We start from the raw sequence: 72,089 nt of genomic DNA, 5'->3' as shown, positions 1-72,089 counted from the left end.
GAACTTGAACCCTAGCAGCTTAGACCTGGGAAGGGCAGGAACACATGTGCCCGCTTTGGAAAGTTCCTCTGCAGAGCAACCTGGAGCTTGAGCAGTGTAGACCAGGAAAGCACACGTTCCATGAGCTGGGGCAAACCCAGTGTGGTCCATGCACTGCAAGTACTCCCCTCACATGCCAATGATATATTTTGCAGTGTTCCACCCTCCCCACAGCAGAACTGAACAAGTGAGCCTAAATAAGTGACCACCTTCTTCTCCTTGTGTCAGGGCAGAAATTAGACACTGGAGAGGCTTGCAAACAGAGGAAAGCAAAATAAACCAAGAAGAGAGAACTGCTCTGGAAGTCACAGGTGCAGCAGATTAGAACCTGTAGTTAGCAATGACTAAGCTTTTGAAAGGGCCTATAGAGGCTGAGAAGAAGTATAAGCTGGAACAGGGAAGTATCCGAAAATGAACTGACCCCACACAGCCCTGAATAGCTCCAGAGAAATGCCTAGATGTATTTTTCCTATTTCATCTTCTAATTTTTTTTTTTTAAATTATTATGTTCTTATTGTAGCCATGAAGTTAAAAGATGCTTACTACTTGGAAGGAAAGTTATGACCAAACTAGACAGCATATTGAAAAGCAGAGACAGTTCTTTGTCAACAAAGGTCCATCTAGTGAAGGCTGTGTTTTTTCCGGTAGTCATGTATGGATGTGAGAGTTGGACTATAAAGACAGCTGAGTGCTGAAAAATTGATGCTTTTGAACTGTGGTGTTGGAGAAGACTCTTGAGAGTCCCTTGGACTGCAAGGAGACCCAACCAGTCCACCCTAAAGGAAATCAGTCCTGGGTGCTCATTGGAAGGACTGATGTTGAAGCTGAAACTCCGGTATTTTGGCCACCTGCTGTGAAGAGCTCACTCACTTGAAAAACCGTGATGTTGGGAAAGATTGAATGTAGGAGAAGAAGGGGATAACAGAGGATGAGATGGTTGGATGCCATCACTGACTCAATGGACATGAGTTTGGGTAAACTCTGGGAGTTGGTGATGGAGAGGGAGACCTGGTGTGCTGCGATGCATGGCATTGCAGACTCAGACAAGACCGAGCAACTGAACTCAACTGAACTCAACTGATTACTCTTAATTTTCCTTTTCATAACCTACTATCACCTTGAAAAATAAAGACTCTTTTTTTAAAGAAAATTTATTATATATAATACATATAAATTGTCTGATTTTGTTTTGTATTTTTAATATTGTATTTTTGAGGGTCTAACCTACACTTTAGATTTTTAATCTTTGCTTTTTGGAATTTGTTATCAATTTTGTACCTTTAAGAATCTAATCTTCAGTACCCATTTTTACTTATGGGTGTGATTACTGAATTGATTGCTGTCTCCTCTTTTGGTTTTCCCTTTTCTCCCTCAGGTCACCTCTGTCTCATCCCTCTAACTTCTCTTCTCTGCTTAACTCTGTGTCTCTCCCTGGGTGTTCAAGGCTGTGAAGAACTCTTAGGGAACTGATTACTGGCTAGATTGTTCTCTCTCCTTTTCACTATCCCTCTTCTTCTCCTGGTCACCTTTATCTGCCTCCTCCTTATTCTCTCCTCTAGGTAACTCTGTGAACCTCTCTTTGTATTCCAGACTGTGGAGTAATCAATTCCCACATAGGAAATTGATTACTGGCTAGACTTGTCTCTCCCCTTTTGATTCCCCCTCTTCTCCTCTGTCACCTCCATCTCACTTCCCTCTTCTCTTCTTCATGTAACTCTGTGAACCCCCCTGGGTGTCCTTCACTGTGAGGAATTGTTTCAACATTAACCTAGATTTATTATCATTGGTGCTGTATGGATGAAGTCTTGAAGCTACTATTATAATAAGACTGAAAGCCAGAGGCAGGAGGCTTAAATCCAAACCTTGAGAACACCAGAAAACTCCTAACTCCAGGAAACATTAATCAATAAGAGCTCATCCAAAAGCCTCCATAACTACATTGAAACCAAGCTCCACCCAAGAGCCAACAAGTTCCAGAGCAAGACATACCATGCTAATTCTCTAGCAATGCAGGAACACGGCCCTGGGCATTAAAATACAGGCTGCCCAAAGTCACAACAAACCCAAGGGCACCTCAAAACTCACTACTGTACACTTCATTGCACTCCAGAGCAAAGAGATCCAGCTCCACACACCAGGACACTGACACAAGCTGCCCTCACCAGGAAACCTTGACAAGCCACTCGTCCAACCCTACCCACAGGGGGCAACCTCCACATTAAAGAGGGACCACAGTCTTCCAGCATACAAAAAGGCCACCCAAACACAGCAATCTAAACAAAATGATAAGGCAGAGAAATATTCTGCAGGTAAAGGAATATAACTGCCTACCAAACCAAACAAAAGAGGAGGAGATAGGGTGTCTACCTGTAAAAGAATTCAGAATAATGATAGTAAAGATGATCCAAATCTTGAAAACAAAATGGAGTTACAGATAAATAGACTAGAGACAAGGATTGAGATGATGCAAGAAATGTTTAATAAGCACCTACAAGAAATAAAGAAGAGTCATTCAATAATGAATAAAGCAATAAGTTAGATAAAAAGCAGTCTGGAAGGAACCAACAATGGAACAACTGAGGCAGAAGATAGGATAACTGAAGTAGAAGACAGAATGGTGGAAATAAGCAGAGCGGGGGAAAAAAAAATAGAATTAAAGGGGTACAACCAAAGGGACCTCTGGGACAATGTTAAATGCCCCAACATTCCAATAATAGGAGTCCCAGAAGAAGAAGAAAAAAAGAAGGACCATGAGAAAATACTTGAAGGGAAAATAGTTGAAAATTTCCCTAAAAGTAGGAAGGAAATAGCCACCCAAGTCCAAGAAACCCAAAGAGTCCCTAACAGGATAAACCTAAGCTGAAACACCCCAAGACACATATTAATCAAATTAACGGAGATCAAACGCAAAGAGCAAATATTAAAATCAGCTAGAGAAAAACAACAAAAAACATACAAGAGGCTTCCAATGAAGATAACAGCTGCAGAAAATGTTTCTACTCGAACTCAAAGCACCAAGCTAATGGCAACAGGATCATACTTATCAATAATTATGTTAAACGTAAATGGGTTGAATGCCCCAGCTAAAGACAAAGACTGGCTGAATGGACACAGAAACAAGACCCCTATATATGCTGTCTGCAAGAAACCCACCTCAAAACAAGGGACACACACAGACTGAAAGTGAAGGGTTGGAAAAAGATATTTCATTCAAAAGGGACCAAGAGAAAGCAGGAGTAGCAATACTCATATCAGATAAGGTAGACTTTGAAATAATGGCAGTGAGAAGAGACAAAGAAGGACAGAATGATCAAAGGATCAATCCAAGAAGAAAATATCAAAATTATAACTATACATGCACCCAACATACGAGCACCACAATATGTAAAGCAAATGAAAACAAGTATGAAAAGGGAAATTAACAGTAACATAATAATAGTAAGAAACTTTAATACCCCATGAACACCTATGGATAGATCAACTAAACAGAAAATGAACAAGGAAACACAAACTTTAAGTGCTACAATAGACCAGTTAGACTTAATTTTTATCTATAGGACATTTCACTCCAAAACAGTGAATTTCACCCTTTTCTCAGGTATACATGGGACATTCTCCAGGATAGATAAAGTAATTAGCCTCCAGTTAAAATAAATTAATATTTTAAAACAACCCTCACCACTTCTTGGTATTTTCAGAATTCCTGGCAGAATTGGGTACTTATTTAAATCGATTGTGACAGACTGTGTTTGTCTTTTCCTGATTTCATTACCTATATGCTCTGTGTCCTGGGACAGTTCCATCTACAGGGTTTCCATGAGAGCAGGAAGTCCATGTTTCTAGAGTTTTCTGAAAGGATTACCAGTCATGAGTACAGAGAATTTACACATTTGTGGTCAGTGGCATCTGTTTTCCACCAAACGTTTCCATCTGAAAGACTTGTCGACATACCTACATTTCCTCATGACACTTCCAAGAATATATATGTGTCAAATAATGAACATTTTTCTTTTATATAATTAATCAGAGAGTTGAGTGTCTGCTGAGCATCTTCCCTTCAGAGGCAACTTCATGTCAAGCAAGAAATGCTAGTGCTTCCTTGAGTTTGCTCTTGGGGCCAAGACTGCATTTCCCAGGCTGCTATGATATTAGTAAAGACACAATGCCCTTCCTCTTGCTCTATCAGACTATATTTCATTTTCCTATAATGATATAGATGACAGTTACACTCATAATTTTATAGACAGGCCTCTTCATCATAGAGACTAACAAGAAGTTTACTCTATCCACTCTCTTCAATGACAAGGCACTTAGCATGAGGTGAAATAGGAGAGTCATTTACTTAGAAATATTTATCGAAATGTATCCTTTTGCTTCTGAGAGCATAGTTTTTTTGCATAGGGAAACAGCTGTGAAATGTATACATATGTATATAGTAAAATAATATCCTTCTAGGAGGGAGACACACAATAAAGACAAGGGAAAATCCTATACCATGTCGTGATGAGTGATGTGAAGAAAGAGATTGATGGGGATAAGGGGGCCAGCGAAGGCCAGGGAAATGCTCTGTGATAAGGAGGCCTTGAGGAGAGGCTCCAAAAAACGTGCCTGGTGTGATTGAGCAGGAGACAGGACCAGGGTGACTGGAGTTGAGTGCGTTTGGGGAGGAGAATGGAAAGGGATGAGACAGAGAGGCCACGGGGACAGGTCATGAAGAGCTTTGTAAAATGTTAAACATCAGAATCTGATTTTCAGTCAATGAGAGATTGGTCATGGGACCCATGGGATAGAATTCACTTTGAAACAGGATTCTTGCAGCTGCAGTGTGGAGAGTGGTTTCTAGGATGCAAAGGCAGAGTTAGAGGCCTCTGGGCAGGCTGCTGCACTGGCCCAAGTGAGCCATGATGGAGTATACCCATATTTTTACCTGGATTGGTCTCAGTTCCTTAGAATACCATGAATAATATGCTCTGTTGAGGTCTGTGGAGGCTTCATCACAAGTCACAATTCATTAAATCTTTAGGCATTTGTGATGGATTTACCTTTCAAACCCTTACCTCTCCTTGAGGTATGAGGGCAGGGAAAAGGCAAAGGTGGAAGTTAGAATTCCACCCTCTAATCAGGTGTTGGTTATCCAAACAACCAACCTCCATTCTAAGGTTCGACTGAGGCTTTGTTTGTCACCTCACTCACATGGTAAAAGGTTCTCTTGGTGCTGTCATCGCTTAGGAAATCCAATGGTTTTAGGAGCTCTGGTGCAGGAACAGGACGAATACTAAATTAGTATTTCCTGTGGCTTCTGGTGGCTCACCTCATAGAATTTCCTGCAGTGTGGGAGACCTGGGTTCGATCCCTGGGTTGGGAAATCCCCTGGAAGAGGGAGTGGCTACCCATTCCAGTATTCTGGCCTGGAGAATTCCATTGACTGTATAGTCCATGGAATTGCAAAGAGTCGGACACGGCTAAGGGACTTTCATTTTCACATGTAGGTCACAGTCAGTATTCCCTCAATATTTCTTCATTCTGGTGCCATGACCTAAACAAACTGAACACAATGATGGGTTTTATTCCATGCCTTTCTGCATTAAATCATGATGCCATTACTCCTTCCTTTTAATAGTGGAAGCTTTCAAGCAAACACATGTACATAAAATAGGATTATAAACCCATGAACCATTGTCCAGCTCCAATATGATCAACACATGGAGAATATTCTTAATATGTATCCTTTATCCCAGATAATCAGGATGGTGTGATCACACACCTGGAGCCAGACATCCTGGAATGCAAAGTCAAGTGGGCCTTAGAAAGCATCCCTATGAAGAAAGCTAGTGGAGGTGATGGAATTCCAGCTGAGCTATTTCAAATCCTAAAAGATGATGCTGTGAAAGTGCTATATTCAAAATGCTAGCAAGTTTTGGAAAACTCAGCAGTGGCCACAGGATGGCAAAAGGTCAGTTTTCATTCCAATCCCTAAGAAAGGCAATGCCAAAGAATGCTCAAACTACCACACAATTGCACTCATCTCACATGCAAGCAAGCAATTCTAAAATTCTCCAAACCAGGCTTCAACTGTAGGTGAACCGTGAGCTTCCAGATGTTCAAGCTGCATCTAGCAAAGGCAGGGGGAACCAGAGATCAAATTGCCAACTTCCGCTGGATCATTGAAAAAGCAAGAGAGCTCTGAAAAACATCTATGTCTGCTTTATTCACTATGCCAAAGCCTCTGCCTGTGTGGATCACAAGAAACTGTGGACAGTTCTGAAAGAGATGGGACCATCTGATCTGCCTCCTGAGAAATCTCTATGCCGGTTAAGAAGCCACAGTTAGAACTTGACATGGAACACAGACTGGTTCCAAATTGGAAAGGAGTACACCGAGGCTGTATTTTGTCACCCTGCTTATTTAACTTATATGCAGAGTACATGATGAGAAATGCCAGACTGGAAGAAGCACAAGTTGGAATCAAATTTGCTAGGAGAAATTTCAATAACCTCAGATATGCAGATGACATCACCCTTATGGCAGAAGAGCTTCTTGATGAAAGTGAAAGAGGAGAGTGAAATATTTGACTTAAAATTCAACATTCAGAACACATTAGTTCATGGCATCCAGTCCCATCACTTCATGGTAAATAGATGGGGAGAGAATGGAAACGGTGAGTGATTTTATTCTTTGGGGCGCCAAAAATCGTTGCAGATGGTGACTGCAGCCATGAAATTAAAAGACACTTGCCCCTTGGAAGGAAAGTTATGACCAACATAAATAGCATGTTAAAAAGCAGAGACATTACTTTGCCAATGATGATCCATCGAGTCAAAGCTACGGTTTTTCCAGTAGTCATGTATGCATGTGAGAGTTGGACCATAAAGACAGCTGAAAATGAAAGAATTGATTATTTTTCACTGTGGTGTTGGAGAAGACTCTTGAGAGTGCTTTGGAATGCAAGGAGATCCAACCAGTCCATCCTAAAGGAGATCAGTGCTCAGTATTCATTGGAAGTTCTGATGCTAAAGCCAAACTCCAATACTCTGGTTACTGGATATGAAGAATCGACTCATTTGAAAAGACTCTGATTCTGGGAAATATTGAAAGTGGGAGGAGAAGGGATGACAGAGGATGAGGTGGTTGAATGGCATCACTGACTCACTGGACATGAGTTTGAGTAGACTCCAGGATTTGGTCATGGACAGGGAAGCCTGGTGTACTGTAGTCCATGGGGTCTCTGGGAGTGAGAACCGACTGAGCAACTGAACTACACTGAACTGATCTGAACCTTTATTCTTGTCTGTTTGCAGCTAATCAGGGCATCATGTCCACTCATCTATAAATATTCAGTAATGATATGTAATTATTTACACTATTACCCTGTCAGTCTGAAGCCTAAAAACACTTATAATAATGCCTTACAAAGCTTGAAATGGTCTTTTCACATTCACATCTCTGCACCCCTACCACACTCTTCCTAACAAGCTGGTATATTTGATTGTTCACCTTTTAGACCCAGCTGTGATGACCATCTTCCTATTTGACTAATTTACTTTTGTCCCTACAGATCTGTGGCATGACTTCTGCCTGGAGCCTCTATATATGGGTCCCTGCAATGCCAAAACAAACAGACACATACAATGGCAAGTCCAGGTTTTCAGAGATCTTTTTATATGGCAGCTAAAATGTTAAGAAAAAAGACTTCAACTGGGGGCCAGGCTGTGTTAAGACCCCTGCTGATGCTGTCCTATCCTGGGTAAGACAACAAGCAGGGCATGGGATAGGAGAAGGGCTGGAGAAAGAGATGGAGCTCTGGAGGCCACACACTCCTCAAAACTGCCTGCAGTGACTATTTTCATTTCTCCCTGCCAGGGGAAGTAGCTGCAGTGACCTCTGAAATCATGGACTGAGCATGCCCCCCAGGGACCAGATGGGAAAAAAGGTCACCCTCAGAAGCACCATCCTGATAATTTGAGCTTACTCTCATGCTCCCATTTCTCAGATGGGAAGAGTAAGTCAGTTTCCCATAGAGGAGGTCTGTAGTGCTCCTGAGCACCCTACCTGGGCTTGGAAAATTCACTGCCTTCTTGGTGGTCATTGTGATCTGGAGAGCACTGTGGTTGCTCACCTCTACGATAGTCTAGGTCTTGTGCAGGGATACCTTGTCCAGGTCTGGGGCTTCAGAGATTCAATCTGCAAGTTCCTCTCCTTTTGCAGAGGCCATGGGAACTGGGCTCCCCTGAGATGCTGAAGTCCAAGGAGCACCCAATCAGGGCTGAACTCTGGCTGCTTGTGATTACATTTAGCCTTTCCCTCTGACTTTCAACACTATCCTCTTCAGTGAAATCTATGTCTTCCCTTCCAGGCATGGGTCTAATTGCTTCACTTCTGTCTCTTCCAGTTGGTTCTAAGCACCATGACAGCAAGTCTTCCCTTTATCCCTCGAACTTTGCATAACTCCTGGCACGAAGGATAGAGTCCATAAATATTGGAGAAATGAAGAAAAGAATGCAGAAGAAAATCTCTTCATGACTGGAGTGACTCTAGAGCCTGGGATGTGAATTCAGGCTTCACATGTGGTAATCTTCTTCCTCAGTGCAGTTCAGTTCAGTTCAGTTTAGTTGCTCGGTCGTGTCCGACTGTTTGTGACCGCTTGGACTGCAGCAAGCCAAGCCTCCTTGTCCATCACCAACTCCCAGAGTTTACCCAAACTCACGTCCATTGAGTCAGTGATGCCATCGAACTATCTCATCCTCTGTTGTCCCCTCTCCTCCTGCCCTCAACCTTTCCCAGCATCACAGTCTCTTCAAATGCGTCAGCTCTTTGAATCAGCTGGCCACAGTATTGGTCTTCAGCTTCAACATCAGTTCTCCCAGTTAACAGCCAGGTCTGATCTCCTTTAGGATGGACTAGTTGGATCTCCTTGCAGTCCAAGGGACTCTCAAGAGTCTTCTCCAACACCACAGTGCAAAAGCATCAATTCTTTGACACTCAGCTTTCTTTACAGTCCAGCTCTACCATCCATACATGACTCATCTTAATCCTCCACACCACCCCCACTTTGTGAGTCTTTGGAACCTGGCCTGCCTGAATGCTGCTGGAAATGCTGGCACCCAACTCCCATTCTTGTAAATGAGATATAGACCCATGACGTCATGTCCAAAGTCTCTGCTGCATCATCTGTGTTGCTATCAAATAGATTTGCCTGGGGGGGGCTTGTATGCTTGTGTATTAGTGATGCTGAAATATCTGGGGACACTTAATTAACAGGCTAGTGTCTTTTCCCCAATTTTCAGCTGTTTCTCTTCCATCAAGTCACTTTTCCATAGCTGAAGTTCAGTATCTGCCTCTCTAAAAAAGGAATAGTACTTAAGTGATTAGATTGTTAAGGAAGAGCAAGGTATCTTTTATCAACACCTACTCTGAGCCCACTCTCAGGTCACCATTTCAAATCCCCTCCAGGACAAGTGAGTAATGTGAATGGAAGTATTTGGGATGGTGATGGAGGCACGGGGACAATAAGGAATGGTGGGATGATGGAAACTGGACAGAACACATCGCCCCTGGGAAGACAGCTGCTCTCCTTGGCTTAGTTCATGTTTTTCGAAGTGTGGTCCCTTGAGCAGCACCATCAATGCCTTGGGAACCTTGTTGAAGCAGATACTCAGGGTCCACCCTATGCTACTGAATCAGCATTCTGGTGGTAGGGATCTGAGCTCTGTCTTTGATCATATGGCTATAGGATTCTAATGCTCACTCAAGTGTGAGGCCCACAGCCTTGTTAAATTACAGGACTTTGATGCCAGTGTTTACTTTTTCAGTATTGATCAAAAAAATTTTTATATGAAATCTATGACCCAGGGATTGAACCCACATGTCTGTGTCTTCTCCGTTGGCAGACTGGTGCTTTACTACTGCTGCTACTGCTAAGTCACTTCAGTTGTGTCCAACTCTGTGCGACCCCATAGACGGCAGCCCACCAGGCTCCCCCATCCCTGGGATTCTCCAGGCAAGAACACTGGAGTGGGTTGCCATTTCCTTATCCAATGTATGAAAGTGAAAATATTTAGTCGGTTCCAACTCTTAGTGACCCCATGGACTGCGCCAAAAATATTATGTGGTCCCAAAAGTGGGGTATTGTTTTATCATCATGTATACTGGACATGGAACAACAGAATGGTTCCAAATAGGAAAAGGAGTAGGTCAAGGCTATATATTGTCACTCTGCTTATTTAACTTATATGCAGAGTACATCATGAGAAATGCTGGGCTGGAAGAAGCACAAGCTGGAATCAAGATTACTGGAAGAAATATCAATAACTTCAGATATGCAGATGACACCACCCTTATGGCAGAAAGTGAAGAGGAACTAAAAACCCTCCTGATGAAAGTGAAAGAGGAGAGTGAAAAAGCTGACTTAAAGTTCAACATTCAGAAAATGAAGATCATGGCATCCGGTCCCATCACTTCATGGGAAATAGATGGGGAAAGAGTGGAAACAGTGGAAACAGTGGCAGACTTTATTTTTTGGGGCTCCAAAATCACTGCAGATGGTGACTGCAGCCATGAAATTAAAAGGCGCTTACTCCTTGGAAGGAAAGTTATGACCGACCTAGATAGCATATTGAAAAGCAGAGACTTTACTTTGCCAACAAAGGTCCGTCTAGTCAAGGCTCTGGTTTTTCCAGTGGTCATGTATGGATGTGAGAGTTGGACTGTGAAGAAAGCTGAGTGCCGAAGAATGGATGCTTTTGAACTGTGGTGTTGGAGAAGACTATTGAGAGTCCCTTGGACTGAAAGGAGATCCAACCAGTCCATTCTGAAGATCAGCCCTGGGATTTCTTTGGAAGGAATGATGCTAAAGCTGAAACTCCAGTACTTTGGCCACCTCATGTGAAGAGTTGGCTCATTGGAAAAGAATCTGATGCTGGGAGGGATTTGGGGCAGGAGGAGAAAGGAACAACAGAGGATGAGATGGCTGGATGGCATCACTGACTTGATGGACGTGAATCTGAGTGAACTCTGGGGGTTGGTGATTGACAAGGAGGCCTGGTGTGCTGCGATTCATGGGGTCACAGAGTCGGACACGACTAAGCGACTGAAATGAACTGAACTGAACTGAGTGAGAAAATGGTCACCCATTACTCAGATATGAACATACCTCTCAGAGGGCACAGCATCTCAAATATCTAAACATGTTCTGTCTGCCTTGGGTGCCTTCCATCCATTTTCGAATATGGCCTTAGATAGTAGGCAATACAAGACTGTCATTTTTCAGAAGGAGATAGTGAGGAACAGAAGCAGAGATATGATCTGAGGTCCCAGAGGGTTAGATCACGTGTCTTCATCCAGAATGCAATCACAGTTATGTTCGTGTCCTATAATTTCTCTAAAGAGACCTGCAGGAGCCAGGAAGATTTCTTTTTTTATTTGTTTATTTAATTTGTTGGAGGATAATTACTTTACAATATTGTGTTAGCTTTTGACATACATCAGCATGAACTGCCACAGGCATATGTGTGTCCCCGCTCCTGAACACCCCTTCCACCTCTCTCCCCACTCTGTCCACCCGAGTTGTGTCAGAGCACTGTCTTTTGGCACCCTGCTTAATACATCAATGTGCACTGGTCATGCGTTTACTTGAGGCCTTGTGCATGTTTCAATGCTATTCTCTCAAATCATCCCTCCATTGACTTCTCTTACTGAGTACCAAGGTCTGTTCTTTACATCTGTGTCTCTTATGCTGCCCTGCAGGTAGGATCGTTGGTATTGTCTTTCTGAATTCCATTTATATGTATTAATATACAGTATTTCTCTTTCTTTTTATGACTTACTTCACTCTCTATAATAGGCTCCAGGTTGATCCACCTTATTAGTACTGACTCAAATGCACTCCTTTTCATAGCTTAGTAATATTCCATTGTGTATATGAACCACAACTTCCTTAACCACTTCTCTGCCAATGGACATATAGGTTGCTTTCATGTCCTAGCTATTGTAAATAGTGCTGCAATGAACACTGGGGTACATGTGTCTCTTAATGTTTGCAGACTTTTTGATGATGGCTGTTCTGATTGGTGTGAAATGATACCTCATTGTGATTTTGATTTGCATTTCTCTAATAATGAGTGAGGTTGAATATTTCTTCACGTGCTTATTAGCCATCTGTAGGTCTTCTTTGGAGAAATGTCTGTTTAGCTCTTTTGCCCACTTTTTGATTGGGTTGTTTGTTTTCTGGTGTTGAGCTGCATGAGCTGCATGTACGTTTTGGAGGTTAATTCCTTATCAGCTGTTTCAAAACATTTACTATTATTTTCTCCCATTCCGTGGGCTGTCTTTCACCTTGCTTACAGTTTCCTTCATTGTGCAAAAAGCATTAAGCTTAATTAGGTCCCATTTGTTTAGTTTCATTTTTATTTCCATTACTCAGGGAGGTGGGTCATAGTAGATATTGTTGTGATTTATGTTAGAGAGTGTTCTGCATATGTTCTCCTCTAACAGTTGTGGACTAGTTTCATTCTTTTACATGTAGTCGACAAGTTTTCCCAGTACCACTTGTTGAAGACACTGTCTTTTCTCTAGCATATATTTTTTGCCTCAAAGATAAGTTGTCTGTAGATGCATGGATTTACCTCTAGACTTTCTATTTTGTTCCATTAATCTATATTTGTGTCTTTGTGCTAGTGCATACTGTTTTGATGACTGTAGTTTTGTTCAGTTCAGTTCAGTCACTCAGTCATGTCTGACTCTTTGCAACCCCGTGAACTGCAGCATGCCAGGCCTCCCTGCCCATCACCAAGTCCCAGAGTCCACCCAAACCCATGTCCCTTTAGTTGGTGATGCCGTCCAACCATCTCATCCTCTGTCGTCCCCTTCTCCTCCTGCCTTGAATCTTTCCCAGTATCAGGGTCTTTTCAAAAGTAGGTTTGTAGTACAGTCTGAGGTCAAGAAGGTTGATTTGGGCTCCTTTACATTTCCATATAAATTGTGAAATTATTTATTCTAGTTCTGTGAAAAATACCATTGGTAGTTTGATAGGGATTGTGTAGAATCTACTGACTGCTTTGGGTGGTACACTCATTTTCACGATATTGATTTTTTCAATCCAAGAACATTGTATATATCTCCATGTATTTGTGTCATCTAGGAAGAAAAATTATGACCAACCTAGATAGAATATTCAAAAGCAGAGACATTACTTTGCCAACAAAGGTCTGTCTAGTCAAGGCTATGGTTTTTCCAGTGGTCTTGTATGGATGTGAGAGTTGGACTGTGAAGAAATCTGAGCGCTGAAGAATTGATGCTTTTGAACTGTGGTGTTGGAGAAGACTCTTGAGAGTCCCTTGGACTGCAAGGAGATCCAACCAGTCCATTCTAAAGGAGATCAGTCCTGGGTGTTCTTTGGAAGGAATGATGCTAAAGCTGAAACTCCAGTACTTTGGCCACCTCATGTGAAGAGTTGACTCATTGGAAAAGACTCTGATGCTGGGAGGGATTGGGGGCAGGAGGATAAGGGGACGACAGAGGATGAGACGGCTGGATGGCATCACTGACTCGATGGACGTGAGTTTGATTGAACTCCAGGAGATGGTGATGGATAGGGAGGCCTGTCATGCTGCAATTCATGGGGTAGCAAAAAGTCAGACAGGATTGAGTGACTGAACTGAACTGAGGATTTCTTTCATCAGTGTTTTCTCTATACATGTCTTTTGCTTCTTTGGTTAAACTTATTCCTAAGTATTTTATTCCTTTTGTTGCCATGGTGAATGGGATTGTTTCCTTAATTTCTCTTCCTGATTTTTCATTGTTAGTGTATAGGAATGCACGGGATTTAGAGCCCACCTTTACACATGAGCAGGGACAGGGGAGATGGAGGGAGAACTGGCCCATCAGGTAGCTTGTGGATCTGGAAGCCTCTGACTTGGACTAAAGGACGACAAGGAGAGGAGGACATGGGGAGAAAAAGACAGACAGATGAGAGAGGAGGGGGGAGAAAAGAGGAGTTTCTGGTATTAGGGGGAGTCTCTGTTGCTCCCTGGCCTCAGGTGGATAGATTGAGGCAGAAATAGGGGCAGGGCCAGAAGGCCTCTTGAACTAGAATCCTCATTCTACCATCTGCAAATTGTGTTTCCTGAGCAAGTGGTTTTACCTCTGAGACTCTATTTTCTCCTTGACACAATGGGATGAAAATCTCAGATGTTGTAAGAGTGACACAAGGCTAAATCAAGTGGCACACATGGAATGTCTCAGGAGAGAGTAGACTCTCCACTCTCAGTGCCTTGCAATGTGAATTACAGGCTACTGATGTCCTTCTGTCCTGGGGCGGCTCAGTACTGAGAGCTGCTGCCCTTCTCAAGGGAAAGGGTGTCTGTGCCAGGAAGGCAGCCCCTCATGTCTTCTGCAGCTCATCACCCAGCTCTGTGCCTGCTTGACATTTGCCTGGACTTGCACCTTGGGCTTCTGGGCAAGGAACCCAGCTGCCCTCTCCTTGAGCTGGAGTGGAGCACACTTTGTGCCTCTGTGTTGCGTGTGTGTGTGTTTAAATGGAAATACTTATCTGAATGTAGTTGAGTTGGAGGGAGGCTAGTGCTACATGATTTCACCTGGGAGTGAATAGACACTAGTGAGTGAAGAGATTGTGAGTGTGTCACGCCTCACACCTCCCCTATAGATAACAGCTATCAATGCAGCAGAGTGCATGTCCACAAACTCTGCAGCCAGATCCCTGGGCTCAAAACTTCTCGAACCACTGGATGACTGTAATGAACTTATTTTATTTTTGAGGCTCAGGTTCCTCCTCTGTAACATGAGGAATTATCAATGCTACCTCACCCCATAATTTAGGGTTTTTGAGAATTAAATCTGTAAATATATGTCAAGTGCTTGGATAAAGACTGACATATAGATTAATTCACATTTTATCTGTTGTGATTACTCATACTATTATTATTAATACTACAAAGGACTCTGACCTCTCAGGGAGAAGGAACATCTGTCTGCTGTGTCTGTTGCTTCCACAGCAATTCCTGATGTGGGCAGCACTGATGTCACCTGACATCTGAAGACTGGAGGACTCTGGGAGATTTCCATCTGCAGACACAAAGATGGCAAAAGGAAGAGCTGGTCATAAAGAGGAGGTCGTGTGACCCCAAAACCACTGGGGGGAGAAGAGGAGGAAGTGGGTGGTTGCGGGCAATCTTCCAATGTCCCCTGAAGTCCACTCAGGCAGAGAGCTCTCTGGTTTGTGAAATCAGGTGATTGAGAGCAGGTGGTCAGGCTGTGGAGACATATTTGGCTCCCTACTTCCCCTCTGCCCCCTTCCCTTACTCCTTATTCAAAACAGAAAACAGGGTTACTGTCTCAGAAGAACATCAGCTTCCTAGCTAAGTTCCTGTAGGGAACAGCCAGGTAAAGAGTAGGTTTCCATTCAGTCAAGAAGCTATGGCAATGGTTGTGGGAATATGTGTGTGTCACACTGGACTTCTGAGCTAGGTGAGGGTGGTGACAGAGTGGGGGGCAGGGGTTGGTAATGATGCCCAACGTGATGACAACACAGAGGCTGAAAGGAGGACCTGAGCTCATACACTGCTGTTCCCTTATTCATCCCATGATTTGCTCTCATCCACTCACTGATTGTCCTTCACATGCCATGCACTGCTTTAGATGCTAAGATCCTCCCTGATTGACCATGACCATGTACATGTGGACTACATTCCACATGTACAACTACAAAACATGTATCCATGAGACCCACAAGCAAAGTCAAATTGAAGAATCATTGATACTGGACATTTTACCCCAGGAGGCTAAAGCAGGACAATAGGTAATGGGGGTGTACACAGTCTACAATACTGGCCCCGGGCCCTTCTCTTCCTCACCCTCCTCTTGTCTCTCTTCCAGTCACTGAACTAGGGTGTAAGAAGCTCAGTTAGCTGCCATCTTTCTTCAGTAGGCCTTCTGAAACCATGAAGATAAGCCAGCTCTGCTTTTTGGCAACCCGTCTTGCACTCCTGGGCACCCTTGTGGCTGGTATACCAGGGTGTGAAACTAGCAACAAGGCCCAGGGCAAGTCGGGCTTATCTCTCCTCTCTGGAGGTGGGGGATGAGGGGAGTCCATAGAAGGGGTTGGGTTGCATGGGTGGGGTGAGTGCTGCCAACCATCTTTGGATATCTTTGGGGCAGTGGGCAGTTTAACACCATGAACAATTTTTGACTCTCAAAAGATATTACTATGTGTTCAGCTTTTAATCAAAAGTATCTCAACTAACTCTAGCAGATCAGAGACCCCATCACTGCAACTCTTCCTTCCTGGACACAACCTTCTATGTACACATCAGTGTAGTGTAATCACTAGATTCACTTTTGTTCTCTGTCCTCGTTCGTGCCCAGGCTTCCTGAGACTCTTGAAAATTACTGTCTATCTGTAAGTCCTGAGATAAGTCTAGGATGGAAACCTAGATAGCATCTGGATGAGACTGGACTCCAGAACATGCCATCAGGTGCTTAGAGGGTTAGAACTATCAACGCTCAGTCCCTCTGGGGAGATGAGAGGCCACTGATACAGGGTTCAGTCACAAATGGCCAATGATTCTATCAAATTGCCTACCTCCAATCTTCAATTAAAACCCATAAATACTTGGTTCAGAGAGCCTCAGGGGAAGTGAGGCATCAAGAGATTGTGAGAGGAGGAGAGTCCTGAGAGAGTTTGGAAGCTCAGCAGCCCTGACTACCCATTTGCCGTACAATTTCTCTGTCCCTGGGTTTTTTGCTTAAAATTACTGGGGACAGTAAGTAAAGGGCTTTCCTGAGCTCTGTGAGTGGTTCCAATAAGTTTCTGAATATGGGAGTTTGGTCATGACGCCTCTGAGCTTACAGCCAGTTGATCCCAGGTGTAAGGGACAGAAGGACTTGTGTTGGACACTTGAAGTGTGGGCTGACCTAAGCACCAAGCCCCTGATGTCTGTGGTCTGGGTAACCTCTATGGATTTACAGTCAGAGTGAATTGGCTCCTGAGATTTCAGTGGGCGTGGTGAACTGGTTGCTGTCAGTAGAGACCTCACATATTTCGAGTCAGGGAAAAAACCCAGACTCACTGTTGTCTACCATTTGTCTCTGCAGTGAGGGTCAGGGCTCTGGAACTATACTATGTGGGGCCAAGTACTCAGAACCCCATTGCTGTTCTCTGCATTTTCAGAATATCTGGCAGAATCAGGTACTTGGTTAAATGGGATGTGACAGCATGGCGTCTTATCCTGATCCCACCACCCACATACTGTGTGTCCTGGGGCAAGTCATCTGCACTTTCCTTACATGAGCCCAGAGACCAGGTTACATGATAAACTTTTTGAAAGTTTATCAGTCATTACTATAACATTTTACACATTTGTTTCAAAAGTGTCCATTTTCTACCAATTTGGTTAAGTCAAAAAGACTCCTTTGCCTACGTTTCCTCACCACCCCTCTAAAAAATTTATTTGTCAAATATAATCATTTCTCTGTTATGAAATTAATCAGAATGCTGAGAGTCAGCTGATCTTCCCTCCAGAGGCAACTGTAGGAAGAACAAGAAATGCAGTACTTCTGGGAGCTTATTAAAGACAGCAGGTTGTTCTATGCAGATGGTACAATAGTTGTCAAGTGAAGGTGATTTGCTTTGCTGTCATGTTAGAGTATTATTTCATTTTCCAATCAGGATACAGGGTGTTCAGTTCAGTTCAGTTCAGTCCAGTCACTCAGTCGTATACGACTCTTTGCGTCCCTCTGAATCGCAGTACGCCAGGCCTCCCTGTTCATCACCTTCTCCAGGAGTTCACTCAAACTCATGTTCATCAAGTCAGTGATGCCATCCAGCCGTCTCATTCTCTATCATCCCCTTTTCCTCCTGCCCCCAATCCCTCCCAGCATCAGAGTCTTTCCCAGTGAGTCAACTCTTCGCATGAGGTGGTCAAAGTATTGGAGTTTCAGCTTTAGCATCATTCCTTCCAAAGAACACCCAGGGCTGTTCTCCTTCAAAATGGACTGGTTGGATCTCCTTGCAGTCCAAGGGACTCTCAAGAGTCTTCTCTAACACCACAGTTCAAAAGCATCAATTCTTTGGCACTCAGCTTTCTTCACAGTCCAACTCTTGCATCCTTACATGACCACTGGAAAAACCATAGCCTTGGCTAGATGGACCTTTGTTGACAAAGTAATGTCTCTGCATTTCAATATGCTATCTAGACTGGTCATAAATTTTCTTCCAAGGAGTAAATGTCTTTTAATTTCATGGCTGCTGTCACCATCTGCAGTGATTTTGGTGTTAGGGGAGACTCAAAATTATATAGACAGGCCTCATTATCAAATAGATTATTAGGAATTTTATTATCTCCAGTCTCTTTCAATAACTGTGCATTCGGCATGAGTATGAAATGGGAGATTCATTTAATTAAAAATGTTAATAAGTACTTATGTTTTTGTCCCAGAAGTCATCTTTCTTGGGGTAGGGAAAATATTGTAAACACACTATGATTAAAAAAATTCCATATAGTCAAAGTTATGGTTTTAAGCAGTAGTCATATAAGCATGTGAGAGTTGGACCATAAAGAAGGCAGAGGCCCCCAAAATAGATGTTTCAAATTGTGGTGCTGAGAAGACACTTGAGAGTTCTGTGGTTGACAAGGACATCAGATCAGTCAATCCTAAAGAAAATCAACAGTGAATATTCATTGGAAGGACTGAGGCTGAAGCTGAAGCTCCAATACTTCGGTCACCTGATGAGAAGAGCTAACTCATTGGAAGAGACGCTAATGCTGGGAAAGATTGAGAGCAGGAGGACATGGGGATGACAGAGGATGAGATGGGTGGATGGCATCACTGACTCAATGAACATGAGTTTGAGCATATTCTGAGAGATAGTGAAGGACAGGGAAGACTGGCATCTGCAGTCCGTGGGGTCCCAAAGAGTTGGACATGACTTAGCGACTGAACTCCAACAAACTCTTCCTGATGGCGTCCCTAGTAGCTCAGTGGTAAGCGTTCTTCTGCCAGTGCAGGAGGACAGGGTAGATACTTAGTTTGGGAAGATCCTCGAGAAGGAAATCCTAACCCTCTCCAGTATTCTTGCCTGGGAAATCTCATGGGCAGAGGACCTGGAGGACTACAGTCCATGGGGGTCACAAAAGCATGAGAAAGGACTTAGGGACTGAACAACAAGGATGGGATAAAGACTTGGTATTAAGGAAAAGAGATTGTATTAAGTAACTCACTATGCTGCTGTGTAGACTTGGGCAAGACATTTCCACTCTCAGAAACACATATTTGTTCTTTATAAAAGAGGATGACGGTGTTTGCATTAAGAAATCCCCAGCTTTATTTCCTTTCGAGAACCACAGCATGCTTTGAAAACCACGGAACAAGGCAAATTGTTGAGAAGCCCATAGAGTTTTAGTTTCCTTGCTCCTGACTGTTCTTTAAATGTTCTTTAAATGTGCAATAAATACAAGGAATAAATAAGACTGGATATTGTAGTTTCACATTCTATTAAAGAAGTTCAGCATCAGGAAGTTCCTCGAGTGCCAGAGTGAAGTCACAGTCTCTCCTCCAAATATGTCTCCTTCTTTCTCAGAGGTAAGTGAAAGCCCTCTTACTTCAGTGAATGACCTCACCCAGGTCCAGGCCTTTCTCCACCCTACTATGCCACTATTTGATCTCTGGTCAAAAGAGTTAAGTGTTAACTATCACCATTACCCATTATTATTATCATTTCAAAGGACTTTGGCTTTGCCTGGAAAAGAATATATGTTTAGGGAGGCCATAGTCAGTGCTTTAAAAACAGCCCCAGGATGTCAGCAACATGATCTCATGTAACAAATGAAAACAAGAGACATTTCAGGCTACAGATAAGACAGTTAAGAAAAGGCAGAACTGGGACACAAACTGAGGTCCTCTGATCCCAAAACCACAGGTGGTGAGACCAGGGTTGGAGGGAGAGAGTAGGGGGCTGCAAGTGGCTGCAGCAAACTCTCTCTGGATTTCTTCTGGTAAATTGGGCAGTTTTCACTCCAGGGACATTTCTTGACTCTCAGAAGGTCACGTTATATGTTTAGTTATGAAAAGTGAGTGCCTGAGCTGACTCTACTAGATCAGCGACCTCATAACTGATGCAATATTCCAGGTCACTGCCTTGCCCCTGATCCTACTGTAGTGTCATAAGAAGATCCATATTTGATTCCTGTCTCTGTTCATGCTCCAGGCAACCTGAAGTCTTGGAATTTTATGTATGTTTATAAATCATGAGATGAGTGAAGGATGGGACCTGAGATAGAGTCTGGATGGGACTGGACTCCAGAATTTTCCATCAGCTGATGATAGGGTTAAAACTATCACCCCTCAGTCCCTCTGAGGACCATACACCGTACTGATACTGAGTTTAATCACAAATGGCCAATGATTGTATCAACTTGCCTGGCTCCACCCTCAATTAAAACCCATGAATGCTGGGTTCAGAGTGCCTCAGGGAAGGTGATACCATCAAGGGATTGAGAAGGGGGAGAGTCCTGAGAGGGCCTGAGGCTTTCACCCTCAACTCCCCATTTACCCGACGCTTCTCCTCCATTAGGCTGTTCCTGAGTTTTAATGTTTTATAATACCTGGGGACAGTAAGTAAATGGCTTTCCTGAGTTCTCTGAAAATTTCTAATAAGTTACTGAACATGGGAGGTGGATCATAGAACCTGCGAATTTATAGCCAGTCGGTCACACATGTAAGTGACAGTAGAAATTGTGATCAACACTTGAGAGTGTGGGCCATTCTCAGGGATGGAGCCCTCATCTTGTGATGTCTGGGCCACCTCTGTGGATTTAGTGTCAGAAGTAAATTGACTCTTGGATGTCCTAGAGTGAGTGTGAGGAACTGGTTGCTGCTGACAGAGATCCACATGTTTGGTGTCAGGGACAAAATGCAGACTCCCTCTTTTCTACCATTTGCGTCTGGGGTGAGGCTCAGGGACAGGGGAAGATATTATGTTGAACAGAGCACTCAGAACCCCTTCCAGGGTCTCTGCAGTTTCAGAAATTCTGGAGAAAAGTTGCTTGATTAAATGGGTTGTGACTTGTCCTGATCCTGACACTCAAATATTTTGTGTCCTGGGGCAAGTCATTTGCAGTGTCCTCACGTGAACAATTGGCCAGGTTACATGAATATTTTGAAAGGAGTAGCAGTCATGACTGGAGAAGGAAATGGCAACCCTCTCCTCTCCAGTATTCTTACCTGGAGAATTCCATGAACCTGGTAGCCTGCAGTACGTGGGGTCCCAAGGAGTTGGACATGACTGAGTGACTAACAACACAGTTGATTAACAATATTGTGATAGTTTTGGGTGGTCAGCAAAGCAACTCAGCCACATATATAAATGTATTCATTCTCCCCCAAACTCTGCTCCCATCCAGGCTGCCGCATAGCACTGAGCAGCGTTGCATGTGCTCTACTCTTGGTTATCCAATGTCACACTTTCTTTTCCAATGGTGAAATGTTTCCACCACACATATGTCCAGTAAATAGTATTATAAACTCACTGGCCATTGTCCAGCTCTGATCATTCTCAACATGTGGAGAATATTCATAATAAGTATCCTCCCTTTTTGTTCTTTTGGAGTTTATCAGTGACATAATGTCAATAAATCTATAGATATTAAGTAGCAATACGTAACTACTTACAATATTATCCTGTCACTGTGACACCTAATGACATTGGTAGTAATGCCATGGACAGCAGGATATCAAAGGGCCTTTTCCCAGTCACCCCCCTGCACCCCTACCATCTCTACTGCAAACAAACTGGTGGTTTCAGTCGCTCACCTGGTAGACAAACAACGGGGATCACCTTCCTATTTGACAAAGATCTCCATCTCTGCAGCCCTGTGACTGGACTTCTGCCTGCTATCTCCATACACGAGTCCCTGCAAGGCCGAAATATCAGATACTTCTACAAGGCCGGGTCTGGGTTCCTGAATCCAGTTGTATTTGGCAGCTGCAAAGCAAAGAATAACAGTGTCAAGATCAGGGAGGTCTGTCCCAGACACATGGTGATCATGTACATGACAGAGTGGCTAAAAATAAACTAACATCTTTTCCTGAACACTTACTGTGAGCCCATCCCATAGGTCACAATGTTAAATGCCCTTGGACCAGGTGAGTAATATGGCTGGACATATTTAGGGTGGGGGTGGAGGCTGGAGGGACAATAAGGAATGGTGGGGATTATGGAAACCGGAGAAAACGCTCCCCTCCTGAGAAGAGAGCAGCTCTCCTTAGCTTAGTTCATGGCTGTCAGAACGTGGTCCCTTGAGCAGCACCCTCAGTTCCAGAAACCTGGTAGATGCAGATACTCAGGTCCCAACCATGTCTTACCAAATCAAACCTCAGACAGTGGAGGGCTCAGATCCGTGTTTCAACAAATGTCTAATGGATTCTGAAGCTTGCTCAGCATTGAGACCCACTCTCCCTAGTGGCTCAATGGTAAAGAATTTGCCTGCAATGCAGATGACCCAAATTTGATCCCAGCATTGGGAAGATCACCTGGAGAAAGGAATATGTGTCCACTCCAGTATTCTTGCCTGGAGAATCCCATGGACAGAAGAGGGTTCTTGTTAAATGGCAGGAGTGTGTTGTCAGATCACTTACTTTTTCCAACAATGTGAGACGTTCATTTTTTTTTTATAAAATCTACCACTGCTAAATCCTGGAAATGTTTCAAAATTGTAAATGGTACTGTGTGGGTTAAGAATACTTAGATGCTAGCCACATTTGCAATCTCTGCTTTGTGTTTTCCCTTTTAAGCCTGAAAATAATTCTAATAAAAATAGTATTCACAACACCATTTTAAGAAAGTAAACTACTTATTTCCAAAGAGCCAGGGGCTGCTTTATCCATTAGCCTGAAATTGACCACATGCTTTGAATATAAATGATGCTCACTGGACAAAGCCTCAGAAAAATCTAAACATCTCCTGCATGCCCAGGATTCATTCCATCTTTTCCGGATGTGGCATTAGATAGCGTGGAATTGAAATATCTCATTTTTTAGAGGTAATTACTGAACATGATATGACTGAGCAGAGATTTGACCTGATATCAGAGTTTTGGGTTCTCTGGTTTATCCAGATATATACCTTGTGATTTTCCTGTCTTGTGATTTCTCTAAAGAGGAGAGAAGAGGGGGGAGATAAGAGGAGTTTGTGCTCTTAGAGGGAGTCTACCGCTCCCTGGTCTCAGGTGGACAGATTGAGGCAGGAAGAGGGGAAGGGCCAGAGGGCCTCTTGAACTACAGACTATTAATTATTTTATGATCTGCAAGTTGTGTGTCCTGAGCAAGTGGCTTCCCCTCTTGAGCCACGGCTTTCTCCTTGACGCAATGGGATGAGGATCCAGATGTTTTGGGGTCACCTGAGGCTAAATGAAATCATTCATGTGAAATATCTCAAGAGAGAGCAGACCCTCCCCTCACACTGGCTCTTCTGTGTGTAACTGGCTACTGATGTCCTTCTGTCCTGGGGTAACTCGAAATTAAGACGTACTGCTCTTCTAAAGTGTGCTACGTGGTTTTAACTACAAGTAAACACACAAAGATGAGCAAAGGGAGTGTGGGTGTGTCACCCCTGATGTGTGCACTCTGGTTTACAGCTTTCCACCGCAGCAGAGTGCATGTGCGCAGACTCTCAAGTCAGATCCCTGGGTCCCAATCCCCTCTCTACAACCTATGATCTAAGTAAATTACTTTATTTCCAGTTATCTCAGGTACCTCCTCAATCACATGAGGAAATATCAACAGTTTCTCCCCTTTCTTTAAAAATGTCTGAGGATTCATTGAGTTTTGTGTGTTAGGTGCTTAGGGTAATGCCTGCCACAATGAGGAATTTATGTTTTCCCTGATGTAATGACTCATTACTGCTATTATCACTACTACAAAGGACTTTCACTTCTCCTATACATGCCAGGTGCCTCCATTGCTTCCATGGCAGCCACATGATGCGGGAAGCAAGGATCTCACATGACAGCAGAAGACATTTGGTTCTGGGAGATTTAAATCCTGAGGCACAAAGTTAGGATTACAAGGGCTGGTACCCTAACTAAGGTCCTATGGCCCTATCACCAGTGAGGGAGAGCAGGAGGATGAAGGTGGCTATAGGCAGTCTTCCAAGGTCCCCTGAAGTCCATTCATGCAGGCAGCATTTCTGTTTGCAAGACCAGGAGAGGAACAGCAAGTGGTCATGCGGTGGAGATGTATTCACTTCCTTGCTTCCCTATGGCCCCCTCCCCTTACTCGGTTTTCAATGCACAAAGAGGGTTATACTCCAGGACAGCCTAACCTTCTCCAGCTCAGTTCCTGCCTGGACCAATGCCTGAGAAAGAGCAAGCATCCATCCAGTGGAGAAGCTGTGGCAATGGTTGCAGGAAGCTGTCCTGTGTCACCCCTGTCATCTGAGGTAGGTGAGGGGGGTCAGGGCTTTGAGGCCCAGATGTGATGAAAGTAGCACAAGGCTGAAAAGGAGGACCTGGGCTAACACACTGCTATTCACCTATACGTCCTTTGATCCGTCTCATCCCCTCACTGGCCGTCCACCATGTGCCACGCACTGCTCTAGGTGCTCAGGTGCTCTCTGAAAGCCCATATTGAACAAACTCCATCTGTCTGATCACAATCTTCCTTACTTTAGACCCACAGGCATAATCAAGCTTGATAACTACTGTTCTCAGACTAGTTCTCAGACTTGGCCCCTGCAGACAGAAGGCATGGTTAGGAGGTAGATTTCACAATAAAGAGGACTGAACCAGCTCCTCCCCTGCCTCACTCCCTTCCTCATCCTCTGATCCCACCCCTCAGCCAGGATATTAAAGGCTCAGTCTGTCCATCCCAAGCATCCTCAGGAGCCCTCCTGCAAGGCCACCACCAAGATGAACCGGCTCTGCCTCTCCGCAGCCCTTCTCTTTCTCCTGGTTATCCTGGTGGACAACACCCCGCTATATGAACACCATACCCAGGACCAAGGTAGGTCCAGGCTCACTTCTCCTGTACAGACTGGAAGGAAATGATGGAAGTCCATGGAAGGGCTGGGGGGCAGTTGTGACCACACTGCTACCAGTCTTCTCTGAATTTCTCCTGTCATGTTGGGCAGGGTGTTCGTTTGTTCAGTTTTGGCAGCACTGGTCTTCCTGACTATGCCAGGATATTCCCTAGTTACCAGGGCTGCTCTCTGGTTGTGGTGTGTGGGCTTCATGTTGGGGTGGCTTTTCTTGTGCAGAGCAGGGACTCTAGGCATCTGGGCTCAGTAGTTGCAGATCACCTGCTTAGTTACCCCAAGGCATGTGGGTCCTCCCAACCAGGGATAGAGCCCATGTCCCCCACATTAGAATGTGGATTCTTACCTACTGGACCACCAGGGAAGTCTTACGCTGGAAACATTTAACTCAGATGACATCATGAAGTTCATGAGGATATCTTTCAATTTTTATATTAAATATATATCTATCCCACCTAACTCTACTGATCAGGCCCCATTTCTGAGACTGTATTCCTGGTCCCTGCCTTGTCCATGGACCTTGCTGTAGTGTAGTAACAAAAAGCTGCCTATTCAATCCTTGTTTTGATTAATAGCCCAGGCCTCCTACAACTTGGAGTTTACTGACTTTATAGATTATAAGATGAGTCACAAGAGGAGACTCAAGGAACGTTCAGGATGGGGCTGGTCTCCAAGAAACATCAAACATCCATTTCACAGTTCCAATTTTCACCATATCTCATTCCAGCACCTCTGTGGAGAGGGGAGGGACCTGAGAATGATATCAATCACCAGTGGCTGATGAGCCAACCAATATGCTTGTTTAGTGAACCTTAGGAAGAAATACATGAAAACGGCTTGGAGAGCTTGTGCGTTTTTGAATACAGGCAGCTGATGTGAGGGTGCTGTGCTCACTAGGGCACAGAGGCTGGGAACACCTCCCTCCCCCTTGCACACACATCTCTTCCATTTTACTGCCTTGAGTTACACTTTGTACAGTTATCTGGGAAGCATAAGCAAGTGTTTTTCCTAAGTTCATCCCACCGATTCTATTGAGCTGTTGATTTTGAAGGTGGGGTCATGGACATCCCAATTTTCACCATTTGATCACAAGCATGAGTGACTCGGGACCTCAGGGCTGGCAGCTGAGTTGAGGATGGTCTTGAGTCCTCAACCTGCAGAGTCTGTGCTAACTCCACAGATTAAAAATCAGAAGTAAATTAACTTGCTAGACACCCAGTGGGTGTTTGGGGACTCGGTTGCTCTTAAAGGACCACATATTTGTTGTCAGAGTAAAACCCAGACTCACTCTCCCCTGTGAATTGGGAGCTCAGGTGATGTTCCAAAAGGGGGATTCATGAAAGTAGGACATTGCACCCAGAAACTATTCTCAGTTATCTGTATTTTCAGAGTTCCTGGCAGAATCAGGTACTGTATCAAATGGGTTGTAATGTGACAGTGTCTTGACCTGACCCAGATACCTACATGTCCTAGGGTAAGTCATCTGCAATTTTCTCATTGAAACAGGGGATACATGTTACATGGGTTTTTGAACAGAAACCAGTCATGAATATAAAGAGTTGAGTCACATTTTATGGTGAATTTTGTGCATTTTCCACCAAGATGTGTTCATCTGAAAATGATTTCTCTATCTACTACTCTGGGCAAGAAAGTATATTTAGGTGTCAAAAGGCAATTATTCCTCTATTACGAATATAACCAGAAAAACGTGGGATGAGTGAGAAAACCCATTGCAGAGAAAACAAGAAACACACAGAGCCCAGTATGGGTTTGCCTCTGGGACCAAGGTAAAGCCTCCAGGCCTTTTCCTTTGTCCTATTTTGACTACTATTTTATTATCAATATTGTCCCCTTCCTTGTCCAGTGTTGACTATTTATTATGCATATTTGATCCTTGTCCTGGTGCATGAGCCCAGCCTCATGCAACTCCTGGAATCTACTGTCTTTCATAGGTTTGGAGACAAGCCATAGAAGGGGACCTGAGAAGCGTTCAATAATAGATGTGATTTCCCATGTCATCGATGGTGTGGCTAAAGGTCTGAACTTTTTCCACCTCTGGGGAGAGGGGAGGGCACTGGGTTTGAAAACAATCTCTACTGACCAATGATTCAATCATATGCCTATTTAGTGAAACCTCAATGAAAATCCATACATATGGGCATTCAGGGAGCTTTTGGGTTGGTAACACACGACAGTGATGTGAGGATCCAATGTTTTCTAGGACCTGGAGGCTCCTCACAACTCCACTTCCACTTCGCCCTGCATATTTCACTCATTTATGCTGTGCCTAGATTTATCCTTAATAATAACATGAAATCCGCATGTGAGTGGTCTTCCTGAGTTTGGTCCTCAGATTTATTGTGTTATTGAACATGGGGTGGGGTAATAGTACTTCCAAGCATTAGCTGCTTTGTCAAATCACAACCACTTCACTGTCATCTCAGTTGAGGACAGTTTTGAACCCACAACGTGCAGAATCTATACTAACTCCCAGGATTTTGTATCGGAATAAAATTGACTTGCAGACACCCAGGGGGTGTTTGGGGAATTGGATGTTGTTGCTAGAGACACAACGTATTTGGTTCAGCGAAACCCAAACTCACACTCTGTGTGCTTTGGGAGCTCATGTGAGTCCTGGGGACAGGGGAGTAATGCAAGTGGGACGCTGCACCCAGAAGCTCTCAGCAGTTATTAGTATTTTCAGAGTTCCTGGGAGAATAGGATAGTATATCAAATGGGTTGTGACATGACCATATCTTGTCCTGACTTTCCACACACATGCTGTGTGTCCTGGGGCAAGTCGTTTAGAGCTTCCCCATCTGAACAGCAGATATCTGCTTCAGGGATTCTTTGAATATATTAGCTGTCATAAATATAAAGAATTTATTTACATTCATGGCCAATTTTGGTAATTTTCCTATGGATATGTTCATTTGAAATAATTTCTCTGCCTACTTGCTTGGGGCCAGAAAGAATAATTATGTGCCAAGTAATGATTTTTTTTCTCTTATGAAATTTAATCAGAATGACCTGGGAAAAATGATCAGAGTATCCAGGCCCTTTCCCTTGTCCATGTTTGACTATCATTTTATTATCCATATTTGATCCTTTTCCTGGTTCATGGTCCAAGACTCCTGAAAATTTTGGTATTTTTGTCTTTCATAGGTACCAAGATATTTCGTGGACTAAAAGGATTGGCTGACATAATCAATAATGGCATTCAAGGTTTGAAACTCCTTCACCTGTAGGGAGAAGGGAGGGCACTGGGGTTGAGATCAGTCATCACTGCCCAAAGATTCAATCAATACCCCGGTTGATGGAAACCTCCATTAAAGTTAAAAAATAAAAATAAAACTCCATAAATTCTGGCATTCAGAGAGCTTATGGGTGGGAACCAATGCTGGTGATGTGAGGGTGCTGTGCTCTGGGGCATGAACGCTCCCCACACCTCCACTCTTTCTTTGCCCTCCATGTCTCTTCCATTGCACTGTTTCTGAGTTTTCTCCCGTATATTATTCTGAGGACAGTAAGTATAGGTTTTCCCGAGTTCAGTCGCCGGTTTGATGTGATATTGAGCATGGAGGTTGGGGCATGTAAACTCCACTTTTAGTTACTTGGTCAGAAGTAAGAGTGTGTCGAACCACATGGCTGGCATCTGATGTCAGGAGACTCTTGATACCTCAACCTGTGGCATGGGCATAACTCCACAGGTATGGTCTCAGAAGTCAATTGACAGTGGGGCACCCACTGGGTATCAGGAATTGGATGGAGTTGGTGCAGAAACCATATGTTTGCAGTCAGAAAACCCCAGACTTACCCTGCCTTGTGATTTGAGGGCTCACAGGAGGCTTGGGGAGGTGAGTAGTGGGAGTAGGACACTGCACCCAAAACTCTTACCAGTTATCTATATTTTCAAGCTCCTAGCAGAATCAGTAGTGTATCAATGGGTTGTGATATGACAGTATCTTGTCCTGATCCCACCACCCACATGTCTGTGTCACAGGGCAAGTCATCTGTAGTTTCCTCATCTGAATAGGGGAAATTTCTTACATGAGATCTTTGAACTGATGATGAGTCATGAATATACAGTTTCTTCCCACTTCATAACCAGATTTGTCCATTTTCCACCACAATGTGTTAATCTGAAAACACTTTCTCTATCTACTTTGGACAATTAAAACTATTTCTTTATCAAACAATGATTATTTCTCTATTAAGAGAACAAATTTAAAGATGTGGAGCCACTGAGGAGAGCAACTGCAGGGAAAGCAAGGAACACAGCCCTTGTGTGGAAGGCTGTGCGACCAAGCCTGAGACAAGGTTACTAAAGTCTCCAGGCTCCTTCCCTCGTCCTTTTTGACTGTCATTTTGTTGTCCATTTTTGATCCTTTCCCTGTTTCAAGGACCAGGCCTCCTGAAACTCCTGCAATTTACTCTCTTTCATAGGTCAGGTGATGATTTCCAGAACCCAACTCGAGAACCATACAGTCGAGGAGTTCCTAACACAAATACTCAAAAATGGTAAGAAAGGTTTTGTATTTTCTCCACCTCTGGGGAGGTCACTGAGATTGAGATCAATCACCAATGGCCAATGATTCAACCAATAAGCCTGTTTCTCGAAACCTCATTTCAGTTAGTTCAGTTCAGTCTCTCAGTCATGTCTGACTCTTTGTGACCCCATGGACTGCAGCACGGCAGGCCTTCCTGTACATCACCATCTATGGGAGCTTACTTTTTCACTCTCTTCTTTCATCAAGAGGCTCTTTAGATCTCTTTTGCTTTGAAACTTCAAACCTGCATAAATATTGGGATTCAGAGAGTTTTTCGGTGGTAAATACAAATACATGACGTGAGAGTGCTGTGCTCACTAGGGCGTGAAGGCTTTGCCAACCTACAGTCCCCCTTCATCCTACACACCTCCTCCATTTCACTCTTTCTGAATTTTCATTTCTATTAATCTGAGAATGGGCTTCCCTCTAGCTCAGTCAGTAAAGACTCTGCCTGCAGTACAGGAGACTCGAGTTTGATCCCTGGGTTGGGAAGATCCCCCTGGAGAAGGAAATGGCAACCTACTCCAGTAGGAGTAGGTTATCCTTGCCTGGAAAATCTCACGGACACAGGAGCCTGGTGGGCTGCAGTCTATGGGGCTGCAAAAAGTTGGGCATGACTGAGCAACTAACACTTACCTTCTTACTTAATCTGAGAACAGTCAGTAAGGGTTTTCCTTAGTCTGGTCATTAGTTCCATTCAGTTATTGAACATGGAGGTGTGGTCATGGAACCTCCAAATTTTAGCCATTTGGTCACAAGCATAAGTAACTTTGGACCACACGGTTCATACTAAAGTGAGAACAGTTGTGATCCCTCAATGGGCGGGATCTGTACTAACTGCATGGATTTCATATCACATGTTAAGTGACTGGGGGACACCCAGGAGTCTTTTGGGGACTTGGTTGATGTTAGTCTAGATACCACATATTTGGTGTCAACGGAAACCCAAACTCACTCTCTGCTGTGATTTGAGAGCTTAGGTGAGGTAAGGTAAGCTTTGCGGACAGGGAAGTAATGAAAGTAGGATGCTGCATCCAGAAACTCTTAAAAGTAAACAGTATTTTTAGAATTCCTGGTAGAACCAGGTATTGTATCCGATGGGTTATGACATGATAGTATCTTATCCTGACTCTACCACCCCTATGCTCTGTGTTCTGGGGCGAGTCATATTCAATTTCATCAACTGACTAGTGGAAAAATATGCAAGCATTCTTTAACAGATCATCAGTAATGAATATAAATAATCTATTCACATTTCATGACCAATTTTGTCCATTTCCACCAGTGTGTTAATCTGAAGAACATGATCATTGACCTCCTTTGGTCAAGAGAAAACATTAATATGTCAAGTAATGACTATTCCTTTAATATTAAAATAAGCAGAAAGACATAGGACCACAGAGCAGAGGAACTTCAGGAACACAAGAAACACAGTCTTTGTCTCATGGGCTCTGGGTTAAGACAATACGAGCAAAGTCTCCAGGCCCTTTCACTTGTCCTCTTTTGACTATTATTTTATTATTCATATATTTGATCCATATTTGATCCTTTTCCTGCTTCATTGTCCAGTGCCCACCATCCTGTAGACAGTCCTTTCCTGTGCAATAGGAGCCCATTATGGTTTATGAAGGTCTTTCCAAAATCACTGACTTCACATACCAGAAGACACTTTTATTGTTCTCATCACATTAGCAATACCAAGATGTGTAGGAACTGTGTCAGAAAAAGGATCAAAAAAAAAAAATCACATATATTTCTTCTTATAATAACAGTATCAACATATTGATAGTTGAACATTTGATTTATTCAGTCCTCCTGAGGGATCATAAGTAACACACTTGTATGTTTTCTTCATGCCCTTTTTCATTATCACATGATTCCTTCACATTTTTTATTCACAGTGGAAAGTTTTGCCATATACAAAGGTGCAGAGAACAGTATTATAAAACCCAGGTACCCAGACCTAGTAATTATTGACATATAGGGAATGGTCACCTGTGACCTGTTTTCATTGCTATAGAGTTGTGTATTTCTGGGTTTTCTTTTCTTTCTTTCTTTCTTTCTTTTTTTTTTTTTTTTTTTTTGAGCATTTATTTGGTGCTTTTGGTGTTAGTTGCAGGCCACAGGCACAGTAGTTGTCGCCTGCTGACCTAGATGTCCCTCAGGATGTGGGACTTTAGTTCTCTTACAAAGGGATTGAACCCAGGACTCCTGCATTGGAAGGCTAATTCTTAACCAGTGGCCCACCAGGGCAGTCCCCTAGAAGTTTCTGAGGCTAAGCAAAGGCATTATATCAATTTTTGTTAAAATACTTCATGAGGAGTTATAGAAGTGTACATGATTAATATATCATGTCACCCCTAGCAGCATTCCTAATTCTGTCCTAGAAAGAAGGTTTTCAAATGACCTTTTCCATCTGACCATCCTCCACAAGCCTGGCATTCTCTGTTGCAAAGAAACTGGCAGTTCTAGCTGTTGTCCTTGTACGAGCTGTGATGACCGTCCTCATAACTGAGCCATTGCCCCTCCTTTCCCAGAAGCTTCTAAGCCTGAATTCTGCTTGGAGCCTGAATTAAAGGGCCCCTGCAAGGACCAGATGACCAGGTACTTCTACAATGCCACGGCCGGGTACTGCGAGCCATTTGTATATGGCGGCTGCGAAGGGAACAAGAACAACTTCCAGACATTATCGGACTGCTTAGTGACCTGCTCTCCAGTGACAGTGTCCCTGTGGTAAGATGGGGGCAGGACACAGGGGCAGGGGAAGGACTGGGGAATGAGGTGGAGCTCAGGGGACCACACACCAGTCACACCTGCCCAGTGTCTTCCTCCTTAATGCTTCCCAGAAGAGGCGGCAGTGTCCTGTGAAACCACACACTGAGCAAGTTCTCCAGGGGTCAGCTTGGCAGAAGGTCAAAACGAGATGCCTTTTATGACACTCTAAGCCTAATCATATGCTCTTCCATCTTAGAGAGGAATACTGAGTCAACCACCCTCCAGGGCAGGTCTGCTGTGCTCCTGAGCACCCCACCTTGCCATAGAAAACTCGCTTCCCTCTTTTTGGCCATTTGGATCATGGAGACTATAGTTTCATATTTTTTGGAAACTCCAGGCTCTGTCAAGATGATAGGTGTCCATGTCTGGGGCTAAAATGATGGCACTCAACAAGTTCCTTTCTTTTTGCAGAGGATATGTGAAGAGAGGTTCCCAGAAAATGTGACACCTGAGGAGGACCCCTGCAGGGCTGGGCCATGGCTGCTTCTGAAACTGTTCAGTCTCTTGCAGTCCTTCTCTCTCCTCCCCTCTTCAGCAGAACCTAATTCCTTTCTTCTATTGGTCAACATGTCTAATTCTGTCTCACCCAGATGGCTCTCAGCACTATGAGAATGTCTTCCCTTAATTTCTAGCACTTAGCTCAGCTCCTGGCACCAAGGCAACAGTTCCTAATTATTTGAGAAAGAAAGGAAGGAATGTAGGAGCACATTCGTCATGACCAGAGTAGCTATAGAGCCTGCAGTTTGATGAAGGATTTTTGTCTTCACCCATATCCTCACTGCATCCTCAGCTTCATCCCCCTCCCTACCATCACTGCTCTCTTTTTCAGTGTCCAAAGTGGAATGTCTCACAACCAGTTCTCAGAATCAGTAATGGGAGAAGGGTTTGTGATGTTGAAGCTTCCTGATCCTACTATGATGTTGCAATTTTTCTTTCCATAGCTTCAAACACTGTGGCTATATTTCAATAACAATGCAGTTTTAAAAATAATTCAATAATGCATTTCAATAAATGCATATACTAAATTAAACTGAATGGATTGGTGTCTTTTGCTTGAAACTGCAAACCTTAATCAAGAAGGTCCATGGGAATATTGGTCTTTCTCATTGTTCTCCAGACAGTGGGCACCTCCCAGTTCACTGTCCAAAGACTGTGCCCCACCGAGTGTAGGAAGCAAACACATGACAGAATCATCGACCTCTTAATAGCCACCTCAAGCCACACCTAAACCTGGGCGATACAAATCTCCACATGAGCTTTCCTTCTAAGTTCAGTCAAATTTGGGGGAAGGTTGTCCTCCTGGATAAGGAGGAGACTCAGGAGACTAGGCATGAGGCTCAGTTGTCCACTTTTCTAAGGAATCCCATTCCCTGAAGTCATAGGCGGGAGGGAGTTCTTACTTTAGTTAAAGAAGGGCAATTACCATTTAGTATCCCAGGCTCTGTGTAAGCATTTTGACTGCATTATTCTATTAATCATGCTTAGAATCCTTCAAGGAAGAGAATGGCAGCATAGAGATGGCACTTTTCTCCTTTATTCATTTTCTAAGATGGCAGGTCCCCACTCTCCCAAGTAAAGGGATTTTGATGACATTACCCTGTTCTGCTTCTAAAAGATTTAGGATGGATGCACCTGGAGAACAGAGAGTATCTGTTTCAATTCAGATCGGTGAAGTTAGACTTGTGGACCTCAGCAAGCAGGGTATTTAAATAAGTGAGAACACACAGGGTGCTGGTGCTGTTACTCCTTTCCTTGAAATCTTTGGTAAATTCTCAACATTTCTGAGTGTTGTTGTTTTTAGTTATAAAATAAGGCCCCAGATCTCAGAGTTAGCAAAAGGAAGAACTGGGACTCCAACTGGGTCCTCTGTTCTAAGAACCACTGTTGCAGAGTCCACAGTTGTGGTGGGGTAGTGTTGCGAGCGATTTCCAAGGTCCCTGGGATCTACTCAGGGAGGTAGCTCTCCTGTTGGTGAAACCCGGTGAGGGACAGTGGGCGGTCAGTTCTGGAGACGCTGTTTGTCTCTTCCTCCCTTTTGCCGGTTCCCTTTACTTTGTTTCTACCCAGAATATAAGGTTTTGTGCCCCAGATGGAGATGCTCTCCCCCCAGCTCAACATCTGACTGGGCCATTGCCAGGCAAAGAGCTGGTATATTTCCAATAGAGATGCTGCCACAATGATTGCTGGTAGCTTACCTGTGTCATACCTGTTTTCTGAAGTAGGTAGGGTTAATGTAAGACAGGGGGCATTGGTACCCACATGTGATGACGCATGCATGAGTCTGTAAAGGAGGACCTGAGCTAACACGCTATGGTTTACTTACTTGGCTTTTGATCGTCTCTCATCCACTCACTGGCCATCCAATGCCATGTGCTGCTCTAGGAGCTGGGATGCTTCTTGTGTGACCATATTGCACAAAATTCAACCTGTAGAATCACATTCTGTGTTTTCATTAGACCACAGACAGAGTCAAGTTTGAGAATATGGGTACTTGGCATTTGGACCCACCAGACAGAAACAAGACAGAGGAGCCTGGCGGTATAGTCCGTGGAAATCTCAGAGTCAGACCAGACTGAGTGACTCAGCAGACATGCATGCACCAGCAGAAGCAGGACAATGGAAGCAGGGGAGATTACACGTTGTACATGACTGATCCCAAATCCTCCATTTCCTCACTCCCCTCCTTCTCACCTGTTCTTACCCATCTGCTGGGATATAAACTGATCTCTCAGCATCTGTCTTTCCATAGACACCCTTTGCAAGGTCACAAACATGAGCAGACTCTGATCCTCTGCAGCCCTGTTCATTCTCCTGGGCACCATGCTGGGCATCATCCCTGGAGGTGAAACAAGCAACAATGCTCAGAGTAAGTTCCAGCTCACCTCTCCTCTACAGACCGAAGGGAAAGGAGGTGAGTCCATGGAAGGGGCAGGAAGAGGGGTGTGGTGGATGCTGTTAGCCCTCTCTGGATTTCTTCTGGAAAGTAAGCAGTTGAACTCCAGGGACATTTCTTGACTCTCAAAAAATTGTCATTATGTGTTCAGTTTTAAATAAAAATATCCCACCTCATTTTACAGAATCATGAACTTTATCTCTGACACTGTCTATTGCTAGACTCTACCCCATCCCTAAAAACCACTTTAGCATAGTAAAAAGATCCATATTTGATCCTTGCCCTGGTTCATGCCCTAGGCCTCCTAAAACACTTGGATTTTATTGTCATTCTCTAAGTAATGAGATCAGTGAAGGATGAGGCCTTAGACAGTGTGTGTACCTGGATTCAGAACATGCCATCAGATGATTAGAGGGTTAAGTGATCAGTCCCCAGTTACTTTGGGGAGAGGAGTGAGTGCTGATACTGAGTTCCATTAACAATGGTCAAAGATTTCATCAATTTGCCTCCATCCAATCCTCAATTGAAACTCACCAACACTAGAATCAGAGAGCTTCAAGGGAGGTGATAACATCAAGGGTTTGTAAGGGAGGCATGTCCTGAGGTGGCATGGAGACTCAGCATTTCCTACTCCTTCTTTGCCTTATACTTCTCCATTTTGCTGTCCCTGAGTTTTATCATTGATAATGAGTGGCAATAGTATGTAAAGGGCTTATCTGAACTCAATGAGTGGTTCCGATGTTCAACATGGGAGGTGAGTCAAAGGATCTCAGAAATTATAGCCAATTGTTTACACGTGTGCATGACCCCAGGGCTCGAGATCAACTCCTGAACTATGGGCAGTTCTCAGAGATGGAGTCCTCACCCTGTGGGTACAGGGTCACCTCTGAGGATTTAGCGTCAGAAGTGAATTGACTTCTGGATGCCCAGTTGGTGTGGGGGAACTTGTTCCTGTTGGTAGAGATCCCAATTATTTGGTGTCTGGGACAAACTCAGATTCTCTCTTTTCTACCATTTGTGTCTGGGCCACAGACACTGGGGACTATATCATGTTGAGCCGAGTACTCAAAATCCCTCACCATGGGGGGTGTGGCAGTCCTAAGATGGCAGAGGAACAGAACTCAGAACCAATTTCTCCACACAAATTCATCGAAAGATTATTTTACTGCTGAGCAACTTCCACAAAACAACTTTAGAATGCTGGCAGAGGACACCAGGCACCCAGAAAGGCAGCCCATTCTCTTCGAAAGGAGGTAGAACAAAATATAAGAGACAAAAAGAGAGACAAAAGTGTTAGGTATGAAGACCCATCCCAGGGAGGGAGTCATGGAGGAGAAGTTTCCAAACACCAGGAAACCCTCTCACCAGAGTGTCTGTGGAGTTTTGTAATTTCAGAGGACAACATAACTGGAAGGAGAAACACACACACACACACACACACACACACACACACACACACACACACACAGAATACGCGGCTAATGGCAAGTCCCAGCGAAGAAATAATCCAGATGCCTGTGTCTGCCACCAGAGAGCGGGGGCTGAGCAGGGAGGCACGAGTTGTATGCTTAGGCTAAGGACCGGGCCTGAATGCCCTGAGGACAATATGAGGGAGCTAATGTGATCCCAACCAAAACTTTGGGATAGCCAGAGAAAGAGAAAAAAGAGAGAGAGAGAGAGAGAGAGAGAACTTTCCCATGAAAAACTCTAACCTAAGGTGCAGCCTGGCCCGCTCACAGAACAAAAGATTGAGCGAATACCAAAGGAGAGCTAACCGGGAATGGACCAGCCCATCCCCCTGCCAGAGGCAGAGAGGCAGGTGGGCACTAGCCAGAGCCAGAAGGCAAGGGGCAATTTCTGCCCCAGAGATGGCATCCTCCACCTAACTGTGAGCAGGCTCCCAGTTGCTAACCAAGTCTTCCTGGGATCCTGGACGGTTGACATCTGCCAAGAAGGTCGAAGCCTGATATCAGCTCCCCAGAGGAGACACAGGGCATGCCTTAGACGGTGCTTTGCAGCACTTCTGGGAAACCAAGAGGCTTGGACTGGGAAGGTGATTAAGACATGCAACCCACCTGGGACAGTGCACTCACCAAGCACCTGGTCTCCGGAGCTCCTTGGACCTGGGAAGGGCACAGAACGCATGCCCAACCGAGTCTGTGCCTTTGTGGAGTACCTGAGAACCTGAACCTGAGCAGCTTAGACCTGGGAAGTGCACAAAACCCAGGGCCCACTTTGGATAGTTCCCCTGCAGAAGCACCAGGAGCCTGAGCAGAGTAGACTGGGAAGGCACACAAGCCATGAGCTGGGGCAAACCCAGTGTGGTCCATACACTGCAAGCACTCCCTACACAAACCAGTGATATTTGTTTGCAGTGTTCCTCCCTCCCCACAGCACAACCAAACAAGTGAACCTAAATAAGTGACCACCTTCACCCTTTTGTGCTAGGGTGGAAATTAGACATTGAAGAGACTTGCAAACAGAGGAAGCCAAAATAAACAAAGAAGAGGGAACCGCTTTGGAAGTGACAGGTGCAACAGATTAAAACCCTGTAGTTAGCATTGACTAAGCATTGGAAGCGGTGTATAGACCTTGAGAAGAAGTATAAGCTGGAACAGGGAACTATCTGAAACTGAACTGACCCCACACTGCCCTTTACAGCTCCAGAGAAATTCCTAAATATATTTTTACTATTATCATTTTTTAATTTAAAACAATTTTTTATTTTTAAGTTTTTTATTACTCCTTTAATTTTCCTTTTTATAACCTACTGCTGCTGCTGCTGCTAAGTTGCTTCAGTCGTGTCCAACTCTGTGCGACCCCATAGACAGCAGCACACTAGGCTCCTCTGTCTCTGGGATCCTCCAGGCAAGAATACTGGAGTGGGGTGCCATTTCCTTCTCCAATGCATGAAAGTGAAAAGTGAAAGTGAAGTCGCTCAGTCGTGCCTGCTCTTAGCGACCCCATGGACTGCAGCCTACCAGGCTCCTCTGTCCATAGGATTTTCCAGGCAAGAGTACTGGAGTGGGGTGCCATTGCCTTCTCCGTTATAACCTACTACTACCTTGCAAAAAAATACCCTATTTTTAAAGCAAATTTCATATACATATATTTTATAATTTTTGCGATTGATTTTTTCGGTGTTTTTTGTTTTGTTTTGTATTTTTAATATCGCATCTTTGGGAGTCTAACCTCTGCTCTAGATTTTTAATGTCTGGTTTTTGGTATTTGTTATCAATTTTCTACCATTAAGAATCTAATCTTCAGTACCCATTTTTACTTAGGGGTGTGATTCCTGGCTTGATTGCTCTCTCCTCTTTTGAATCTCCCTTTTCTCCCCCATGTCACCTCTATCTCTTCCCTCTCCCTTCTCTTATCTACTGAACTCTGTGAATCTCTTTGGGTGTTGAGGGCTGTGGAGAACACTTAAATAACTGATTACTGCCTAGATTGGTTGCTCCCCTTTTGAGTCCCTCTCTTGTCCTTCTGGTCAACTCTCTTTCCCTGCTCCCTTCTCTCTCCTCCATGTAACTCTGAATCTCTCTGGGTGTCCCTCACTGTGGAGAATTTTTTCACCTAGATGTTTTATTGTCTGTGCTGTATGGATGGAGAAGTATTGAGGCTACTGTAAGAATAAGACTAAAAGTCTGAGGCAAGAAGCTTAAATACAAAACTTGAGAACCCCAGAAAACTCCTGGCTCCAAAGAACATTAATTGACAAGAGCTCATCCAAAAGCCTCCATACCTACACTGAAATCAACCTCCACCCAAGAGCCAACATGTTCCAGAGCAGTACATACCACACTAATTCTCCAGAAACGCAGGAACATAGCCCTGTGCATTAAAATACAGGCTGCCCAAGGTTACACCAAACCTATAGACACCTAAAAACTCACTACTGGACACTTAATTGCACTCCAGAAAGGAGAGATTCAGCTCCACCCACCAGAACACCACCGCAAGCCTCCCTATCCAGGAAACTTTGACAAGCCAATAGTCCAACCCGAGCCACAGGGAGCAACCTCCACAATAAAGAGGAACCACAAACTTCCAGCATACAGAAAGGCCACCCCAAACACAGCAATCTAAACAAAATGACAAGGCAGAGAAATATTCAGCAGGTAAAGGAACATGATAACCAAACCAAACAAAAGAGGAGGAGATAGGGAGTCTACCTGAAAAAGAATTCAGAATAATGATAGGGAAGATGATCCAAAATCTTGAAAACAAAGTGGAGTTAAAGATATATAGACTAGAGACAAGGATTGAGAAGACAAAGACATGTTTAACAAGGACCTAGAAGAAATAAAAAAGAGTCAATCAATAATTAATAATGCAATAACTGAGATAAAAACTGCTCTGAGAGAACCAACAGTAGAATAACTGAAGCAGAAGATAGGAAAAGTGAGGTGGAAGATAGAATGGAGGAAATAAATGAAGCAGAAAGGAAAAAAGAAAAATGAATTAAAAGAAATGAGAACAACCTCAAGAGATATCTGGGACAATGTTAAATGCCCCAACATTTAAATCATAGGAGTCCCAGAAGAAGAAGACAAAAAGAAAGAGCGTGAGAAAATACTTGAGGATATAATAGTTGAAAACTTCCGTACAATGGGGAAGGAAAAGGCCACCCAAGTCCAACGAATCAAGAGTTCCAAACAGGTTAAACCCAAGCTGGAACACCTCAAGATACATATTAATCAAATTAATGAAGATCAAACACAAAGAGCAAATATTAAAAGCAGCAAAATAAAAACAACAAATAACACACAAGGGGATTCCCATAAGGATAACAGCTGATCTTTCAATAGAAACTCTTCAGGCTAGAAGGGAATGGCAGGACATACTTAAAGTGATGAAAGAGAAAAATCTACATCCCAGTATACTATACCCATTAAGGATCTCATTCAAATATGAAGGAGAAATCAAAAGCTTTACAGACAAGCAAAAGCTGAGCGAAGTCAACACGACCAAACCAGCTCTTCAACAAATGTTAAAGGATCTTCTCTAGACAGGAAACACAGAAAGTGTTTCTAACTCAAACCCAAAACAACCAACTAAATGGCAACAGGATCATACTTATCAATAATTACCTTAAATATAAATGGGTTGAATGCCCCAACCAAAAGACAAAGACTGACTGAATGGATGCAAAAAAAGAGACCCACCTACAGGAGACTCACCTCCAAACAAGAGACACATACAGACCGAAAGTGAAGGGCTGGAAAACAATATTTCATGCAAATGGTGACCAACTAAGAGCAGGAGTAGCCATACTCATATCAGATAAAACAGACTTTAAAATAAAGGACATGAAAAGAGACAAAGAAGGAAAACACATAACGATCAAAGGCTCATTCCAAGAAGATATAACAATATAAATATATATGCACCCAACTTAGGAGCACTGCATATGTAAGGCAAATGATAACAAGTCTTGAGAGTCCCTTGGACTGCAAGGAGATCCAACCAGTCCATTATGAAGGAGATCAGCCCTGGGATTTCTTTGGAACGAATGATGCTAAAGCTGAAACTCCAGTACTTTGGCCACCTCATGTGAAGAGTTGACTCATTGGAAAAGACTCTGATGATGGGAGGGATTGGGGGCAGGAGGAGAAGGGGACGACCGAGGATGAGATGGCTGGATGGCATCACGGACTCGATGGACATGAGTCTGAGTGAACTCTGGGAGATGGTGATGGACAGGGAGGCCTGACGTGCTGTGTTTCATGGGGTTGCAAAGAGTCGGACACAACTGAGAGACTGAACTGACTGAACTGATGAAAGGGGAAATTAACAGTAACACAATAATAGTGGGAGACTTTAATACCCCATGCACACCTACGGATAGATCAACTCAACATAAAATTGACAAGGGAACACAAACTTTAAAGGATGCAATGGACCAGTTAGACCTAATTGATATCTATAGGACATTTCAACCCAAAACAATGAATTTCACTTTTTTCTCAAGTGCACACAGGATATTATTCAGGATAAATCACATCCTGGGCCATAAATCTAGCCTTAGTAAATTCAAAAAAAATTGAAATCATTTCAAGCATATTTTCTGATCACAATGCAGTAAGATTAGATATGAACTACAGGAAAAAAAAAACTATTAAAAATACAAACATATGGAGGCTAAACAACATGCTTCAGAATAACCAACAAATCACGAAAGAAATCAGAAAATAAATGTGAAGCCACTCAATTGTAGCTAACTCTTTGCGACCCCTTGGACTGTAGCCTACCAGGCTCCTCTGTCCATGGGATTTTCCAGGCACTAGTACTGGAATGGATTGCCATTTCCTTCTCCAGGGGATCTTCCTGACCCAAGGATCGAACCTGGGTCTCCTGCATTGTAGACAGACGCTTTACTGTCTGAGCCACCAGGGAAGTCACCGAAAATAAATCAACATATCCATATAAATGAATGAAAATGAAAATATGAGACCCCAAAACCTATGGGATTCAGTAAAAGTAGTGCTAAGAGGAAGGTTCATAGCAATCCAAGCTTACCTCAAGAAAGAAGAGAAAAATCAAATACATAACCTAACCACATCTAAAACAGCTAGAAAAAGAAGAAATGAGGAATCCCAGGGTTAGTAGAAGGAAAGAAATCATAAAAATTAGAGCAGAAATAATTGAAAAAGAGACAATGGAGACTAGCAAAAATCAACAAAACTAAAAACTGGTTCTTTGAGAAGGTAAATAAAATAGACACACAGTTCAGTTCAGTTCAGTTCAGTTGCTCAGTCGTGTCTGACTCTTTGCGACCCCATGAATCGTAGCACGCCAGGCCTCCCTGTCCATCACCAACTCCTGGAGTTCACTCAGACTCACGTCCATCGAGTCCGTGATGCCATCCAGCCATCTCATCGTCGGTCGTCCCCTTCTCCTCCTGCCCCCAATCCCTCCCAGCATCAGAGTCTTTTCCAATGAGTCAACTCTTCACATGAGGTGGCCAAAGTACTGGAGTTTCAGCTTTAGCATCATTCCTTCCAAAGAAATCCCAGGGCTGATCTTCAGAATGGACTGGTTGGATCTCCTTGCGGTCCAAAGGAACTCTCAAGAGTCTTCTCCAACACCACAGTTCAAAAGCATCAATTCTAAAGTGCTCAGCCATCTTCACAGTCCAACTCTCACATCCATACATGACTACTGGAAAAACCATAGCCTTGACTAGACGGACCTTAGTCGGCAAAGTAATGTCTCTGCTTTTGAATATGCTCTCTAGGTTGGTCATAACTTTTCTTCCAAGGAGTAAGCGTCTTAATTTCATGACACACAGTTAGGTAGACTCAAAAAGAAAGAAAAGGAGAAGAATCAAATCAACAATATTAGAAATGAAAACGGAAAAATCACAACAGACAACATAGACATACAAAAGATCATAAGAGACTACTGTCAGGAACTATATGCCAATAAAATGAACTACTAGGAAGAAATGGAAGAATTCTTAGAAAAGTAGAACCTTCCAAAATTGAACCAGGAAGAAATAGAAAATCTTAACAGACCCATCACAAGCACCAAAATCGAAACTGTAATAAAAAAATCTTCCAACAAACAAAAGCCCAGGACCAGATGGATTCACAGCTGAAATTTACCAAAAATTTAGAGAAGAGTTAACACCTATCCTACTCAAACTCTTCCAGAAAATTGCAGAGGAAGGTAAACTGCCAAACTCATTCTATGAGGCCACTATCACCCTAATACCAAAATCATACAAAGATGCCACACACACAAAAAAGAAAACTACAGGCCAATATCATTGATGAATATAGATGCAAAAATCCTTCACAAAATTCTAGCAAACAGAATCCAACAACATTTAAAAAGATCATACCTCATGACCAAGTGGGGTTTATCCTAGGGATGCAAGGATTCTTCAATATTGGCAAACCAATTAATGTGATACACCACATTAACAAATTGAAAGATTAAAAACCATATTATTATCTCAATAGATGCAGAGAAAGTGTTTGACAAAATTCAATACCCATTTATGATAACAAAAAACCCTCCAGAAAACAGGCATAGAAGGAATATACATCAACATAATAAAAGCCATATATGATAAACCCACAGCAAACATTATCCTCAATGGTGAAAAATTGGAAACATTTCCCCTAAAGTCAGGAATGAGACAAGGGTGCCTACTCTTATCATTACTATTCAACATAGTTTTGGTAGTTTTAGCCACAGCAATCAGAGAAGAAAAAGAAATGAAAGGAATTCAGATTGGAAAAGATGAAGTAAAACTCTCAGTTTGCAGATGACATCATCCTCTACATAGAAAACTCTAAAGACACCACCAGAAAATTACTAGAGCTAGTCAATGAATATAGTAAATATGCAAGATAGAAAATTAACACACAGAAGTCCCTTTCATTCCTATACACTAACAATGAGAAAACAGAAAGAGAAATTAAGGAAACAATTCCATTCACCAACACAACGAAAAAATAAAATACTTAGGAATAAATCTACCTAAAGAAACAAAAGACCTATATGTAGAAAACTATAAAACACTGATGAAAGAAATCAAAGATGACGGAAATAGATGGAGAAATATACCATGTTCATGGATTGGAAGAATCAATATAGTGAAAATGAGTATACTTTCCAAAGCAATCTATAGATTCAATGCAATCCCTATCAAGCAACCAATGGTATTTTTCAGAGAACTAGAACAAATGATTTCACAATTTGTATGGAAATGCAAAAAACCTCAAACAGCCAAAACAATCTTGAGAAAGAAGAATGGAATGGGAGGAATCAACCTGCCTGACTTCAGACTATACTGCAAAGTTACAGTCATCAAGACAGTATGGCACTGGCACAAAGACAGAAATATAGATCCATGGAACAAAATAGAAAGCCCGGAGATAAACCCAGGCACATATGGACACCTAATCTTTGACAGAGGAGGCAAGAATATACAATGGAGAAAAGACAATCTCTTTAACAAGTGGTGCTGGGAAAACTGGTCAACCACTTGTAAAAGAATGAAACTAGAAAACTTTCTAACACCATACACAAAAATAAGCTCAAAATGGACTACAGATTTAAATGTAAGACCATAAATTATAAAACTCCAAGAAGAAAACATAAGCAAAACCCTCTCTGACATAAATCACAGCAGGATCCTTTATGTTCAACCCCCCAGAGAAATGGCAATAAAAGCAAAAAGAAACAAATGGGACTAATTAAACTTAAAAGCTTTTGCACAATGAAATAAACTCTAAGCAAGGTGAAAAGACAGCCTTCAGAATTGAAGAAAATAATAACAAATGAAGCAACTGACAAAGAATTAATCTCAAAAATATACAAGCATCTCATGAAGCTCAATACCAGAAAAATAAACGACCCAATCAAAAAATGGGCTGAAGAGCTAAACAGACATTTCTCCACAGAAGTCATACAGATGGCTAACAAACACATGAAAAGATGGTCAATATCTCTCATTATCAGAGAAATGCAATCAAAACCACAATGAGTTACCATCTCACACCAGTCAGAATGGCTGCTATCAAAAATTTTACAAACAATAAATGCTGGAGAAGGTGCAGAGGAAAGGGAACCCTCTTACGCTGTTGGTGGGAATGCAAACTTGTACAGCCACTATGGAAAACAGTGCAAATATTCCTTATAACCTGGAAATAGAACTGCCACATGACCCAGAAATCCCATTGCTGGGCATACACACCGAGGAAACCAGAGTTGAAAGTGACACGTCTACCCCAATGTTCATCAGACCACTGTTTACAATAGCTAGGATATGGAAGCAATCTAAATGCCCATTGGCAGACAAATGGATAAAAAGGCTGTGGTACATATATTCAGCAATTAAAAAGAACGCATTTGAATCAGTTCTAATGAGGTGGATGAAACTTGAGCCTATTATACAGAGTGATGTAAGTCAAAAAGAAAGCCACCAGTACAGTATATTAACGCATATATATGGAATTTAGCAAATGGTAATGATGAAAGAGGAGAGTGAAAAAGTTGGCTTAAAGCTCAACGTTCGGAAAATGAAGATCATGGCATCTGGTCCCATCATTTCATGGCGAATAGATGGGGAAACACTGGAAACAGTGTCAGACTTTATTTTGGGGGCTCCAAAATCATTGCAGATGTTGATTGCAGCCATGAAATTAAAAGACACTGACTCCTTGAAAGGAAAGTTATAACCAACCTAGACAGCATATTCAAAAGCAGAGACATTACTTTGCCAACAAAGGTCTGTCTAGTCAAGGCTATGGTTTTTCCAGTGGTCATGTATGGATGTGAGAGTTGGATTGTGAAGAAAGCTGAGCACTGAAGAATTGATGCTTTTGAACTGCGGTGTTGGAGAAGACTCTTGAGAGTCCTTTGGACTGCAAGGAGGTCCAACTAGTCCATCCTAAAGGAGATCAGTCCTGGGTGCTCATTGGAAGGACTGATGCTAAAGCTGAAACTCCAATACTTTGGCCACCTCATGTGAAGAGTTGACTCATTGGAAAAGACCCTGATGCTGGGAGGGATTGGGAGCAGGAGGAGAAGGGGACGACAGAGAATGAGATGGCTGGATGGCATCACCGACTAAATGGAAATGAGTCTGAGTGAACTCCGGGAGTTCGTGATGGACAGGGAGGCCTGGCATGCTGTGATTCACGGGGTCGCAAAGAATTGGACGTGACTGAGCGACTGAACTGAACTGAACTGAACTGAACGATGACCCTATATATGAGAGAGCAAAAGAAACACAGGTATAAAGAACAGACTTTTGGACTCTGTGGGAGAAGGCAAGGGTGGGATGATTTGAGAGAATAGCATTAAAACATATATATTACCATATGTGAAATAGATCACCAGTCTAGGTTCAATACATGAGACAGGCGATCAGGGATGTTGTACTGGGATGACCCTGAGGGATGGGATGGGGAGGCAGTTAGGAGGAGGATTCAGGATGGGGAACACATGTACACCCATGGCTGATTCATGTCAATGCATGGCAAAAAACACTACAATATTGTAAAGTAATTAGTCTCCAATTAAAACAAAACAAAACAAATCAAAACCTGACCACTTCTTGGCACTTTCAGAATTCCTGGCAGAATTGGGTACTTATTTAAATGGATTGTGACAGACTGTGTTTGTCTTGTCTTGATCATATTACCTACATGCTCTGTGTCCTGGGACAATTCCATCTGCAGTTTTTTTCATGAGAGCAGGAAGTCCATGTTTTTAGAGTTTTTAGAAAGAATTACCAGTCATGAGTACGAAGAATTCACACATTTGTTGTCAGGAATGTGTGTTTTCCACCAAATGTTTTAGTCTGAAAGATTTGTCAACATACCTACATTTCCTCACAACAATTCCAAAAATAAATATGTGTCAAATAATGATCATTTCTCTGTTATGAAATAAATCAGAGAGTTGAGTGGCAGCTGAGCATCTTCTCTCCAGAGGCAACTACAGGTTGAGCAAGAAAGGCATTACTTTCTTGAGTTTGTTCGTGGGGCCAAGACTGCTTTTTCCAGGCTGCTATGATATTACTCAAGACACAATGCCCTTCCTCTTGCTCCCCTATCAGACTTTATTTCATTTTCTTTTAAAGACAGTTACATTCATAATTTTATAAACAGGCCTCATCATCATAGGGACTAACAAGAATTTTACTCTATCCACTTTCTTCAATGACAAGGCACTTAGCATGAGTATAAAATAGGAGAGTCATTTACCTAGAAATATTTATCAAAATGTATCCTTTTGGTTCTGAAAGCATATGTTTTGTGTAGGGAAACTGCTGTTTAAAAAATATATATATATATAGTAAAATAATATCCTTCTAGGAGGGAGACACACAATAAAGACAAGGGAAAATCCTATACCAGGTCATGATGAGTGTTGTGAAGAGGGAGAATGGTGGGGATAAAGGAAGCCAGCAAGGGCCAGGGAAATGCTCTGTGATAAGGAGGCCTTGAGGAGAGGCTCTCAAAATTGTCCCTGGTGTGATTGAGCAGCAGACAGGCCCAGGGTATCTGGGACTGAGTGGGTTGAGGGGAAGGAGAATGGAAAGGGATGAGACAGAGAGGCCACGGGGACAGATCATGAAGAGCTTTGTAAAACTTTAAAAATCAGAATCTGACTCTCAGGCAAAGAGGAATTGGTCATGAGACTCACGGATAGAATTCACTTTGAAACACAATTCTTGTGGCTGCAGTGTGGAGAGTGGTCTCTAGGGGGCAAAGGCAGAGTCAGAGGCCTCTGGTAAGGCTTTTGCACTGGTCCAAGTGAGCCATGATGGAGTATACCCACATTTTTGCCTGGATTGATCTCAGTTCCTTAGAATACCATGAATAACATGCTCTGTTGAGGTTTCTGTAGAGGCTTTATCACAAATCACAATTCATTAAATCTTTAGGGATTTGTGATGGGTTTACCTTTCAAGCCCTCACCTCTCTTTGAGGCATGGGGGCAGGGAAAACGTGAAGGTGGAAGTTAAAACTCCACCCCCTAATCAAGTGTTGGTTATCCAGACAACCAACATCCACTCTAAGGTTCGACTGAGGCTTTGTTTGTCACCTCACTCACGTGATAAAATGTTCACTTGGTGCTGTCATCTCTTAGGAAATCCAGTGGTTTTAGGAGCTCTGGTCCAGGAACAGGAAGAATACTAAATTAGTATTTCTGATGGCTTCTGGTGGCTCAGCTGGTAAAAAATTCACCTGCAATGTGCAAGATCTGGGTTTGATCTCTGGCTTGGGAAGATCCCCTGGAGAAGGGAATGGCTACCCATTCTGGTACTGTGGCCTGGAGAATTCCATGGACTGTATAGTCCATAGGGTTGCAAAGAGTTGGATACAACTGAGTGACTTTCATTTTCACAGATAGTGTGATGCCTTCACACTTTCTTTATAATAGTGGAAGCTTTCAACCAAACACATGTACAGAAAATATTATCATGATCAACATATGGAGAATATTCTTAATATGTATCTCTTATCCCAGATAATCTGGATGATGTAATCACACACCTAGAGCCAGACATCCTGGAATGTGAAGTCAAGGGGGCCTTAGGAAGCATCACTATGAACAAAGCTAGTGGAGGTGAGGGAATTCCAGCTGAGCTATTTCAAATCCTAAAAGATGATGCTCTGAAAGTTGCACTCAATATGCCAGCAAATTTGGGAAAACTCAGCAGTGACCACAGGATTGCAAAAGGTCAGGTTTCATTCCAATCCCTAAGAAAGGCAATGCCAAAAAATGCTCAGACTACTGCATAATTGCACTCATTTCACACACTAGCAAGGTAGTGCTCAAATACTCCAAGCCAGGCCTCAACATTATGTGAACTGTGAGATTCCAGATGTTCAAGCTGGATTTAGAAAAGGCAGAGGAATCAGAGATCAAATTGCCAACAACCCCTGGATCATCGAAAAAGCAGGAGAGTTCCAGAAAAACATCTATTTCTGCTTTATTGACTATGCCAAAGCCTTTAACTGTGTGGATCACAATAAACTGTGGCAAATTCTGAAACAGATGGGAATACCAGACCACCTGACCTACCTCTTGAGAAACCTGTATATAGGTCAGGAAGCAACAGTTAGAACTGGACATGGAACAGCAGACTGGTTCCAAATAGGGAAAGGAGTACTTCAGGGCCATATATTGTCACTGTGCTTATTTAACTTCTATGCAGAGTACATCATAAGAAACGCTGGGCTGGATGATGCATAAGCTGGAATCAAGATTTCTGGGAAAAACATCAATAACCTCAGATATGCAGATGAAACCACCCTTATGGCTGAAAGTGAACAAAATGTAAAGAGCCTCTTAATACAATTGAAAGGGGAGAGTGAAAAAGTTGGCTTATAGCTCAACATTCAGAAAACAACGATCATGGCATCTGGTCCCATCACTTCATGGCAACTAGATGGAAAAACAGTGGAAATTGTGGCAGACTTTATTTTTGGGGCTCCAAAATCACTGCAGATGGTGACTGCAGCCATGAAACAAAAAGACGCTTACTTCTTCAAAGGAAAGTTATGACCAACCTAGACAGCGTATTAAAAAGCAGAGACATTAGTTTGTCAACAAAGATCCATCTAGTCAAGGTATGGTTTTTCCAGTAGTCATGTTTGGATGTGAGAGTTGGACTATAAAGACAGCTGAGTGTTGTAGAATTGATGCTTTTGAGCTGTGGTATTGGAGAAGACTCTTAAGAGTCCCTTGGACTACAAGAAGATCCAACCAGTCCATCTTAAAGGAGATTAGTCCTCAATGATCATTGGAAGGACTGATGTTGAAGCTGAAACTCCAATACTTTAGCCACCTGATGCGAAGAGCTGACTCATTTGAAAAGTCCCTGATGCTGGGAAAGATGGAAAACAAGAGGAGAAGGGGACAACAGAGGATGAGATGGTTGAGTGGCATCACCGACTCAATGGACATGAGTTTGGGTGAACTCCGGGAGTTGGTGATGGTCAGGGAGGTCTGGCATGCTGTAGTCCATGGGGTAACAAAAAGTCGGACATGACTGAGTGACTGAACTGAACTGAGGGGCTTGTTAGGACTTCCCTATGGCTCGGGGTAAAGTATCTGCCTGAAATGCAGGAGTCACATGAAACGCCATTTCAATCTCTGGGTAGGGAAGATCCCCTGGAGGAGGGCATGGCAACCCACTCCAGTATTTTTGCCTGGAGAATCCCATCCCAGACAGGAGTCTGGTGGTCTACTGTCAAAAAGAGTCAGCGTGCACAGGGCCTGGTTGCCAGGTTCTTTTATGGATCAGAGAAAAGGGAGGAGGTGAGGAAAAGAGAGCAAAAAACTATTCAATCCTTGCAAATGTCCCCTAGAATGAAAAGCCTCAGGCAGAGGAGTGTTTAGTTTCACCTCTTTACAGTCTTTTACAGGTGGGTGACTCAGCTTATCTCCCTGAGGCAGGCCATTATGTATGCCTACAATAACAAGAAATCTGCAGGATGAGGGTTAAAGTCATAGAAGCAGATCCAGCGTAAGTTCAAAATTATATGGAATTTAGAAAGATGGCAATGATGACCCTGTATGCAAGACAGCAAAAAAGACACAGATGTGTATAGCAGACTTTTGGACTCAGAGGGAGAGGGAGAGGGTGGGATGATTTGGGAGAATGGCATTGAAGCATGTATACTATCATGTAAGAATTGAATCGCCAGTGTATGTCCGACGCAGGATACAGCATGCTTGGGGCTGGTGCAGGGGGATGACCCAGAGGGATGTTGTGGGGAGGGAGGTGGGAGGGGGGGTTCATGTTTGGGATCGCATGTACACCCATGGTGGATTCATGTTAATGCATGGCAAAACCAATACAGTATTGTAAAGCAAAATAAAGTAAAAAAAAAAAAAAAAAGTTCAAAATTAACCCTTCCAGTTACAAAATCAAGCCCGTTACTTTGGGATGCTGTGGACACACTTGAGAGAATGAATAGAGAATGCTCTGCTCTGTGCCCTTGGGTGATAGATGCTCAAAGATTCAGGGCTCCTCCTATGATCATCAGTATGACACCCACCTCCCAGTAGGAACATCTGGATCCTATTTCATGCCTGTGTTGAAATAAATATCTAGACTCAAGTTGTCCAAGGTGCCAGGTCAGCAAACTGAAAAATAATTCTGTTTTTGTAAATGATCTACAGTTCTTTGAGTCCTTGGGAGTGGAGACTGCCCACTTAATGAAGTGTTAAGAAAAGTTTGAACTACCTTTTTTAATCATTTTTTTTTTCCTTAATCATTTTTAATGTGGAAAATGCCTATTTTCTTCTGAGGTCTGGGACTTCCCTGAGGTTTAGGGCACAGGCAATCTATGTCCATGTGCCAGAGCACAGTAAAACCTCCTAGACAGGAGTGAGCTTCTCTAGTTGGTAACACCAAGGACATGTTGGGTTGAGGGAACCCAACAAGCAAAAGCTTGGGCCTGTGTTCTTCCAGGTTCACCCCTTGCACTTTCTCTCTTCATTGATTCTTCTCTGCATCCATTTGCTATTAACTCAAGTATTAAAAAACACCTTTGTGTACTGTGAGTCCTTTCATGAATTAAACCTGAGTGTTGAGAAATGGAATATTTCCTACCATATCAGCAAACAAAGGATGTCACAGTTGTCCATCACTGGAATGTGAGCTGGTGAGCCCTGAGGGAACTCAGTAAGGAAAGAATACTCTCCATCTAAACAGATAAATGACAGCAGCCACTTCCTAAGGTGAGCCTTGATGAAACTCATAATATAAAAACACAGAATACTGGCCCCTGATAGACGAGATGCATATCAAAGGAATGATTTCAGTGAGCCCAGATTCTTGCATCTTTTCACACATAGAAAAGTGCTAAATTCCTTAATTTGGAATACTTGGTTTTCATTAATTTTCAATAATCCTTTGACATTCAGACTACCTGCTCTTTGTTGCAAAAGTTCTATATAACCTGACTCCCTCTCCACCCCAACCCTTGCCTCCTCATAGCAATTCTCTGAGGGTTACCTGACATGCTGCTTCCTGGGCTTAAAGTCCTAAAAAATCCCACTGGATAAAACATAACTCTCAACTTTAAGATTGTGAATTTTTTTTTAGTCTACTGTGGTCTTAGGGATTCTAAGCACAAATAGTTGTGCTGTAGCACAAACTAGTTGAAGCCCCCTCATTATCTTTGTCCTTATTAAGCCCTTATGCTTTCCACCCATTCAAGTCGGCTCTGACAGTTGTTTACCCCCTCTCTTTCTTGCTTAATTGCATGCTGAAAATGATTGTCCTCTAGCTACAACTGTATTATGCACCTGATGTTTACTTCTCCAAGACAACATTCCCTAACACTTGCCCTTTGTGAGCATTCTCCATCCAGAAAAAATGTCTCAGAATGATAACTTTGAGATGACCAGAACCTGTTCCAGAACCACCTAACGATCTCATTGTCTCCAAGAGAAAAGAAGAATGCAAGACATCAGCTCCATCCTTATCTTCAGCCCTATTTTGTAGCCAGAAACTGTAAGACTCCTTCCTACTTCCCAGGAAGGGTGGGGGGGAGGGGGGACACTGTCTTGAGTGTTGGCCTGCTGTGCCTGGCAAAGTAATAAAGCTGCTTCTTTCTACTCCTGCAATGCTCTGTCTCTGTGTTTTCTATTTGGTACAGGTGAACAGAGGCAGGGTTTTCAGCAACAGTTTCTCTTATTTTCCCCAAATAAAAATTACATCCATAGAAGTTAAATAATTTGTCTGGATCACACAGATCATGAGCAAAGCTGGAATTTAAATTCCTCTATCACCAGTGATGATGCTTTTAACAACTACTGAACCACATGTGAAGCTAATCTAACATAACTCATTTCTCATATAGAAAACTCAAATGGAAAAGAAAACTTATTTCAAGATAGAGTATTGGTTTGGCCAAAAAGTCTCATAAGATGTTACAGAAAAACCCAAACAACTTTCTGGCCAATGAAATCAGTATAAGAAAATTTCCCTTTAAAAATATGTAGATTAAAAAAGCATTCTGTATTTCAGTACCCACCCCCCCACCCAAAATGATACAGAATGATCCCCAAATATGTTATCTTGAGAATAAGCATAGAGGTCTTTGTTTAGGCTTTCAGGTAGGGGGAAAAAGTAATCTCTAAGGCAGAAAAGCATTCTGGCCACTTAATGGCGACACTCCATGGCAGGATTCAGTCAAGGTCCACAGTTGTTCTGGGGAAAGAGAATCTGATCAAGAGTTTTTTATCCCCTTGAATTGTCCCTGAACTGCCTGGCTGAAAGGGGGAGTTAGGGGGGAAATGGATACATGTTCACATATGGCTGAGTCCCTACACTGTTCACCTGTGACTATTTCAACTTTGTTTGTTAATCAGCTATAACCCAAACAAGATAAAAAGTTAAAAAAAAATTGTCCTTCAAGTATAAAGGCAATATGCAAAATCTAAGGGAAAATAATACCTACAAACCCTTTGTTGTTGTAGAATTGCTTAATCGACCTAACAAAATGTTTATGAGGATACCTTGTAAAGACACTGACTTCACGTGGTGGGATTTGACTGTCCACCATGGTAGCCATCAGCCACATGTGATTACTGAGCACAGGAAATGTGACTGTACCCTAAGTGCAAAATACACTGAGATTCCAGACAGTATAAAGAAAAATAAAAATCATATTACTCTTTATTATATGTTGATTATATGTTGAAATTGCCCTATTTTGGATTTACTGAGTTGTTCTTTAGTCGCTCAGTAGTGTCTGACTCTTTGTGACCCCACAGACTGCAGCATGTCTGGCTTCCCTGTACTTCACCATCTCACGAAGTTGCTCAGACTCATGTGCATTGAGTAGATGATGCCATCCAACCATCTCATTCTCTGTCTTGGGTTAAATAAACTATTATAAAAAGTAGTTTTATATCTTTCTTTTTACTCTTTAAAATATTGCTACTTAAAAGAATGCTAGGAATTTCCTGTCAGTTCAGTGGTTTAAACTCAGTGCTTTCACTGCCCTGGAGGCCCGGGATTAGATCACTGGATGAAGAACTAAGTAATTCCATGTGCAGCACAGCCCCCCCAAAATGCTGGTACTAGAAAATTTAAAAGTCTCTTTGTGGCTTGCATTATGTTTCTGCTGCACAGCACTGTGGTAGATTGTGTTGGGGGGGTGATTTTGCCTTTTGCTTATGCTATTCATATTCACTATAGCTTGATCTTTTTGAAATAAATATGATGATGTATGCTGTGCCAAGTTGCTTTAGTTGTGTCCAGCTCTCTGAGACCCTATGGATCATAGCCTTCCAGGCTCCCCTGTCCATGGGATTCTTCAGGCAAGAATACTGGAGCGGGCCGCTATGCCCTCCTCCAGGGGATCTTCCTGACCCAGGGATGGAACCCAATTCTCTTATGTCTACTGCATTGGCAAACACGTTCTTTACCATTAGCACCATCTGGGGAGCCCATGATGATATATATGAAACAATAAACTCATTATCCCAAAGTGAAATAAATAAGCCAATGAACAAAGAGCTGTGCTCTCACTCTTGGGATGTTGAGACACTAGCTGGGAGGTTCTGGATGAGAACCAATAATAATAGAATGGAGAAGAGCTGTGCTGGGCTTTCAGGGACAACGTGGTCCAGCCCACCTGTTTTACAGACAGGGAAGCTGAGGTCTCCAAAAAGTCCCCTTTTAGTGCAAGGTCACAGGGACTCAAGTCTGCAGTAGATGAAGCTGGGGAACACATTCCAGATGCTACTGAAGCACCATCCTAGAGGACTTGCCCAATGTCCAGGAAGAATCCATCCAAGGACACTGGCATTGCCTCCAGGTAAGAAGTCCAGTTCTTGCAGCCGACACCTCTGGCCCAGGGTGCTTCTTATTCTAAGTAACAAAAAGCATAATACTTCCCTTAACCCTGGGGAACAGGGAGCCTTTTATTTCAGCTGCAGCTATAAGTTCCAGCCTCCCAGCTTCACCCCAGAACATGAAGCTACTCACACCATGAAGCTCAGCTGCCTACTTGCCCTTTGCCTCACCCTCTGCCTGGTGGGCTTGGCAAGCTCAGGAGAGACCTCAGGTGAGCTGAGGTGCTGGACACAGGGTCCCTGATCATAGCCTGGTGGGGGAGTATTGGGTCCAACCAGCCATCTGGTCACTTCCACCTCAAGAGAAAACAAAGACCTAGACACGGGAAGAAGTTCCCTGTGGTCAGCTTTCAGTCTCAGAAAAATCTGGGGCCAGATCTCCCAGATGTCTCTTTGACATCAGCAAATTTTAATTTTTCTTAAAAAGCAAGACATATGTTTGTTTAAAAAAGACAAACCATATGTAAATGTGTAAAGTTTAAAAAGTGGGTCCCCTGTTTCACACAGCCCCAACAATCCTGCTCTCCAGAATCCTACTCCCTAGAATTCTTAAGAAACAAAGAGATATTGATGATCTTTGAACAGGAGGCCAGATTCTCAAACTTGGCTGCACATGCAAGTCCCCTGAGGTCTCTCTGGGTCCCACATTCAAAAATTCTGATATAATGGGTCTGGGACAAAGCCTGGGCATCAGGGTTGTTTTTTTTTTAAGTCCCTCAAGAGGTTCTAATATTCTAACCAAGATTGAGAATTTGCTGCCTAAACTAGAAGATCTCAAGTTCCTTTCTACAATGCCTCTTCCCTATTCCAGGTTAAACTTCTCCTAGGAAATCCAGCATGGTCAAGGTCACTCTCATTGGGGATTCACAAAATGGTTTGGTGGAGCTGAGTTGACCCATGTGCTTATAAATTTGAGGAATGCTGTCCTTATCAGGGAAAGTGTCATTCTCAAAGTGCTGTGTGCTGTATCCATAAAAAGATACACCGAGGCCCTGAGTGTCCAAGGCAGATGGTTGAGGGAGGGTGTGTGTGTGTGTGTGTGTGTGTGTGTGTTTGATAAATCACTGGGTTTGATACCCAAAGCTAGATGTGAAAGGAGTTAAAATCACAAGTGATTCAGTAAAAGAGGCCAGTTTCTTTATTTGCTGATTACCCATGATATTAAAGGTTATTTAATATGAATATCTTTTTCCTGGCAGTGAAAAATGACACTTGCTCATTGTCATTCCACTGACGCTAAAAAGAATTTTAGAAAATAAAAGTTATTTGAAATGCTACCACCCAGAGATAACTGCTCTAAATATAATGAGGAATAACCTTCATGCCATCATTATATGGGCTTATATGTATATTTATAGCCATAGGAACACATCAGGTGTCTTATTTTACAATTTGTTTTTTTATTCAACAAAAGATAAATGCCTCTCTCCATGTTGTTGTATATCATCAACTCTATGCTTCATAGTGACTGCATAATGGTCTACTGATCCTCTGTTGGTAAACATGTATATTTTTTCCAAATTAGAAACTTTTCCCATTATAAACAAAGCTCCAACCAACATCTTGATGTCAAGTTATGAGAGGATACAGCACTTGGGATTTGAAATTGGATCTGGGTTTAAACCCCAGGCCTCTCTCAACTTACAGGCTTTATGATTTTGGGAAGATTCCCAAACCTCTCCAAGCCTTGGTTTCTACATTTGTGACATGGGGACAATAATACCCTCTCTGATGGTTGTTTAACTAATGGCAAGTATAGCAAACACCTAGGAGGGTGCTGGTATAGAGTAGGTGCTGGGGAAAAAAGTGTTGATCAGTTCATTAACAAGACACATCAGTGACCATTCTGTTCTTTCTTACCCTTGCAGACAATCTTCAATTAGAGGCTTCCCAGGAGTTGTTTCAAACCATCCCTGCCATGTGCCAGCTTCCCTTCAGAGTCCCAAGCAAAACTTCTTTGTTCTGATACTTCTATACCTCTACATCCAATGTGTGTGAACCCTTTACCTATGGTGGTTATCAGGGCAATTATAAGAATTTTGAGACCACAGAGATGTGTTTGATGGTTTTTCAACCCACTGGTGAACCCTCTGATAGACACAGGAAGAGTAATGGAGGTGATAGGATGCTGGGTGTGAAGGGAGAGGGTATTGGTGAGGATGCTGATGGTGATGCAGGGGTTTATGTTAATATGGGAGTTGGTGATGATGAGAATACCTGTCACTGAGTGCTGGGGTGTGAAGGTGTTAGAGGTGCAGACAGCATGGCTTTGGTGGATGGTGACTCAGATAGTAAAGACAAAGGGAAGATCGGTTATTGTAGCAAGCCCTCTTAAAATACGTGGTGAGGGGGTCTTCCCTAGTGGTCCAGTGGCTAAGATTCCACCCTCCCAATGTGGAGGGCCTGGATTTGATCCCAGATCAGGGAACCAGATCCCTCCTGCTACAACTAAAAGATAGCCCACGGCACACCTAAGACTCAGTGCAACCAGATAAATAAAAATAAGTAAATAAAATACATAGTGGGGCTGGCAGAGGTGAAGACAGAAATGTAACCTTTACGGGCGATCTTGTTGGTGGAGGTGATGAACGTGGTTGTAGTAATGATCATGGTGGGACACGATAGAAGTGAGGAGGTCCCCCGGCTGGTGGATGTTGAAGGGGTTGGATAAGGAGTCCAGCTTGATGGCTCTGGCTCTAGGATGCCAATGGGCCAGCCAAGAAGGGAGCGGGCTGTCGTCTCCATCACAGAGACTGAGAACAAGAGCTGCTGACAATGACACCTGCATGTTCCCAGGCATTGACCAAAAGCTGGCTTGGCTGCTCTTCCTGCTCAGAGGCCATTTTGAACCCATCCTGTAACCCTCCAGGGCTGGGTCAATAAAGTGTTCAAAGTTCATGTGGCCTGAAACCTTCCTATAAGGTCCCTGGGCTTGTCCTCAAAAATCGCTCACAGTCACAGCGGTGATCAAACTTGCATCACCCCACGCCCAGCCTTCCAGGTCCTCACTGTCCTGTGTTCCTAGAATGAAGACAGGACAAAGGACAAAAGTTCCCCTTTCACCAGGGGGTCCTCAAGGAAGCCAGAATGAATGGAAATTTGGGGACCTTGGATGTCTGTCCCTGGATCCTGGCCTGCTGCTCTTTCTTATCCAGGGCTACATCATGAGCCAGAATGTTCTTCCTATCCAGCAGGAACCATGGCCTGGAGGAGTGTGGAAGGGGTACCAATTCAGGGAATCTTGGTTTTCTCTTCTCCACCCAGAAGAATACTGGAAAAAATTTTTTTACGTATTTTAAAAATTGTAGTAAAATATATACAACATGTAGCTTCCCAGGTGTCGCAGTGGTAAAGAATCTGCCTGCCAATGAAGGAGACCCAAGAGATGTGGGTTCAATCCCTAAGCCCAGAAGATCCCCTGAAGGAGGAAAATGCAACCCGCTCAAGTAGTCTTGCCTGGAAAATCCCTTGGATAGAGGAACCTGGTAGGCTAAAATCCATGGGGTGGAAAGCGTCAGACACAACTGAGCACACGCAACACATATACTACATGAAATTTACCATTTTAACCATTTCTAAGTGTACCATTGAAAGGTTGTTGCTGAACAAAAAGACGCCAGGATTCTTGGCCTCTGGAGGAGAAGAATTCAATCCGGGGCCAGAGACAAGGCTTGATCACTCAGAGCTTTTGTGTAATAAAGTTTTATTAAAGTATAAAGGAGATAGAGAAAGCTTCTGACATAGGCATCAGAAGGGGGCAGAAAAAGTACCCCCCTGCTAGTCTTCAGCTGGATGTTATATAGTCACTAGCAGTCTGTTAATGAAAGTAGAATGTCTTAAAACTCAGAATGGCACCAGGCCCCTCACCCATAAAATGCATTTTGGGATAATCTTGATACCAGACGATTCATCCCAGGCCATAAAATGATCAGCTTGAATCTTGTAGAAGGGCAGATTACCATACAAATAGTTTCCTTTACATAGATGAGGGGAACAATATCTGAGTATAACATACTGGTTTGTCAAGTAGGTTCTGAGCCATTAGGCAGAACCGACTTGAAGACAGAGTTTGGGGTAAATGCATAGTACATTAACATAGCTTAAGACAAACATTTCCATAAAAAATGCATTGGTTATCTCAAGGTTTGAAAATAGTTAACTTCAGGTGAAACCAGGTGTCATTATGGCAACACAATATTTTAAGAGAAACCTCCTTTTAAATTTGTATAGAGAAAAAAAATATCGCTAGTTTGTTTCCTCCTGCCACTTAAGATAGATAAAAATGTCTGATACTTGCAGGCTATTTCCTCCATTTGGAGACGGCTGGCTGTTACCTCTCACCATTTAGTGGCATCACATAAACACACATTGTTGTGCTACTGTGAGCATCACTCACCTCCAGAACTTTTTCATCTTCCCAAACTGAAATTTTGTACCCATTAAGAATTAACTTCTCTTTCTCCCTACCTGCAATCCCTGGGTGCCGCCACTCTAATTTCTGTCTCTATGAGTTTAATTACTTCAGAAACCTCATATACATGGAAGCATACAGTACTTGTCCTTTTGTGACTGGCTTGTTTCACATAGCAGCATGTCTTCAAGTTTCAACCATGTTGTAGCCTATATCAAAATTTACGTTCTTTTTATGTATTTATTTATTGGTTCATTTCTTTTAGCTGTTTGTTTTGGCTGCTCTGGGATCTTAGTTCTCTGACCAGTGATTGAACCTGTGCCTCCTTGCACTGGGAGCTCAGAGTCTTAGCCACTGGACCACCAGTGGCTAAGAAGTCCCATACTCACCTGGGAAATCCCATACTCACCTGCATTCTTATGTCACACAAGGGGGTTTATTGCTTGCAAGTAACCTTGAGTAAAAGCATCTTGACCCAGTTGCTTTTGCCCATGGTCTAGACTAGCTCACTCATGCCACCTCTTGTCTTACACATGCACACACATCGTTTGTACATTCTAGAAGCTCTTGGAAAACCTTCAGAGGTAACCTGAACAGTTCCATCTCTGTTAGCTGTACACTGGATGCATGCACTGTATTAAAGACCCTGCACTCATACTGGTGGGGTTTCTAGAGAGCCCCTCGCCTTACCCATCCCTACCTCTAGACCCCAGGCCCCAAGCCACAGTAGCCCACACCCATCCATACAATTATGTTTGTTGACTGAGCACTGACAGCTTGTCCTGAGTGCTGACGCATTCAGGTAGAGGAGAGCCCCTATGCCTCCAAGAAGCTCCTCATCTAATGGAAGTTAAAGGACAGTAACAACCAGGGAGATAAGGAATATGAAAGCTGACCAGGGAGGGGAGGGGTACCTACAGAACCTTGGTGTGTCAAGGAAGCCTTCCTGGAGGAAACAACATGTCACCTGGTTTCGTAAATAGAGTAGACTTGGCAGTTGAGAGGAGCGTGGTGATTAGTGGAGCAAGGCATTCTGTTTGATGGGTAATTCAAAAAAAGCCTAGGATGGGAAAACTAAGGGGGGTGGCGGGGGCGAACCGCAAGTAGTGTACACACTTGACAAACGTGTCAGAGGAAGAGAACGAAGGTGGGGGCAGGGCAGACACTTGCCCGAGGACTTGTTTCACAGAAATCTGGGGTTACACAGACAGGATGTGGGCAGGGGCAGGCTTCAACCCAAGGGCTTCAAAGCCTGTGGGTGGTCTGAGGACCACCCAGAACCCAAGATCTCAATGAGTCAGATAAAAGCATAAAAACTGGAGGGCTGGGCTCCGCCCAAACTGACTGAATTCACGGGTCTGGATTCCAGGAACCTGCATTATTTCACAAAAGCCCCAAATGGCTGCAATGCAGCGTCTGGTTGGAAAATGCTCACCCAAAGCTCTTCTGTGTCCAGCGTCTCTCCAGCACGACCCCTGGTGACAGGGGGCTGGCTCTCAGGGCTCCTGAAAGGCACAGGATGGTTCACTTTCATGGCCGTGGAGATGCTGACATAAACACTCCCCGTCAAACCCAGGGAGTTCTGGGAACCAGTCAGAGGAGGATGCTGGGGGAGGAGAGAAGCAGGAGATGAGAAGGAATTTCTGGCAGGGGTAGGAGGAGGCAGGGGCCTTTGGTTGGTTGGTTGGTTGTTTTCTTGATGGTGGAGGGGATCAGACAGGAAATCCAGTTCCGGTATCTGCCAAACGCTCCCTAGGCCCCAGCTCTCCCCAGGCCTCAAGGACAGGAGACAAAGAATCAAGGAATTAGATACTTTTTATTCCACAACCAGTAATCTCCACCTACCACACAGTGGTATGAATATTTTAGCAAATCCTGTTACCCAGGCCAGTGCTGTCCAACAGAACTTTCTGCAGTGGTGGGAACATTTGTCCCCATGATGCCCAGTACAGCAGCCACTAATCACGTGTGGCTACTGAGCACTTGAAATGTGGCTAGTACACCTGAGGAAATGCCCTTTCAGTTTAAATTAATTTAAATTCAAACGCCATGTCTGGCTCATGGCTACTGTCCTGAACAGTACAGCTCTAAGTCCCCGGGGTGGGGAGAGGGGAGAAGCCTCAGGCTGCTCGGATGAGGTTGGCCAGCCACTTGGCCAGGCCACCCTTTCTCGGCTCTTTGATATGGAAGGTGCGGGTGAATAGGCTGTAGGAAGAGCCATGGTACAGACAACCACTATGCATGTGAGGCAGATGACGTTGTAGGGTTAGCTGAAGTCTGACATGGGTAGGCTTACCAGCAGAGGCTCCAAATAGAGACTCATGAAATAGCTCGAGCTGTGGGAGACTCAGAAGCTGGGTGCCAGGAGCGGACAGTGAGGCAGGACTGGCTGCTTCCCCTCATCTCAATCCACCCCACCCCATCCCCTCTCTCTGACCACACAGGGCCAATCTCAGAGATGCAGGTTTTCAAGGCTTTCTTAGCCTCAAAGCCTTTTAAAACTCAATACAGAATTCAGGAAGATCCCCTGGAGACAGAAATGGCAACCCACTCCAGTATTGTTGCCTGGAAATTCCACAGACAGAGGAGCCTGGAGGGCTACAGTCCAGGGGTTTGCACTTTATCAGTGAAGTCAACATGGTTCTCAAAAGTACCCAAACCTGCTTATTGCTTAAGACAGACACCATCATTATATTTCACAAAGAAAAATTCTATGACTCATAGAGGTGAAGTGGCTTGCCCAACATCACACAACAACATAGTGAGTTACTGAAGCTAATCTTTCATTAATTCAAGTAATTTCATTTAATGATGAAAGTCCTTTCATGATGCTGCTATAAACTAATAGCTATTAATAAAAATTAACATATATTTATAGTATTACTATTACTTCTATCAGATCTGACATTCATTAAATGGTTATTCTGCCAGGACTTGGACAAAGCATTTAACAAATACAACTTTTTTATTCTCATCAAACACTATGAGATTGATAGAGAAAGAGAAAAGCAACCTCTGAGTGTCAGGACCTGAGCTCGGTACTACAGTAGTCCTATGTTCTTCTGCTCAGCATAAATATTTTACAAAATTTCAACATCAGATGAGGCCATTCTGCATTTGTGAAAGATCTAGACTAAATCAGGACTTTCGATTATCATGTTTGAGCACTGACAAAAGGAGCTAAATTACACAAACCACCAGTGTGACCTAGCACCTTCCTATCTTGAATGATTGCTACTTCTTGACCAAGTACAGCTCTCACCTCTATCTAGTCTCCCCTTATTAGAGTTAAAATCAAGATACCCATTTAGAGAACTGTCCCACTTCTTCACAGCCTTCATCCATGTAGGAAAGATATGATTTTTTTCTATCAAAGAATTTATAAGAAATAAAGAAGTGATTCATTCTTAGAATAGTTGAACAGAAAGATATATAGCCTAAAATGGCGGCTAGTTGGCAATCCTTTGTTCTTTTCACTTCCTGTTTCTCCTTCCTCACAAGAACGTTTTGGTGGGCTAATTTTGCAAGCTTTGTCCTGGCACACTAATTTTGCGGGCTTTAGCCTGGACATGCTCAAAGAACTAAAAGGGTGGGGAAAATAGTTACTATAAGTCTTCCAATCAAAAATTTAGACAACATCAAGAAAGATTGTAACTCTGTGACTCTCAGACTATGAGGAGCCAGAGGAGGGAACCTGCCTCTTAGGAATAAAAACTGAAGGGACTTCCGGCTCTGTGTGCTTGCTCCCAGACCTTCTTCTGTAGCCTGCCCTTCTGTAGAAGTAAAGACTACCTTGTGGAGCCATTTTTGATTGTCTGTTCTATTCCCGCAACACAGCTTTGAGAGCATTTCCAACATCCAGAGCAAAGCCAAATTCCTGAAACCCTCCCCCAAATCACCTAACACAGCCCACATCCTGTACGTTCTTTCTAACGTTGTCTTAATGAGACAGCATATTGTTCCAAGATGATTCCTGCTCCTTGCTGCTGTGAGTAATAAATCCAACGAGTTCAACTGGGAATGGGGCATTAAACTAGGAATGGGGTGTTTCTACTGGTCTCTGGCTAGAAATATTAACAAGTAAGATTGTTATCTTTATTTTATAACTAAAGAAAAGAGAGCTCAGAGGTGCTGAGAAATTTGCCCAAGACTGCGTGGGAATAATAGCATCAACACCAATTGTGTTCTTGTTTATTGAGATACTGTGCCTACTGTGGTCTCCATGGCTCACTTTACTCATCTGTCATGAAACAGATACTCTGTTTTCCCAAAGTGCCTCAGTCCTACATCTTCTCTGACACAGAGCAGGAAAACATAATCAACATGCCTCTACTTAATGTCTCATTAAGACAACGTTAGAAAGAACTTATAGGATGTGGGCTGTGTTAGGTGATTTGGGGGAGGGTTTCAGGAATTTGGCTTTGCTCTGGATGTTGGAAATGCTCTCAAAGCTGTGTTTCGGGAATAGAACAGACAATCAAAAATGGCTCCGCAAGATAGTCTTTACTTCTACAGAAGGGCAGGCTACAGAAGAAGGTCTGGGAGCAAGCACACAGAGCCGGAAGTCCCTTCAGAGTGGGAGTGGGAAGAGAGTGGGAAGCTGCCATGTTAGGAAATAAATGCAGCAGCTAAGTGTCATCTTTATGCCTTCATTTCCTCTCTTGAAGGACTCTTAGGATGGTTAATAGAACAATGCAGGCAAAATGCAGGCTAACACAGAGCCTGGGGCACTAAAGGGTACTTGCTCTGCTTTAACTGAACTAAGAAACCTCCTCCCCACAAGTCACCTCGGGGTATTGGATTCTTTAGAAAAGTGGACAATAGAGGCTAAAGCCCATTCTCCTTCTGAGAGTCCAGTAGGACAACTTGCCCCCAAATTTGACTGAACTTAGAAGAAAGGAATAAAAGCTGTCATGTAGAGGTGTCTGTCTCCCAGGTTTTTTGTAGCATTGGGGCCTATCGAGAGGCCGATGATGCTATAATGGATTTGCTTCCTATACCCAGTAGTGCACAGTCTGTGGACTGGGAAACAGGAGGTGCCCACTACTCTGCAGAACAGTGAGAAGGACCACCATTTCCATGGACCCTATTGGTTAAGGTTTGTAGTTGCAAACTCCAGTCAGTTTAATTTTGAATATGCATTTATTGAAATATAAGCCACAGTGGGTAAAGCCACAGAAAAGAAAATGCAGCCTCATTGTGGGGTCAAGGAGCTTCTTGATCCCAGACTCTTCTCTCATAACTGATGCTGAAAACTGGAGGCTGGGAATTCCACCTTGGCCATGCACAAGTAGAGCAGTGATGGTGGGGAGGGGGTTGAAGGTGAGGATGCCGTGAGGATGGGGATTAAAACAAAAAATCCTGCCATAAAACTGCCGGCTCTGTAGTTACTCTGGTCATGGGGAATGTGTTTCTGCATCCCTTCCTTCTTTCCTCAAATAATTATGAACTGTCTCCTTAGCCAGGAACCGTGTAAAGTGCTAGGGATAAAGGGAAGACATGTTCTTATGGTGCTGAGAGTCAACTGGATGAGACAGAATTAAGACATGTAGACCCATGGAGGAAAGGAAATGGACGCGTCTGGCTGATGAGGGTAGAGGAGAGAACTGCGAGGAGACTGAACTGTTTCAGAAGCAGCCAAAGCCCAGCCCTGCAGGGGTCCTCCTCAGACTTCAGGGTTTCTGGGGACCACTTTTTGCATGTTCTCTGCAAAAAAGAAAAAAAAAAGAACTTGCTGAGTGCCAACATTGTAGGCCTAGACATCATTCTAGGCCTGTCATCTTGACAGATCCTATATTTTCCAAAAAATATGGAACTATGGCCCATGACCCAAATCATGAACAAGATGAAGTGAATTTTCCAAGCCTAGGTGGGGTGCTCAGGAGCACTGCAGACCTGCCCTGGAGGGTGGCTGAGTCAGTGTTCCCAACTGAGAAGAGAAGCATGTGATCAGTCTGAGATGCTCACAAAGAGGCCTCCAGGGTTGACCTTCTGCCATTCTCTCCCTGGAGAGCTGGCTCAGTTTGGGTTTCACAGGACACTGCAGCCTCTTCTGGCAGCAGAGAGGAGGAAGACACTGTGAAGGGTGAATGGTGTGTGGTCCCCTGAGCTCCGCCCCTTTCCACAGCCCTTCCCCTCCCCCTGTGCCCTGGCCCCTGTCTTACCACAGGGACCCTGCCCCTTGACTGCAGGTCTTCATGCAGTCCTCTAACGTTAGGAAGTTGTTTTTGTTCCCTCCGAGGCCGCCATATGTAAACTGCTCACAGTCACCGGTCTCAGCATTATAGAAGTACCTGGGCCTCAAGGCCTTGCCGTGACCTGTTACTTTAGGCTCCAGGCAGAAGGCAGGCTTAGAATCTGCTGAAATGAGAGAGGAATCATCAGTTATGAGGATAGTCATCACAGCTCTGTAAGAGGTCAACAACTAGAACCACTAGTTTGTTTGGAATAGAGAATGTTAGGGCCCATTTGAATTGAAAGCCCAAATTGGAAAACCTCTTTCTGGAACATAATTATGAATGTTACTAGGCGTGACATGATACAGTTGTAGTTGTTCATTCGCTCAGTCGTGTTGGACTCTTTGCGACCCCATCGACTGCAGCCAGGCTTCCCTGTCCTTTACCATCTCCTGGATACAGTAATCACGTACAGATGTGTACTTTCTCATGAAGTGAAGTGAAGTCGCTCAGTCGTGTCCGACTCTTTGTGACCCCATGGACTGTAGCTTACAAGGCTCCTCTGTCCATGGAATTTTCCAGGCAAGAGTACTGGAGTGGATTGCCATTTCCTCCTCCAGGGGATCTTCCCGACCCAGGGATTGGACCCAGGGATCGAACCCAGGTCTCCCGCATTGCAGGTAGACACTTTACTGTCTGAGCCACCAGGGAAGCAGTACCAAGCAAAACTGGGATAATGCCTTTGATTAGCCTTTAAACTTCTATAAGGCTTCCCTGGTGGTCCAGTGGTTAAGAATCTGCCTTCCAAGAAAGAAATTCTGGGTTCAATCCATTGTCAGAAAACTAAACCCCAAATACTGTAGGCACTAATTTGGTATACCATAACTACTGAACCTGGGGTCTGCAACTAATAACTAACTCATTCCAATAAATAAATGCTCAAAATAAACAACCCACAACTCTACAACATAAACAGGTTACAGGTAAGAAATATTCCTTATGTGTCAATAATTACTGGGTCTGGATGCCTGAGTTTTATAATATTATTAATATTCTCTGCACTTATGTATATGGTTATTAATAAAATTTTAATAAAACCATTAATAAAAATTTTGAAGTAATCATGCTATAATGGAAAAAGGCATGAAGAAAACATACCACTGTGTTTACTTTGGTTACCTCACAGGGATTCTATAAATTGAATATTGATACTATTGATATTGTGACTGTAAGAAGAAATGTATGTATTTATTTTTTCATCCTTTTCCTGACACTGTTCCTAAAAATCTTAATATTTCTCATGTGATGAGAACAATAAAAGTGCCTTTTGGTATGTGAAGTTGATGAGTTTGGAAGACCCTCATTAGCCCAGAAAAGTGAAAAGTGAAAGTGAAGTCGCTCAGTCGTTTCCAACTCTTTGTAACCCCATGGACTGTAGCCTACCAGGCTCCCCTGTCCATGGGATTCTCCAGGCAAGAATGCTAGAGTGGGTTTCTGTGCCCTTCTCCAGGGGATCTTCCTGACCCAGGGATTGAACCCAGGTCTCCCACTTTGGCAGGTGGGTTCTTTACCACTAGCATCACCTGGGAAGTGGTAATAATCATTATATGGCACCTAAATATACTTTCTTACTCAAAACAAGTAGGTAGAGAAATTGTTTCCAGATTAAACTTCTTGGTGGAAAATACCCAAAATTCACCATGAAATATGATTCAAATCTTTATATTCATGACTGGTAATCTCTTCAAAAACCCATGTAACATGCTTCCCCTGTTCAGATGAGAAAATTGCAGATGTCTTGCCCCAGGACATGGCATGTGAGTGGCAGGGCCAGGTAAAGATACTCTCAAATTACAACTCATCTGGTACACTACCTGATTCTGCCAGGAAATCTGGAAAAATAGATAACTGAGAACAGTTTCTGGATGCAATGTCCTATTGTCATTGCTCTCCCTTTTTAGAGCGTCTCTGAGCCCCTGAATCACAAGGGAGAATGAGTCTGAGTTTTTCCCAGACAACAAATATGTGCTGTCCCTACAAACACAAGCCAATTTCCCAAACACCCATTGGGTGTCCCGCTAGTCCGTTTACTTCTGATTTGAAATTCATGGAGTTACTGCAGATTCTGCAGGTTATGAGCTCAAGACTGTCCTCAGTTCAGATGCCAGCTATGAGGTCCTGAGTCACTCATACTTGTAAGCAAATGGCTAGAATCAGGGAATCCGTATCCCACCTTCAAATTCAACAACTAAATAGAATCTGGAGCTAAACTGAGGAAAACCTTGCTTACTCTTCCCAGACTGATATACAAAATATAATTCAAGGCAGTAAAATGGAAGAGATGTGTGGGGGTGGGGGTGTGCCCAGCCTCTGTCCTCTAGTGAGCAGAACATCCTTACATTATCTTCCAGTATTTACCAACCCACAAGCTTCCTGACCCCAGAATTTATGTATTTCTTCCTAGATTTCACTAAACAGGCATAGTGGTTGGATCATTAGCCATTGATGATTGCTGTCACTCTCAGTGAACTTTCCTCTCCCCAGAGGTGCAGAAACTACAAACCTTTATTCTCTTCTTTGAGCATTGGTGCTGGGAACACCACTACTGTATGGTTCTCCAGTTGCCTTCCAGAAATCATCATCTGAGCTATGAAAGAGAGTAAATTACAAGAGTTCCCAGGAGGCCTGGTCCATGAAACAGGGAAGGATCAACGTGGATAGGAAAATAACAGTCAAAAAAAGACAAGGGAAAGGGCCTGGAGACTTGTAATATTGTACCAGCTTTGGTCCCACAGCCTACTACACAAGAGCTGTTTCTTGCTTTCCCTGAAGTTGCTTTCCTCCGTGGTTCCACATCTTTGAATTAGTTTTTAATAATAGAGGAATAATCATTACTTGATAAAGAAATTTTTCTATTTGTCCAAAGCAAGTAGGTAGAGAAATGCTTTTCAGATCAACATATTGTGGTGGAAAATGGACAAATCTGGCCATCAAAAGTGAATAAACTTTGTATTCATGACTCATCATCTGTTCAAAGAACTTATGTAACATGTTTCCCTTGTTCAGATGAGGAAACTGCAAATGAAATTTCCTTGTGTGTTGCCCCAGCACACAAGCATGTGGGTGGCCTCATCAGGACAAGATACTGTCAGGTCACAACCCATTTGATACACTACTGATTTGCTGGGAACTTGAAAATACAGATAACTGGTAAGAGTTTCTGGGAGAAGTGTCCTACTTTCACTACTCACCTCTCCCCAAGCCTCATCCATTCAGTTCAGTCACTCAGTCATGTCCGACTCTTTGAGACCCCATGAAAGGCAGCACGCCAGGCCTCCCTGTCCATCACCAACTCCCGGAGTTCACTCAGACTCACGTCCATCGAGTCCGTGATGCCATCCAGCCATCTCATCCTCGGTCGTCCCTTTCTCCTCCTGCCCCCAATCCCTCCCAGCATCAGAGTCTTTTCCAATGAGTCAACTCTTCGCATGAGGTGTCCAAAGTACGGGAGCTTCAGCTTTAGCATCATTCCTTCCAAAGAAATCCCAGGGTTGATCTCCTTCAGAATGGACTGGTTGGATCTCCCTGCAGTCCAAGGGACTCTCAAGAGTCTTCTCCAACATCACAGTTCAAACGCACCAATTCTTCAGCCCTCAGCCTTCTTCACAGTCCAACTATCACATCCATACATGACTACTGGAAAAACCATAGCCTTGACTAGACAGACCTTTGTTGGCAAAGTAATGTCTCTGCTTTTGAATATGCTATCTAGGTTGGTCATAACTTTTCTTCCAAGGAGAAAGCGTCTTTTAATTTCATGGCTGCAGTCACCATCTGCCTCATGTGAGCCCTCAGATCACAGGGAAGGGTGAATCTGGTTTTTTCCCTGACATGAAATACAGTTTCTCCACAAACACCATCCAGTTGTTCCCAACACCCAACGGGTGATCCACAGTCAGCTGACTTCTGATACCGTATCTGTGGAGTTAGTGCTGATTCCACAGGTTGAGGGATCAATATTGTCCTGACTTCAGATGTCAGCCATGTGTTCTCGAGTGACTCACGCTCTTGACCAAGTGACTAAAGGTGGGAGTTTCCATGACCCCACCTCAATGCTCAAACAATAGAACAGGCAAACGAGCTCAGAAAGACTCATTGTTCTAAGGTTAATGTACAGGATAAAACTCAGGAACCACGAACTGGAGGAGATGTTTAGGGCAAAGGAGGCGTGGAGGTGGGTGGAGGCTCCATGTCCTGGGGATCACAGCACCCTCACATCACCACCATTGGTTTCTACTTCATAAGCTCTCTGAGCCTATATTGATGGTTTTGTGTTTTTTTTAGATTTCACTTAAAAGACATATTTATTAAATCATTGGCCAGTGGTGACCAATCTCAATCTCAGAGCCCTCTCTTCTCCCCACAAGTAAAGAAAGTTCAAACCTTTACTCATTGTTTGAGCCAGTCCTTTTATTTCATCGAATCCCATTCCTTTAAAAAGCTTGGCAACTGTAAAAGACAAAAATTCCAACATTTTCAGGAGTCTTGGACCATGAACCAGGAAAGGATCAAACATGGATAATAAAATGATAGTCAAAAGTGGATAAGGGAAAAGGCCTGGAGATTTTGCTAATATGGTATCAGCCTTGGTCCCATGAACCAGCTTCACAGGGGCTGTGTTTCATTCTTTCCCTGAAGTTACTCTGCTCGGGGGTCCCAGGTCTTTCTGATTAATTTTTATAATAAGGGATAATCATTATTTGACACATAAATATACTTTCTGGCCCCAAGGAAGTAGGTAGAGGAATTTTTTTAAATGTACATATTGTGGTGGAAAATGATGAAATTGGCCATGGCATGCAAATAAACTCTTTATATTTATGTCTGGTAATATGTTCAAAGAATCCATGTAGCATGTACCTGCTTTTCAGATGAGGAAACTGTAGATAACTTGTCCCAGAACACACAGCATGTGGGTGGCAGGGTTGGGACAAGAAATTTCCCTGTCTCAACTCATTTGATATATTACACTATTCTGCCAGGAACTCTGAAAATATCGATAATTTGTGAGAGTTTCTGGGTGCAGCGTGCTATTTTCATTACTCCCCTTCCCAAGATTCTCGCCAGCTCCCAAGGCATAGGGAGAGTGAGTCTGGGTTACCCTGACACCAAATATGTGGTGTCTCCTGTAAGAAATCCAATACCCCAAACACCCAGTAAAGGTACAAGTCAGTTTACTTCTGATAAGAACTGAAGGAGTTAGCACAGAGTCTGCATGTTGAGGGCTCAAAGCTGTCCTCAGTTCAGATGACAGCGAAGTGGTAGTGATTTGATAAAGTATATAAAACACAAAAGTTTCATTACCCCACTCCATGTTCAATAACTCAGTAAATCTGATGACCAAACTCAGGAAGACTACTCAAATACGGATCTCACATTATTATAAAGGATAAATCTAGGCACAGCAAACTGAGTGAAATGTGCAAGGCAAAGTGGAAGTGGAGGTGTGGGGAGTCTCCACACCATAGAGAACACTGGGCCTTCAAATCATCGCAGTGTGTTGCCACCCGAAAAGCTCCCTGAATGCTCACATTCATGTGTTTGTATTGAGGTTTCACTAAACAGGGATATTGAATGAATCATTGGCCAGAGGTGACTGTTCTCAATCTCAGTGCACAGCATCGATGAAAACTGAAATCAATCTATTACTGAACGCTTCTCAAGTCTCCTTCCATGGCTTGTCTCCAGACCTATGAAAGACAGTAAATTCCAGGAGTTTCAGGAGGCCTGGCCCATGAACCAGGACAAGGATCAAATATACATTATAAAATAATAGCAGTTAACAAGGGATAGGACAAATATGGATATAAAATCATAGTAAAAGAGGACAAACGAAAGGTCCTGACTGCTGCTGCTGCTGCTACTAAGTCGCTTCAGTCGTGTCCAACTCTGTGTGATCCCATAGATGGCAGCCCACCAGGCTCCCCTGTCCCTGAGATTCTCCAGGCAAGAACACTGGAGTGGGTTGCCATTTCCTTCTCCAGACTTTACTAATATTGTATCAGCCTTGGTCCCAGGGGTTTTCTCTGCAGTGGCTCTGCTTATTCATCAGGCCTTCTGGTTGTTTTTCATATTAGAGGAATAATCATTATTTGAACCTAAATATCTTTCTTGCCCAAAGCAAGTAGGTAGAGAAATTGTTTTCAGATTAACACATCTTGGTGGAAAATGTGCAGAATTCACCATGGAATGTGAGTCAACTCTTTATATTCATAACTGGTAATCTGTTCAAAACCCCATACAACATGTACCCTTCTTCAGATGAGAAAATTGCAGATGACTTACCCACATGGCATGTGGGTGGTAGGGCCAGAACAAGATACTATCATGTTGCAACCCACTTGGTACACTACCTGATTCTACCAGGAATTCTGAAAATACAGATAACTGAGACCAGTTTCTGGGTGCAATGTCCTGCTTTCATTACTCCTGCTTTTGGAGCATCACCTGAATCCCCAAATCACAGTGAATCTGGGTTTTTCTTTGACAACAAATATGTGGTATCTTTACCTACAGCAACCAGTTTCCCAAACACCCACTGGGTGTCCAGCAAATCAGTTTACTTCTGATTTGAAATCTGTGGAGTTACTGAAGATTCTGCAGGTTGAGGACTCAAGACCATCCTCAGTTCAGATGCCAGCCATGAGGTTCAGAGTCACTCATGCTGATCAAATAGGGAAAATCGGGGTATCCATGACCTCACTTTCAAATTCAACAGCGCCATAGAACTGCCTGCTAGATTTTGGAAAATGCCTTGCTAACTATTCCCAAATTAATATACAAAATGTAA

At 43.2% G+C, this 72,089-nt stretch overlaps 1 protein-coding gene and 1 pseudogene across 1 annotated transcript; one reads left to right on the top strand and one right to left on the bottom strand.

The window, feature by feature from the left end:
• Window positions 1-24,956: 24,956 nt before the first annotated feature.
• On the top strand, window positions 24,957-32,368 carry LOC128058098 (trophoblast Kunitz domain protein 1-like). The gene is made up of 5 exons (XM_052650459.1): window positions 24,957-25,050; window positions 27,034-27,117; window positions 28,247-28,306; window positions 29,528-29,602; window positions 32,169-32,368. Exons 1-5 carry the CDS (start codon window positions 24,957-24,959, stop codon window positions 32,366-32,368), a joined length of 513 nt encoding a protein of 170 aa, XP_052506419.1.
• Window positions 32,369-64,735: 32,367 nt separating this feature from the next.
• The window catches only part of LOC128058840 (trophoblast Kunitz domain protein 1-like), an 8,451-nt pseudogene continuing 1,097 nt past the window's right edge, over window positions 64,736-72,089 (bottom strand).

This window comes from Budorcas taxicolor, chromosome 13 (assembly GCF_023091745.1).
Source record: "Budorcas taxicolor isolate Tak-1 chromosome 13, Takin1.1, whole genome shotgun sequence".
Taxonomy (NCBI): Eukaryota; Metazoa; Chordata; class Mammalia; order Artiodactyla; family Bovidae; genus Budorcas; species Budorcas taxicolor.
This window is presented reverse-complemented; position numbering and strand designations above follow the sequence as displayed.

Bases quoted from the DNA above. Each gene is read 5' to 3' on its own strand.
- LOC128058098 (XM_052650459.1), top strand. From the start codon at position 24,957: ATGAACCGGCTCTGCCTCTCCGCAGCCCTTCTCTTTCTCCTGGTTATC. The intron at 25,051-27,033 runs GTAGGTCCAGGC...TGTCTTTCATAG, and splicing joins ACACCATACCCAGGACCAAG to GTTTGGAGACAAGCCATAGA. The intron at 29,603-32,168 runs GTAAGAAAGGTT...CTCCTTTCCCAG, and splicing joins AACACAAATACTCAAAAATG to AAGCTTCTAAGCCTGAATTC.